This window comes from Mytilus californianus, unplaced genomic scaffold, assembly GCF_021869535.1.
Source record: "Mytilus californianus isolate M0D057914Y unplaced genomic scaffold, xbMytCali1.0.p SCAF_14, whole genome shotgun sequence".
In the NCBI taxonomy this organism is placed as follows: Eukaryota; Metazoa; Mollusca; class Bivalvia; order Mytilida; family Mytilidae; genus Mytilus; species Mytilus californianus.
The window spans coordinates 24,167,519-24,239,607 of record NW_026262626.1 but is presented as its reverse complement, the minus strand read 5'-3'; the positions used below and the strand labels follow the sequence as shown (position 1 = coordinate 24,239,607).

Here is a 72,089-nt window from a genome sequence, read left to right as displayed (position 1 = left end):
TATTTTTTACATGTTTATGTCTTGTAAGATATTTTATTTCTGTCCCGTTTTTCAACATTTGCGTCTGGTAAGTTGAAATGTTTTAACTGAATGGTTAATTTAAATTAATTATGAAAATGGTTAAAATTAAATCAATAAAGGAAATTATTGCCCAGTTACAAACACTACCAGGGGATAATCCATAATGATTTTTTTTTCAGTTATATGTTTCAGCACATGCATAATTAACCCCAACTTTAGCCTGGTAAACTTGTTGTCTCCTTGTAAAATATAAAACATATTTAAAATGATTTCCTGCTAAAGTCTTATATTGATATAAAGTTAAAACCGTCTTGCTTCTCACTAGTCAACACTCCTGTCCTGTCAGGTTTAATTCTTATATATATATGGATGAAAAATAAAAGTCCACAAAACATTAACATGGCAGCAATTGCTTTTACAGCCTTTAAGACTTTGATTTTTTTTTACAAAAGAGTGTCCACCATGCACTTGCATTACACTATAATAATAGTAGAATAGTATGATATACAAATAGATGAAAATTATATATACATGCAACCGTAATATTAATATAATATATAACAACAAACCAGTGTATTCTCTGGAACTATTATTATATTAGTATAATAGTCTAAGGTATACTGATTTGTATCACTACAATATAATAGTTATTACGGTGAGGTTGAATTTCCTGTCATTTATTCATCATCCAAGCACGAACTTGTATAAGAAAAAAAAATCTCTGTAAATTAACCTCAGTTTCAGGTATAGAGATGTGATCTGTTTCTGTGACATGTGCTTTTGACCATCCACAAGAACCTGCGGTCATCCGATGTTCAGTACTTCAGTACTTTGATTTCAAATCTACCAATATCTTTTTTAAATGTTTGTTTTCAGTTTAGGCTAGGTAAAAGCTTCAAAATTAGCCAATAAAAAAATGGGGTCACCAACATCATTTTCAATTTAAAACGCCATCTTTTTCATGAAATATGGAAATTAGGACTTTTTTTAGCAGTGTAATATTTTATCCAAAGTCTGTATCGCATAAAATTTGTTTGTTTTGTCCACATCGTTGTTAGTAGAAATTATATTATTAATATTAACATCATCTGAGGCACAAATTATAACGATGAGTTGCTATAATAATTTTCCTGCCCTTTTTATGTAGAAATATCTATAAATAAACTGCTTCTCCCAGCGCAGCTGGATATGACCCCAGAGGTCCAACCCTGAACAGTTGGGGCCAAAATAGACACAATATTCAAGCTTGATACAGGTCTGAATTTGTATTATAATTAAATATTTGACACATTATAGGTTTCTGACACAGAATAAATGTAGTCACAGAACTTGAAATTGGTTATATAATTTGAATTTATATTCAATTGAAGTTTTCTTGCTGTTGTGCAATACACTGTGCTGTTGCGCAATACATTGTGCTGTTGTGCAATACTTAGTAAATCTGTTTTCAGACTATATACAGAGAATAAGCAAAATAAACTGTAAAAATGTTTTTTACCCCCCCCCCCCCCCCTCTGCACCTCCAAAACAAATAATAATTGCAGAAATTTTCTTTTTGTAAAATGTGGTATGACTTAAGAGACATCCATACACTTAAACACAAGTTATTGTCTGAAAACTAGAAAAATGCTTATTTTTAGACCCTTTTTGGCCCCTAATTCCTGAACAGTTTGGGCAATTACCCCCAAAATGAATCCCAACCTTCTACTTGTGGTATTGAACCTTGTGATACAATTTCAGAGCAATCAAAATACTTATACACAAGTTATTGTCCTGAAACTAGAAAAATGCTTGTTTTGGGCCCCTTTTTGGGTCCCTAATTCCTAAACAGTTGGGACCATCACCCCCAAAAACAATCCCAACCTTCCTTTTGTGGTATTGAACTTTTTGGTTACATTTCATAGAAATCCATACACTTAAACTAAAGTTATTGTCCGGAAGCCAAATGTCTTCAGGCGCTGACGATGCCGACATGATAGCAATATACGACCGCAAAAATTTGTTGTGGTCGTATAAAAATGTTTAAAAAAATATTGACCAATGTTTCCTCAATGAAAATTCAATAGATATTTTTGAATAGAGGTTAAACATTTGAATTGGCAGGAATACACGTTAGGCTGAGTTGGAGATGTTCTCACAGGTTATTGACAATGACAATTCAATTCAGAATCTCCAAAGTTAAGACTTTGCGGAGTTGTTGAATTGTAAAATGGGCTATAGTTAATATTATATATTGTATCGAAAAACAAATTTTTTTTACTTTCAATTCCTCTGCAGAACAATTTTGCAAGCTTTTTCTTTAAAATGTGCCAGGCAAATTACAAATATACTATTGGAATATAATTCTTCCAAATATGTTATGAGTGTGTTCAATATTGCAAAGGAGTAGTCTCAGCCAGGAATCCCAATAAATGGCCCTGTAAAGGTGTTTTTTTAAAACTTTAATTATCAAAGTCATTCTAATGTATACAGATATAGGAAGATGTGGTATGAGTGCCAATGAGACAACTCTCCATCCAAGTAACAATTTATTAAAGTAAACCAATATAGGTCAAGGTACGGCCTTCAACACGGAGCATTGGCTCACACCGAACAGCAAGCTATAAAGGGCCCCAAAAATTACTAGTGTAAAACCATTCAAACAGGAAAACCAATGGTCTAATCTATATAACAAGAGGCTCTCAAGAGCCTGAATCGCTCACCTGTATTTCAGAGAAGATTTTTAAATGTTAGCAAACTTGATGAACAAATTGTGCAAAATTGTCTTTAAAGGGCAATAACTCCTTAAGGGGTCAATTGACAATTTTGGTCATATTAACTTTTTTGTAGATCTTACTTTGCTGAACATTATTGCTGCTTACAGTTTATATATATCTATAATAATATTCAAAATAATAACAAAAAACTGCAAAATTTTGTTAAAACTACCAATTCGGTGGCAGCAACCCAACAATAGGTTGTTCGATTCGTCTGATAATTTCAGGGCCGATAGATCTTGACCAATTAAACAATTTTACCCCTGTCACATTTGCTCTAAATGATTTAGTTTTTGAGATATAAGCCAAAAACTGCATTTGACCCTTATGTTCTATTTTTAGCCATGGCGGCCATGTTTGTCGATGGATACAAACTTCAGATACAATTTATAAACAAGATACCCTAAGGAACATTTAGTTAAAGTTTGAAGGTAATTGGCCCAGTGGTTTCAGAGGAGAAGATTTTTAAATGTTAGCAAACTTGATGAACAAATTGTGTAAAATTGTCTTTAAAGGGCAATAACTCCTTAAGGGGTCAATTGACAATTATGGTCATATTAACTTTTTTGTAGATCTTACTTTGCTGAACATTATTGCTGCTTACAGTTTATATATATCTATAATAATATTCAAAATAATAACAAAAAACTGCAAAATTTTGTTAAAACTACCAATTCGGTGGCAGGAACCCAACAATGGGTTGTTCGATTCGTCTGAAAATTTCAGAGCTGATAGATCTTGACCAATTGAACAATTTTACACCATGTCAGATTTGCTCTAAAAGCTTTAGTTTTTGAGATATAAGCCAAAAACTGCATTTGACCCCTATGTTCTATTTTTAGGCATGGCGGACATGTTTGTCGATGGATCAAAACTTCGTATGAACTACATAAACAGACGACAACTATTATATGTATTGCTAAATGTATGATATTTGAAAGTACAATCAGAAAAAGAAGAATATCTGCTTCATAGTTATACAGATATTAGCCTAAAATCAAAAGATTTCATTTTCATCCATTTTCTTAGAAATTTTAAACTTTTTTCACTTATTTCATGATCTTTTATGTGGCGCCAGCCCTCGCCCATTGAAATTTTTGTTAAAAAGTAAAGAATATGGTATATAAAGAATATTTCAGCAAAAATATTTGTGGGCAAAGGGTGGCGCTCTGTTAATTTTTCAGAAAACTGTCATAATTTTTGCAAAATTCTGCAAAAAATCAAGATTTTATGAAATTCATCTACATTATGACGTCACAAATACGTCACTAATGACACATTTGTTGAAAAAAAAATTTTGCTGCGAAACTATTGGACATTTTAGCATATGTTTTCATCAAATTTTCACCACATTTTCATGGTGGAAAAATCTTAGATTTTTAGGGCCAAAATTATGAGTTAGTGACATGTTTTCCTAGAATTTTGCATCAAAGAAAATAAAGTTAAGTTAGTATATCTGAAAGACAAGACACAGCTTTGAATTAATTTCAATTTTTGATTTAGAATGTCCTACCTTTTCATTTTGACGATAATTACTTAAAACTAACCAAATTCTTACATAATTTTCGTTTAAGGTCATCTGTAGGCATTTATAATTTTATTACATGTGTAGAAATACGAAGCAATGTTGCTAGATTCTCAGTCTTATTAGTACACATACATTCAGCTGTTATATGGTGATTGTTTTTAAATGACTCTAGCTTGAAATAAATTTCATGGAACCTGATCTGACATCTTTTCTTCAATATTTGCTCTTGGGAAATGATTTTTTTTATTGAAATGCATTACTCCATAGTTCTTTTTTTTTAACTACTGAACAAAGACATGTTTATGTTTTATATGCACATATTGTGCACCTGGTACCTGAAAATTCTGATGTGCAATTTCATTAGGCTTAGCATTTAAACTCAGCAAATCGGAACAAAATGGTTAATAAAAGAACACACACACACAGTTTTATATGACAATATGGTTATTATATTGATGTACTTCATGTTAGATGTATGCGTAGTTAGGTAACTATATTGTTAGCGTTAATCCGCACTCTATAGTCTATAGACCTTATCGCTATTTGGAAATCTGCGCCTCTTGAACTATTGACGTCATACAACAATCACTTTTCCATTGTTGCGTCAGATATTTTCTATTATGACGTCAAAATAATACGGGAACTTTTGTGATGTCCAGTAATTGCAGACAAATAGCGATAAGGTGTATTATAATTATGTGTGTGTAGAGACCCCATACACATCAAAATACTTCAGTGCAATTTTCAATATCCATACATACCGACTGTTATCGATACCTTGAACTTAGATCACAGGATTGAAGATTTATTTTTTCTTAACTATTTGTGGAGAAAAGTTAATTAAAGGCATGCTATAACAATTTACACTTCAGATTAGAATAAATTGCATACAAGTATAAAGTAAAGGAAATAATTATTAAATCATAATTTGAGTGACCGACCCATCTTGCTGACGAATTTTCAGTTTAGGTTTTGTTTCTTGACAGTCTTTTTTTTGTAGGATTGCTGTATAATTGACATATACCACTAATCTCCTTTTATTTATATACAAAGGAAGCCCTAGTCCATCAACATAGACCATAACCACCTCCCATATGTAGTGTTCTCCCCAGGGCCTTTTAGCATCATGGTAATGTGATGGTATATTTCTTGAATGTGATGCTATCTGAAGTGGTTTTATATAGATTATGTTATGGATGTGATGTTATAATTTTTAGAAACAAGATGGTAATATATTTACTTTCCCTGTTTACCAGGATGCTAAATGAAATATCTGGGGAGAACACTGCATATGGTATTTGTTTGTTTGCTTTTATGTAAATTACTTGCTTTTGTTTCAATTTTTTCGTTGTTTACTTCTTTTTTATATGCATATTTTCATGTTTCCTAAATAGTTTAGCCTTTGTTATGTTGTTCCTTGAAATTGAAAACAAACAAACAAAACTTTTTTTCAATAAAGGAACTGGTCAATAATCTGAGGACAATTTCATTTTCTTCTCAGCAAATCGACCTTTGCTAAAAATTCATTAGCCTTCATCGGATCAAAGAGGAATTACTCTCATAAATGTTTCCAGTTCGTGGAAACCACAACGCCATAAAACTGCTGTGCTTGTATGTGCACATATATACAAAAGAGGGATTTGTCTTTAAGGAACTAGGACCACAAATAACCATATGCTTGTTTAAAAAGACCAAAATGTTCTCTGCAATGCAAACATCATGATTATGAAAAACATCAGAAAACTTTGGAAAATATTTTTATAAAATTTCTTTAGGAGATTAAACAGATTTCATGTCTCAATTTTTGTATTAACTGATGAATGTTAACTCTGTCAAAAATAGAACTAATTATTTAGGGTTAGATTTTTTTAAATTATTAATATTTGAGCAGCCATGACACCTTAATTTTGACTTCAGTTTCTTATTTCAATTTTGAATGTCATACGAGTGAGAGGTTTAGCTAGCTATAAAACCAGGTTTAATCCACCTTTTTCTACATGCGGAAATGCCTGTAACAAGTCAGGAATTTGACAGTTGTTTTCCATTTGTTTGATGTATGTTAGCTTTTGATTTGGCCATTAAATGAGGGACTTTCTGATTTGAATTTTCCCTGGAGTTCGGTATTTTTGTTATTTTACTTCTTAAATGATTGCAGACTTTGAAAATTAGAAAAAATGCACATGTATTGACTGATTACCAAATAATGATGATTTTTTTTATAAAATGTAGTTTGGTTCAGGAAATAGCTTATTATAACATGCTTAATGACAGAAATACATGTATTTAGAAAATCTCTTAAATCCCCAATTTTCAGTCCAATAAAATCTTATGCAAATAAAAAATCTGGTCAAACTCAAATCACATACATAGAGTAAATGCAGGCATTCAGATATATCATTTTGTTTATGTAAGTTTGTCAGTTTCAGTTCGTGCATGGTAATTCTGTTAAAAATCCCTTTCCATGGTGAACTGGTGAATTATCATGGTGAATCTTAGAGATTAACTCTCCAATATCTTCCTGTATTTTCACCTGTTTTACAGTGATTCACACGTCACCAGCAAAAGGGGCGTTAACTGAATCACCTTGAGTGTAAGTTACATGTATCGAAAGCACATACCTCAAATGGTTGCAATTTTTCAGGAAGTTCTTTAATGAATGGCTCTTTTCCTTCGTCCTACAATATACATTTATATATATCACGCAAAAATAATATACTGCACTCTAGAACCACACAGCTACAATGAATCAATAATTGTTTGGTTGGAAAGATTTTCATTCAGAGGAATTATTGGGAGTTCCTCTGAACAAATGTCCGACTGTTCTTTGATCAATTTTGTCTGTTTTCATATCACTATTTTGCATTCAACTCCATCACTTCATGTCAAATCAAATTTTTTTTAATCTAGGAAATTGGTTTGGTTTATATCGATCCAGTTTTTTACTTTTATCCCATTATTTTACAAAAGTGTTGTATTTCTCATGTACTTTCCCCATTTTAGGCAGTGAAGATGTGTACACCCCCTCTCATTTTATTGATAAGGCTACATCTACCACCTTTACATACCCTATAAATTTGGGTCTGAATAGAGAATAATGGGCCGACTACAGGAAAACATGCCAAAAAAATAAAGAAAGAGAAGAATAGGCCAGAAAATAAAAAATAGAGAAAAATGGTAAAAAAAAAAAAAATAATAGAGAAAAATGGTAAAAAAAAAAAATAGAGAAAAATAGACCAAAAAATTAAAAAAAGCCATAAAAATGAATAGAGAAAAATAGACCAAAAAATTAAAAATAGCCATAAAAATGAATAGAGAAAAATAAGCCAAATAGAGAAAAATGGAGTGCTAATATATAAAAGATATCAAATGATGGGGTAAATAAATTTTTATACAGATAAATGGCCCAAAACATTATAGAATAAAAAAAAATGTAGACCCCTTCCTCCATCCAGACTCTCATAAATGTATGATCATGTATGTCATGGCCATGGTGTACCATTAAACAATCAATCAATCTTCCTTATAAAATGGGACAGATTTAAATGTATATCAGGAACTATACTCATTTCCGATAGTAAAATGGATTACTTTGTATTGTCAAATTGATAAAGACAAGTCACAGGGCAAACTTGAAAACACAGACATTAACAAAAATATTAACTGTAAAATTAAACTGTGATGAAACTAAATTTGAAAAAATTCTTGACCAATGTGTGACAACCTTCTTCAAAAAGAAAAACAGAAGACTTGTCAATGTTGTTTAATATTTATTTGCATTTGAACTCTTCTTTGAAAAAATCTGGACTGTAGTTCTGAAAGAGAAATGAATATAGTAATGACTATTAGTGCTCTCAGTTTTATTTTAACTTATATGTTCTAAATAAATGATTTTTAAACTTGTATATAATAGTAAAGAGTATTTAACTTAGCTACATGCTTGCTAAAAATATGTCATTATGTGGTAATATTAAGTATTTGATTTTTTCAGTGAGAACGTGCTAAAGTGCCCTTTTTTAAAAACGCGCCCCTCTATTTTCAAATCCTAGCTGGAACACTGTATAGCGTATGCTGCTTGTATATCATTTGACAATAAAATAGTGTATTCTTACATAGTTCTGATAAATCATTCTAACGTAAGCTCCTCTGATATCTTCTACGGCAGAATTCATCATGTCTAATATTGATGCTTGCTTAATGTCTGACCCATAAAGATCTAAAAAATAAGAATATCATAACTACATTTCATATTTGAATTCAGAAAAAAAGTACACACAGGGATATTCAGTTTTTTCACAGAGTCATAATTCAGAATGTGTATACTTTAAAATCACCTTAGTATTCACCCTTTTTCACTCTGATTAACTTTATATCAGCAAGAGTAATTTTTAATAGAATTTTCTTTACAAATATGATATTTCAAATTATAATTTACACGTGTATTTAGTTTCAAGTTGATTAACCACAAATTCATGGTAAACATAGAAGAGGATAGGAATGCCCTTTACCGTCAGGCGTCAAATGGTCATTTTTAGCTACCATTAGTGTCAAATTGGTTAAAATTTTATCGTGATTCATCAAAATATCCCTATCGTGATTCGTCACAGGTCTCAAATAATTAAGACAACCGTTACCGTTATTTTTGGAAAGAAATTTAACATGATTCCTCTAATTCAGTCGATTGTTTTATCGTCATAAAGAATATGTACATTTTATCGTCATGCACCAAAAACTACCGTAAACGTCATTTGGCAAGACTTTTACCGTTATTCATCATAAAGGTACCCCCATTACGACCCTCATAGTAAACCACCTTAAACAAAATCTTTACCCTGATACAGAAAAGACAAACAGACAGATTGACACACAGACAGAAAATAAAATGCTCCTCTACTATCATTAAGGTGGGGCATAAAAATAATAAGTTTACCATATTTTCTGCCAAGATATGCTAGTATTGCATTGGACTGCACAAGCTGGAAACCATCATCATCTGTGTAACATGGACACTGGCCAAATTGCTGAAATTAAATTATAGCATAAATTAAGATCTATATAACTTCTTTTTTTCCAACTCTGAACAACACATCTTCAAAGTTTAACAGTTAGTGTGTCAAGGGAAATAATCCTTAAATATCAATTGGTTGTCTCCCCTATTAACTTTTCTCTTTCATGTGCATACACTAATTATTCATTGTTCTATCATGTTGTACTTTATTATTTCATTGTCATAAAAAAATCATTGTAATCATTGTATGAAATTTAAAACCCACAAGGGTCCATAATTGGTCAAAAAAGAATTTCTCTATTTCTATTTCTATAGGATTCTCAAAGTGTAACCGTTTCTTGAGAGGTTTTTACAAACTAAACTTTACAATCCTTGTCAGTCATTGTCTTGTATTCTGTAAAAGCAGTGATACCACTCCTAATGGACTGTTGTTATTTGCATATTGTATAATCTTAAGGTGTCAACTAAAATTTACTTTTTTAAACTTGAATTCTCTCTATCAAGACCAATAATCAGACAGGAAACCAAATCTCCAACTTTGAAGTAAAAATCTCCTTATTTATCCCTCTTTAACAAAATATCATGTGATATAGTGCTCAAGCTTCCTTCATTGCAATTTGTTTTAGCCAATTAAAACAATAGTTGAGCAGGAATTGTTTGTCCTTCCAAAGCCCCAGAATGAGTTAATACTTTAAATTCATATCATTTCCATTACCAGAAAAACTTTTTTACTACTATCTGATTCTTGGCATCAATTAAAAATTAAAAGGTAAATTGGGTCCATGCATCCCTGAATTGACAAGGTTATTGTGTCTCTTTGACATTTTCCAAGTATCTGTCTAGATCAGTATTCTTATACATAATATATTCAAACCTACTTACAGAAAGAAATCAAATTCATTGTTATCAATTTTATTTAAGCTCCAAGATTGAAATTGTCCCGAGTAAGATATTCATTCACCCCTTTGATCAACTTTATCCCCAACAAATGCATTAATAAAGTATTATAACGTTACCTTAAATCAAATACTTGACTGAAAGCTAAAGATTTGAATCATTCATATTCTTCACCACTTGTTTTTGGTGGGGTTTAGGTTTCTCAGTGTTCAGTTTTATGTGTAGTGTAAGAGTTCTGAACAAGGTTGGTTTTAAAACAAATGCTTATATTTTTTATACAGAAAAGATTTTTAAAATGTTAAATGTAAACTTTTGTTTTTGTATGCTTACCATCTTAGATTTCCAGTTGTTTACCCAATTTTCTATGGGTCCTGCATTTACTTCTTCATATGTTACGTTTTGATCTGTCAATAATGTGCGCATAGCTTCAGCTCGGCCTATAAACAAAATATCAAAGCTTGATATAGGAGACTAAATTATCTAAATTAATTGTGAATAACGTATTGGACAGAGAAATACCATCTTTATCATCAATTTTGAATGTACATGTTGAATTAGAGAAATACCATATTTTGAGTAAAAAGGAAAGAAAACAAAAATTTATATATGAAAGCTGTTGATGTTGTATTTAAAAATTAAAAGAATTGAAAGTATTGCTAAATAAGACAGTATTGAAAAAGAGAGGCGAAAGATACCGAAGGGACATTCTAACTCACAAGTCGAATATAAACTGACAGCACCATGGCTAAAACAGAAAAAGACCAACGATAAAAACATTAGTACGCAAAACACCACATAGAAAACTAAAGACTGAGCAATACGAACCCCACCAAAAACTGGGGGTGATCTCAGGTGCTCGGAAAGGGTAAGCAGATCCCTCTCCACATGTGTCACCTGTCGTGTACTACACAAACAAGCCTAGAAAGAGGCATGGTAGAGGACACTGTACACCCGTTAACATTCAAGCTCTTATAATACATGCTAGATGTACCAAAATCATTCAGAAGATACATGGCAAAGAAGAATATAATAAAACAAAAAGTTTAAAATTTGAGTGGAATTCAGGTTTAAAAAAAAAAAAAAATCAACTAAGAAATAAAACCAAAGAATTAAGAACAAAATCAATGGAACAAGGATTTGCATAGTAGGGTATTCTATCTTACTATAAAAATCCTTGACCAGAACAAAGGAAAATAAATTTTATTTTGATAATTTGAATAAGATAAAAGGAAAACATACATGACATAATTAATTGATTTATTGTTTGTTGCTTAACATCCAGTGGCAAATATTTCAGGCATGTTCAGGACGAGTGGAGGGAAAACAGAACAAAATGTACCTACCTCTAACTGGAAAGTAAACTAATTTTGGCATCTTTGATAGTTATAGTGTATCTGAAATATAAATATAAAAAAGATATAGATCAAGAAATTTTTACAGTAAGTTTAACATGTTAAGCTATGACTTATTTGGGATTTTAGCATGAATATTTCATATTTTAGGGAAAACATTATCATGTTTTATATCCTAGTGATGGATACAACTCACGCAAGAAATAAATTTTCCAAAATTGATATGTCCTACCTACATGTATGGTAAATTTGCATAAAATAACACATTAGGATGTTGCAAATTAAAGGAAAGTAAACCAAAATATCCCTGTAAAACTGTGCTGTGTCTGAGAAAACCTGAGAGATCGATTATGCATGTTATGGAAAGGGTCAGAATTATTCTGGCTAATACATTGGTGACTCCAAAACACATACAAAAACATGTACCTTATATTACATAACTTACATGTAACTTGATACCAATGAATTTATCCATTCACAGTTATTGGTTATTGTGTTTTTATTAACATGTAGACTTTTATATTTCAGTGGCTTAGGAGTAGACTGAAAAGTAGGAGGGGTGTGCAAACTTAAAATATTCTTTATAAATTTTGCCAATTATTCTTTATATTTATCATGTTTATAGTACCCCATTATTCTATATTGTTTTTATTTTTTTTGCCTATTTTTCATTATTTTTTATTTTTCTAGTCCATTTTTCTGTAGTTTAGGTCCATTAATCTCTTTTCTGTAAACTCCACCCAGAACCATATACATGTAGGAGGGTATGGATGGGGGGTCTTTTCATTCATTTGTCATTTCTGGATTCTTTAAATTTTTAGGCCATTTTTCTCTGTTCTTTATATTTTAGCACCTCATTATTCTCTTTTCTTTATTTTTTTAGGCCATTTTTCTCTGTTCTTTATATTTTTTGCCCATTATTCTCCATTCTGTAAACCCCCATCCACACCCTCATCAAAAAAGGCATTTTCAAGACAATAAGAAGGTATTCTCAGTAAATTAATATTTAAGGTTCATCATAACCTTTTGGCTAAAATGGCTGTATTTACACCACAAATTTTATTCTGAGTGCAGACAAACCTGTGCAAAATTTTAAGGCATGGCAGGAACTATAGATAATTAAATTAAGCATTTTATACTTCAGAAAATAATAAACTTTTCTGGATGTTGCTATTCATTTTTTATTTATTCCTGCAGAAGGTGCCAAAATAAACTAAGCTTGGAAAGAGGTTTGAGAAGCTCCCGTCATATAATAAATGTTGTGAGTGTAAGATTTAAGTATGATTTAAATGGACAATGCATTAACAATAGGGGATTTAAACTGTGTAACTGAGTGGACCATATAAAAAACTTGTGTTCGATTATTTTGCCATCTTCTGCAGACTGGAAAAAAATTGCACATCAAAATCCAGGTAAGTTTTTAATTTTCTGAAACATAGACTACATATATATATATATAATTTTCATATATAAAGGTCCTGCCATGCCTTAAAACTTTCATACATGCACCAGTTTGTCTGTACTCATACATGATAGTAGATTTTGTGGTGTAAACACGGCCATAGTTTTCATTTCAGGCATACTGAATTAGAGTAAACCAATCTAATGTTAACAAACAGACGATACACCACTCCATTGTATGCATCCCCCTTTTTTTACTGAAGAAAAAAACTCCGCGAGTTAATTATTTCTTGTGAACAGCATCTTGAAAGATTTGCAACTTTACAACACTTCTCGACATCAGAATAGGAGAAAGTGGCAATATCTAAATAATGTCTCGTGCTTTTGCAAAACTATAAAAAAAAAAAAAAAAAAAAAAAACGACCACGAGTCATGACCTGGTTCATAATTTAGGACAAAGGAGAAGTAGGACTGAAAACTACCAGATAAATCATATAATAATATGATTAAAAAGTGTTTTGTGTCAGAAAGCCACAACTTACTCTGTCTACAAACCTGACAACTGCGTTACTGTGTCCTGAAATGTCTGAAGCTTACCTGTGTTCCCTGGTTTACCGGCTAGATAACCTAGTTTTGTCGACGATCGATGTTCGCGTGCATTCGGTCTTTTCCGTCTTTTCCGTTAGATAAAGCCTCAAGCTCGATCCTGATTTATAGCGAAAATAAAATCATCGTCATGTTTCATACAATAAATAAACTGATAATGGTTGCATTGTGTTGACCATTCCATTTAGCAAGGCTGGAACTTTCAAGTTATTTATGTCATAGGTTCTTAAGGACATGACCCTATGCTGAGCCCCCATAGACTCTCCCCCTTTATTATCATAAATCCCCAATTTTCTGATATACATCATTTATTTGTACCATATGTACAGAGGCGGATTTAGGGGGGGGGGCGGGGCAGGGGGCCCGGTCCCCCCTTTTTTGGGAAAAATTTGGTTGATTATATAGGGAATCACTGAAGCATGACTGGAGCGGGCCCCCTGTTAAGCAGTCAGTGGTTTCAGATAAGAAAAAGAATAAATGGGGTCACCGAACTTGCTTTCTTGCTACATATCAAAATAGGTAAATTCACAACACTTTCTATTATAAAAATTACTTTATCTGAGTTATCTCCCCTTATTTGGCAAAGTTGAAAAAAATCTAATCAAACACAAAGAAGGTGTCTTTGAGAAATTATAGTCGTAATTATGATAAAACACACAATTTTCCATATTTACATCGAAAGTCTTTTACATAAATTACATACTACTTTCAGGATTTGCACATTTCATGAAATATCTAGACCAACGTTATCTGCTACATCGAAATCCAAGATGGAGGAAGGCACCAGAGCCAAATTAATTATAAACAGTCATAATAAAAAGTCAGTGGCGGATTTACCGGGGGGCACAGGGGTGCACACAGTCCAGGTTACCAAAAAAATTTCTAACATAACTTTTTTGCTACTGAATCTGCTTATCTAGAGCGGAAATTAATCACAGCTTGATTTGACTTCTTAAACTGGCCGTTAATTAACCCCATCTTTAACATGCGTGATTTGACAAGTTATCGGTGGGTGTGCAAATATTGACACCTGTGTGTAATGTCTCTTTGAAAAAGCTTTTATGTAAACTACTTGTACATGTTGATTGGAATAGTACGACTATTTTTATTGGCTTTTAATACAATATTACAGATTAAGATTGATTAACAGGTTTAATCTTCTGATCAGGAAAGAAATTAACAACTAAAATCTGTGTTTTTAAGGAATATAGGTACAAATAGATGTTAAGTGTCATGAATGTTGGTATCGTTTTTAAGTTTAGTGTGACGTCCATTTTCACTGAACTAGTACACAATTTAATTAGGGACCAGCTGAGGACCACCTCCGGGTGCGGGATTTTCTCGCTGGGTTGAAGACCCTTTGGTGGCCTTCGGCTGTTGTCTGCTCTTTGGTCGGGTTGATGTCTCTTGACATATTCCCCATTTCCATTCTCAATTTTATCGATATATGGGATATATAGATATAAGAAGATGTGGTATGAGTGCCAATGAGACAACTCTCCATCCAAGTCAAAATTTATAAAAGTAAACCATTATAGGTCACAGTACGGTCTTCAACACGGAGCCTTGGCTCACACCGAACAGTAAGCTATAAAGGGCCCCAAACAATTACTAGTGTAAAACCATTCAAACGGGAAAACCAACGGTCTAATCTATATAAAAAACGAGAAACGAGAAACACTTATGAACCACATCAACAAACGACAACTACTGAACATCAGATTCCTGACTTAGGACAGGTGCAAACAAATGCAGCGGGTTTAAACCTTTTAATGGTACCAAACCTTCACCCTTTTTCTGAAACAATAGTGTAACATCACAACATAGAAAGACACACTATAAAATATCAACTGATATGTCTTCATAACAAAATACCCACATTACCATTTTTTTCTTGAAACTGTCTTTTATGTGACTTTCTTAAACAACAAAATATTTTTTTTTCAATATCATACAAGAAACCCCCCCCCCCCCCCCCCCCCATACATCGAGGTTCTGGATCCGCCCCTGAAAGTCATTGCATTTTCTATTTTGACTGTAACGGCGTAGTGTACATTATACTTTGTAAATTGCTTTTAAAAAAAAAACAGTCATTCATACAATTGTTCAGAAATCGATGCTACATGCAGAAGCTATTTTCCTTTAAAACCAGTACCCATTACAATGACTAAAAAAATGTGGTAGTTTGTTTTAGATGCAAATACTTCTTGGTAAGTCAGACAAAATAAACGAAAAATATATACGCTGCTGTAAATAAGATAGATCATCGATGTTTTTTACTGCAACTGGAGAAAATATTGAACTTATGATATTTATATACTAAATTATAAAAAATTCAAGCTCTCATAATAATTGGACATCTGTAAATTTTAAACTAGCCATCACGCGTCTCACAGACCATCGCACATCAGCGAAAGGACCATCGCACTTCGGCGCAGACCATTGCACTTCAGCGTGACCATCGCACTTCAGCGTCCCCATCGCATCTCCGAGTCCTACATATATATGAGCGAAATATAGTCGAGTGGCATATTGAGTTGCGACATATATATATATAGCCGTTGTATTCCGTTCTTGCTGGCAGAGTCACAGCAAACCGAACACTTTAAAATTAAAATTTGGTAGTTGATGCTTCGCCGCAAAGCACGAGGCATTTAGAACCAAGTGCTAAATTTGCGCCAAATTTTATTTTCCAAAGATAACAATTTCGCCAGATTGTATATGTTGTATTAGTAGTCAAATGTTGAAATATACTGCTAATAATTTGTGAGTACCTTTATCATATATATTCGATTGTTCAATGAGAAATTCAAACTTTCCAAGCTGATGGAATGTTGCAAATGCCTTTGCTTTTATCAAAAAATGTGATAAATCGATGGGTTCAAACTACCGTCCTATTAATGATCTGCGTAAACTTAAATATCGAATGTTTCGAAATAATTTAGAAAAACTTTACTTACTTTTTATTAGACCCATTTTTGAATATTCCACGGAAGAGTGGGATACTTTAGGGATATGTTATTCAAATAAAGGAGTAAGCTCGGTAAGATCCCTTTTTGGCCAAAAAAATATAGCATTTCAAAAATTTGTTAAAAATGTAAACTTTTAGCTATTTATTGGAAAGTAGAATACTTTTGTTACATAATTATAGGCTGCTTTTGTTATTACACTGCACATGCATCAGGTACTAGCATAATTAATTCGTGCAAAATTACTGAAATCTTCACAATTTTCAGCATTTGTACTTATTTTTAGACGATTTTTGTTAGGCTAAAATGGAAGTGACCGCACTAGTGTTCAGTCGATATATTTAAATGTATGTTGTATTTGATGATCGGATACATAACATATATAAAGGTTGAGACTGAACACGAATGCGACCACTTCCATGCATTTTTAGACAAAAACCGTCTGATAAGTGACGTTTTGTGGCATATTTGATAGGTTTTTCATATTTAAGCTTTACATAAACTAATTGAATCGACTGAAGGAGACACTAAAGTGTTTAAAAAATGTCAAAAATCTTTCATCATATGTTCTTCAAATTTTAGGCCAAAATCAGCCTTTACAGGACCTTCTCCTTAGAAAACTTGCAATTGGAAGCCGCAAGAGTTGTAACAGGTCTACCAATTTTCACTAAAACTGATACTCTGTACTCTGAGGTAGGGGCTGGGAATCTTTATATGAAAGAAGAAAAGGAAGAAGAAAATTACAGATGTTCTATGATATGAATAAAAACATGCACCTGAGTACCTGTGTAATCTTATCACCCCCCCCCCCCCCCCCCCCATGTATACAAAGTACAACTAACTATCCGTTGCGAAACGGTCACAATGTAAAAGAAACAGAATATATTGTGTCTAATTTCCGTAAGGATTCCGACAGCCTATTAATTTAAAATGTAATGGACAATTTATTTAAAAAGTTGATGTCCACAAACATTTGGGTGTTACTATTTCTAACAAATGCAAGTGGACAGTCCATATAGATAATATTTGCTGTAGTGCCACAAAACAGATTTTTGTTCTCCGGAAATTGAAATATATTCTTAACAGAAACAATATTGGTAAGATATATATATCGAATGCATACTTCCACGTTTAGAATATGATGCGCGCGAGCAGGCTATGGGATGGATGCTGTGTAAAAGGTTCTGAAAAAAATTGCAATTTGAGGCAGCCAGAATTATTACTGGACTTCCGCAATTTGCAAGCAAAGACTCCCTATTTTTTAAACAGGATGGGAAACTTTGAGTTCTAGAAGAAATAGACGGTGAATTGTGTTATATCATAAAATTCACAATAGTATAGTTCCCGAATATCTTATGTATTGTATATCAGATTATGTAGATAGTAGTTATTATAATACTACGTAGAAACCGTTCTCACTATATATAGGGGGGCCTCGGTGGCCGAGTGGTCTAAGTAGTTACTACTGTAATCACTAGCCAGTCAACACTGAGGTTGTGAGTTCGAACCCCGCTCGTGCGGGTGCACTCGACTCCAATCTTAATTGACTAGGATTGTCAGTTTTCCTATCGAAGGTCGGTGGTTTTCTCCGGGCACTCTGGCTTCCTCCACCAATAAAAACTGGCCGCCACGAAATAGCCCAAAAGCGGTGCTTAAAAGTGGCGTTAAAAAACAAAAAATCAAATCAAATCACTATATATAGGTGTAATACCACCAAATCATAGTACGTCACATCCGAAAATAGGTCGAAAAAAAATATTCCCTTGAATTTGACAGTTGCAGGTAATTGATCCTACATTTCATTGCAGTAAAACATTTCTGGGTCATAAACATATATCTTGGGTATTTCAAAGCACCATTATTTTTTTATTTGGGGTTTCTATAGAATATTTTGGAAACTTGAGGTCACATGGTTACTAGGTTAAAAAAGGGGGAAAATTTGATGTGTTAACTTCCAGTGATGGTTACTTTCTTATATGGAATGAAATGTTATGTGAAATTTTTTCTATAGTACTGGACAGGATAAATCTTTACTCATGCCAAGTATTTCTTTATATGAAACAAAGATAAATTCTGCACATTTTTTTGAAAAGTGCAAATTTAACAAAGACTAATAGGGGAAAATTAATGGTGGTATTACACCTATATAGTACCAAGATGTCGATTGGACATATTTTCTAATTTTTTTTCCCTTCTTCAATTCGTGCATGGAACTTATTGCCGTTAGATATTAGATCCGTTCAATCATCTCCAAATTTCAAAAATGCTATCCGTAGAAATGACATTTCATTTTTGGTACCTAAATATTACATTACTGGAAATAGGAGAGAAAACATATTGCATACAAAATTACGACACAGATGTCACCGACTCGCCCGACTCGTACATTTGAACAACCGGACAAGTAAATTTTTTGATCTGGGTTGCCCGTGGACAAGTAAAAAAATTACACTGGACAAAATTCAATGTAATCAACTTATTAAGATTATTACTTTATCATGTTTATGTAAAAGAATGCAATCCTTTTCAGAAATATACATATAGTTATATATACTCCATACAAAACGATTCTTTGATCAATATGGCTGTATCTCAGATGTACTCGTATCCAACTGTTATTGTTTAAACATAATATATTTAGTGTGTATAATTTTCCTAATATTGTACTTAATTATATAATTGCTGTCATCTTAAATGTTTTTATATTGTAATTATTTGGAGAGGATTGTGTTATGTTGTTATAACTTGTATCCAATCCTATTGTTTATAACAATTAAATATGTTTAAACTAAACACAAAAGAGATCGTGTCTCCCACACCATTCTCAAAATGTAACAGGCTGAAAATTAAAGATAACGTCTTTTTGGCCAATTGAAAAAGAAATATTTTAGGTACATAATAGAATAAATTTATCCAATAAGGTAATGTTTGCTTTGAATTTGGAGTAGGACCAATTTCCATGTATTTGTTACACTCACATGATTAAAATCTAAAACTTGTCAAATCCTACTGCAATTAAAAGAGTTCATCATGTTTATATCATATGATTTAAACATTGTTTAACAATTTTATATTTTCCAATAATCAGCGTAACATGCTGCTAAATGTTGAAGGCATTTTGATAAAAAAAAGTGTTTTTTTTTCGGGAGTCTATATACTATGTTCAAGCAAGATACGGACGGAGTTCACAATCGTGTACACATAATTACATTTCTGCATATACACGACGACATATATGTACTTGTCTCTGAAAAAAAATATTACCTAGGTATAACAACACCCATAAAAGTTGATATTACTTGTACTATAAGTACACGAATACAACAAAATAATATAACGTAAACAAACGAGAAATCAATAATTGCCGCACTCTTTAAATATAGAAGTTCATTGACATAATAACATAATTATAGGTAAACCATTGATATGTTCCGAAATAATATAGTTCACAACGGAAGAACATTCCAGAAGTATTCCGAATTGATAAAATTCCACTATTGTGAAATATCTACTGATGGTGCAATTTCCATTTATTGCGAAATACACACGGTATAAAAGGCTACCGTTTGGCGGGCTAATGTCATAATAGAAATGTGAGCGTTTAGCTTATCGTTGAAGAGAGAAAAATAAAATTTAGCCCATACAGGGCCTAGTTGCCGAGTTCAGAGGAGAAAAGAAAAAAGAAAAATGGTAGGACAATTGAATAAATATATCTGTCAATAATATGATGATTTTAAGATGCAATTCAATAATTGAATTATTTTGATATTAATCTAATTATTTTAAAGATTAATGCATGTCGATTTTATACGAGGTTGGAGACTTTTATTTGTTCAACATTGTAATTCTTATATACGACGGATGCAATAAAGTAAATATTAACAATTTATAAATTCGTAATGTATACACTTAGTATATGAAAAAAAATCAGCGGATAGAAAAAGATAGGAATATCGGCCTGACTGAAGATGAAACAGTATCTTTTTTTTATATATAAATATTCCAATTTTATTCGTTAAAATTAATTTCTCCAAAGATTCAATGTTAATTTCAATATATGAAATAGGAAATATTTATAAATATATTTTGAAATTTTAAATTTAACATATTACAGCATATTTTGAAATTATTTTTGAACAATTTAATCAAAAAATTAACACTCCATCCTTTTCACAGGTAAACTTCACCATAGAACAATTACGAGGGGCCATGGACCGCCCAAAAAATGTCCGCAACATGGCAGTCATTGCCCATGTTGACCATGGCAAGACCACTCTCACTGATTCCCTCCTTGCCCGAGCGGGCTTTATTGCAGCCCACCAGGCAGGGGACAAGTGTGCCATGGATACAAGGAAAGATGAACAGGAGAAGGGAATAACAATCAAATCGACGTAAGTTGTTATTTCATATATCTATCTTTCGTTGAAAATTGAAAATGAAAAAGTAGGCTTGCACATATATAATTTTAAAGCAGTATTTTCTAGAATGAGAAAAAAGATTACGAAAATAACATGAATAACACAACAGCTTAGTCAGTATGCTGATTAAACAGGAATACGAAATGCTATGCCTTTTAAAAATCTAGGTTGAGTCTTATTTGTAACAATTTTAACGCTATTGAAATACAGTAATTTAATGAAAAAGGGGGGATTATCTGAATCCCACGGAGACCGTATCTGATCACAGATGAATAATTATGTATTATTAAGATATTAATATTGTGAGAAAGGATCAGTAAAAAAATTAGAGAGGCCAAAATGTGTTGAAATTGGATTGATGCCTGGGGAAAGGCGAAAAAGTTTTTATTTTGAAACAATCATAAATCTATTACTAATTTGAGAGGTTTGGTGTGGAATTCCCGCTGCCACCCTCCCCAAACGTTCGTACTATTTTATGCTTATAAATAACTGCAAACTTTTGTATAATTTTTCAGTGCTGTATCTTTACTGTACGAAGTCGACCCAAAGATCCTCCCCGCCAGTCACCAGAAGGAGGAGTCTCACGAATACATCGTCAATTTGATTGATTCTCCTGGTCACGTGGATTTCTCCTCTGAAGTGACGGCGGCGTTGAGAGTAGCTGACGGAGCACTGGTCGTAGTGGACAGTGTTAGTGGTGAGTTCACAGTGTGTTTTGAAAATTGATTAGACTGTTTTTTACAAAAATATGTAAAATTAAATGATTAATAAAAAAGCAACACAGATGTCTCGCTTTTTGCGACTTCGTTGCAGGCGAGACAATTAATGTAGCTCTAATATTTGCCACTGATCATTTTTATACGACCGCAAAAAAATTTTGTGGTCGTATATTGGTATGACGTTGGCGTCGTCGTCGTCGTCGTCGTCGTCGTCGTCCGAAGACACATTGATTTTCGCACTCTAACTTTAGTTTAAGTGAATGGATCTCTATGAAATTTTACTATAAGGTTCAATACCACAAAAGAAAGGTGGGGATTGATTTTGGGGGTTATGGTATCAACAGTTAAGGAATTAGGGGCCAAAAAGGGGCCAAAAATAAGCATTTTTGTAACTTCCAGACATAACTTGTGTGTTAGTGTATGGATCTCTCTGACATTGTACCACAAGGTTCCATATCACAAAGGGAATGCTGGGATTGATTTTGGGGGTAATTGCCTCCAAATTTAAGGAATTAGGGGCCAAAAAGGGGAAAAAACCAAGCATTTTTCTAGTTTCATGACAATAACTTGTGTGTAAGTGTATGGATCTCTCTGGCATTGTACCATAAGGTTCCATATCACAAAGGGAATGCTGGGATTGATTTTGGGGGTAATTGCCTCCAAATTTTAGGAATTAGGGGCCAAAAAGGGGCAAAAAACAAGCATTTTTTCTAGTTTCCTGACAATAACTTGTGTGTAAGTGTATGGATCTTTATGAAATTGTACTACAAGGTTCCATATCACAAAGGGAAAGCTGGAATTGATTTTGGGGGTAATTGCCCACAACGTTAAGGAATAAGGGGCCAAAAATAAGCATTTTTCTAGTTTCCAGACAATAACTTGTGTTCAAGTGTATGAATCTCTCTGAAATTGTACTTCAAGGTACCAAACCACAAAGGGAAGGCTGGGATTGATTTTGGGGGTAATTCCCTATAAATTTGAGGAATTAGGGGCCATAAAGGGGCAAAAAAACAAGCATTTTTTCTAGTTTCAGGACAATAACTTGTGTGTAAGTGTATGGATCTTTATGAAATTGTACTGCAAGGTTCCATATCACAAAGGGAAAGCTGGGTTTGAGTTTGGGGGTAATTGCCCTAAATGTTTAGGAATTTGGGGCCAAAAAACAAGTATTTTCTTGTTTCCAGACAATAACTTGTGTTCAAGTGTATGGATCTCTCTGAAATTGTACAGTTCATACATGTGAACCTCCCGACGGGAGTACAATAATCCCGTTTTCAGGGGTCTCCTCCCGACCTCCCGTTGAAGACAAAAAAATCCTGTGTATGAAATATTTCATGAATGAAAAATTTCAGCCCAACATATCTGGTGTAACTGACATTACTGAAGTTATATTTTACCTGTAAATCAATTAACATGCATAATTATATGGCCTCACTTGTCACCTTGGGTGTCAAACATACTGGTAATAAACGATTTTTACCACAGGCTAACTGCTGTTGTGTAATAAAACTTTGTTTATTTAAAATGAATGTTGGGTTACTTCCCTTGATTTATCCTGTTTTAAGTTACTTTCCTTTAAATAATGTAAATTTTTAAAAGAATATAAATAAAATATAAATTGAACAAATAATCATAAAAGGATGGTAATTAAATGATTTTAAATGTTTTAGGACAAATAAAAAAATAATAATTTGAAAATTATTTGAGGGTTCTATACTTCCTTTCAAGGCTTAAATTGAAATTTATATAATAACTATGACCCATCCATAGAGTTTGAATGTGTTACTTATCATGCATTAAAAATCTACATGTATAAAGATAAAAATAAAAGATCTACTTGCAGATAGATAAGCAAATGTTCAGATTGCAATGAAAAATGGTAAAAAAGATATGACCTAAAAAAAATTAAAGAACATACTGAAAAAGAAGAATGTTAGATTGAACAAGTTGAAAGTTTAAAAAGATAGAGAAAATTTATAAGTACAAAGGTACTATAGACATAATACATTCGGATGGAAAGTTGAAGAAAACACACTTTAACAGACAATTTCTACAGCACACGGTTACATTTACGACAGAATTTATGTCGATTAAAAACATCCTGATCTGAGTCCTAATCTCCAAAACTCCTGATCTTAGTTTCACAGTCCATCACATGTATGTGTACTGCAAGGTACCATACCACAAAGGGAAGGCTGGGATTGAGTTTGGGGGTGATGAATCATAAAGGGGTTCAAAAAATTTTGGGGGGGAGGGGATTTTTTTTTCCTTTTTTTCTTTAAAATTTTCCATTTTAAATTGGTTATTTCTGATTTATATATAAAAGCAAAAAATAATGATATGGTTTGAATAGATAAATTAAAAATTTTTAAGTTCTTAGACCACATTTATTCTGTGTCAGAAACCTATGCTGTGTCAAATATTTAATTGCAATCCAAATTCAGTGCTGTATCAAGCTTAAATGTTGTGTCCATACTTGCCCCAACTGTTCAGGGTTCGACCTCTGCGGTCGTATCAAGCTGCGCCCCAGCGGAGCATTTTATTACAATAGCTCTAATATTTGTCACTGATTGTTTTTACTGTAGCTCTCATATTTACCGCTGGATATTTAGCAAAAAACAATGAATGCATTCTAGACATATGTCTATTAGAAAATCAGTTTGTCAATATTAATAGAAAATTTATAAGATTTGAGAATTTTATGCGAGGTCCTCATCAAATCCCCACATTTCCCATTACCGGCATTACATGTTTAGTAAGCAATATTCAATCATTTAACATGATATATTTTACTTTAAGGTGTCTGTGTGCAGACGGAGACAGTGTTGAGACAAGCTTTGGGCGAGCGAATTAAACCAGTGTTAATGATAAACAAGATAGACAGATGTGTTTTTGAAACACAGTTGCAGCCAGAGGAACTTTATCAAAGTTTAAGGAGTGTTGTAGAAAGATTTAACGTTTTGGTAGCCACGTACTCAGATGACACTATGGGAGACATCATGGTAAATAATAATAATAATCATCATAATCATAATCATAATCATAATCATAATCATAATAATTATAATCATAATAACGGTAAACGGAACAACGAAAAATGCGTTTGTTTTTTTGACATCGTGCAGATTGGAAAAAAAAACTTTGCTTCTTTTCAACTAACTTCAGTTCTTTGAATAAACAAATAATGACTCTTGGTCAGTTAGGCAATCAGTCACGTCATTCAATCAGATAATCAGTCACTTTGGTCAATTAATTGATTATCATAATGGCGGATTCAAGGGGGCACAGAGGGCGTATCCACCACTCTTTCATTGGTAAATATATTATTTTTTAATCTAACTCGAATAATTCAATCGGTCTGTCATAAAATATAGGTTCCTTCATAATAAAATTTTAAATGATAACACGATGTTCATATGGGTTTTATTCTTGCTATAGGTTGATCCTACACTTTGTAATGTGGCATTTGGATCCGGTTTGCACCGTTGGGGTTTCACTCTCCGACGGTTTGCAAAAATGTACGCTAATAAATTTGGTGTTAGCGAAGACAAGATGTTGACGAAGTTATGGGGAAACAACTTTTATAACCCAGAGACGAAGAAATGGTGCAAAACACAAGAGGAAAATTGCGTCAGAGGTTTTAACAAGTTTGTTGTAGAACCTTTATACAAGGTAAGCATAATTTTATTCATCATTTTTTCTTTGCAGAAAAAAATATATGAATTGACATTTGGAATTAATGTGTTTTATAACTCCATACTTTTAACCCAAGAAAATGCTTTCGATCCGAAGCCAATTGAACGTCAGCACACGACCAAGTAAAGTTATTAAGTTATACTTGAATGAAAGAAATGTGATGATGGAGAATTCAGGCCAATTTTCTCTGAATTTATCTCACACGAGGGCTATTTTCAAAAAATATATAGTTCGATCTTTTAAATTACTTAAATTCACAATTATGACAGCTCTCTCTAAAGGTTTTAATAACATTATAGGATATATCTTAATATGAAACCATCCTTTTTTCAATCTTTAAAAGTGACAATGACAAGTAAGGAATAATATGTACAAAAAATGTATGTATGATCATGTATTTTTAATTACCGATTTTGACATATATTTCCTTTTTTTTTAAGTAATTAATTTTTTCAAATCTTAATAAATGTGTAAATTTACAGGTTCTTCATTCGACAAAAGCTCAAGATAAAGACGAGTTGTTAACACTAGTAGACAAAATAGGCGTTAACTTGTCAGCAGACGAGAAAGAAACGGAGGGCAAAACACTTATGCGAACGGTCATGAAGAAATGGCTGCCCGTTGATGATGCTTTGTTGGAAATGTTCGTAGTTCATTTGCCTTCTCCAGTAACAGCCCAAAAGTACCGAACAGAATTGTTATATGAAGGCCCACAAGACGACGAAGCAGCAGTAGGTAGGTATTCTGTTGCAAGGGTAACCATATATTTGGAGGTCTATTTCAAACTGACTCAATTTTAAAACAGTTATTGTATTCAAAATTGCACGACTTTGTGCAAATAAATGAATGAATCTATTGTGTTTTCAACTTGAAGCCTTGCAACCTTAACTCTTTGTTTAAGTCTTAGAACCTTTGAATTATCTTCGCTAACGCCAATGTCATTCTCTTTCAGCAATGAAATCATGTGATTCCCAAGGACCTTTGATGTTGTATATTTCGAAGATGGTACCAGCATTGAACAAAGGACGCTTTTATGCTTTTGGTAGAGTTTTCTCTGGCACAGTTAGTACAGGTCAGATGGTACGAATTATGGGCCCGGACTATAGACCAGGCACGACACGGGATCTGTACGTCAAGAAAATACCAAGGTAAATTACTGATCGAATTATAATTTTACTGACCAAAGGTAAATCTTGCTACTTTTAAGCATTGTTTGGATCGTTTTACTTCAACAATCATCGCTAAGCTTTTTAGTTGAGCAACATGACAGTTGTCATTAGTGTAACAGGAACTGCGTAATACAAAGGAGCTTATGATTTCACCACTTTTTTTGTTATGTTCGTGTTGCTCAGACTTGGGGCTTATTAATTGTGATTTGTGAATAATTGTTTGTCTTTTAATCTTTTTCTTTTAGGTATTCTGTTCTGCTCTTCTTCAACTTATGACATTGTTTTACCTCCTGTAGGTCTTTTCCTACTTTTAAATGATCAAACAGATGTAGTTCATTATATTTACTTAAACCTTGACTTAAATCAGAACGAACTAAGGAACTTTCCAGTTGATTTGTTGTATGACACATTTTAAAAACAAGAAGATGTGGTAACCGTCTGATTGACATTGAAATTACAGTTACTATCTATCAAAGTCCAAAATAACGTGGATGTAAGCATCTATAGATCACCATACGTCCGTCTGCAATGAGTTAAACCCATACCGTATAGTGAACTATAAAATGACCCTGACATGACGAATTTTGGGGCAACTGTGTAATTTCCCTGATTACATTTTCATATATATATATCTAATTTTCAGTACTGTGATTATGATGGGATCTGGTGTATCAGGTGGTATCCATGACGTACCTTGTGGTAATGTTGTCGGTCTGTCTGGCATTGATAAATTCCTTTTACGATCAGGAACCATCTCTACCTATGAGCATGCCCACAACATGAAGGTATGATATGAAAATAATCATAAAAGATATATAAGTAATTCAAGTTCTTACAATTTCTCAGATTTTAATTCAAGTTAGAAAATACTCGTTAATATGATAACCAAAATGACAATGCTATGTTATACGAATTTCACATTTTACAAAGTTTGATACCAACTGCCCTTTTGACAAGTAGACCGTATTGTAGCCCCTAATGTTTTTTTTATGAAAATGGCCAGAAAGCGTCACAAAATATGTATGGATATCTTATAACAAAGCGTCAATAAAGGTACTTTTTGATTACTAGGAATACATGTTCTGCAATACATCACAACAAAACTGTTATCACTATATATACCCATAAGAACGCTAACAGCTAATACTATAAAGAATGGTAACAGTTAATACTCTCAAAGAACGGTAACAGATGTAACAAACTTTTTATACGATCAATTGTTTTAACAGGTAATGAAGTTTTCAGTAAGTCCAGTCGTAAGAGTAGCAGTAGAGGTTAAAAATGCAGCAGATTTGCCCAAACTTGTAGAAGGCATGAAGCGACTTGCCAAGTCTGACCCATTGGTCCAGTGTGGTCTGGAGGGTGGGCAGCACATTGTATCTGGTGCTGGAGAATTACACCTGGAAATATGTCTTAAAGATCTTGAAACTGAACATGCCTGTGTTCCACTGAAGGTACTTATTCTATTTAGTTTTTGTTATGTAATTATTTGTGATGCTCCCCTATCAGTCCAGCCAAGACCAAATTAATATATTTTCAGTTTTGCTATTTTCTGCTGTCACCGAGTCTCAATGAGAACAGGGCTGGACTGAATATATAAGACCGAGTAAGTAAATCCGAGTACGAATCAAAATTTGTATTTTCAAGAGAACTACAGGTATTCAAATGTAAAATACGATTCTGAAATTTCTGGCCAGAATATTTACCATAGTATACATAATTTTCAATTTAAGATCGTAAATTAAACTTGTGCAATTAGTTAAATATTAACTGCGAATTTTTTTCTGAATGTAGGTATCTCAACCCGTAGTCACTTACAGAGAGACAGTAAGCACAACATCTGAACAGATATGTCTGGCAAAGACAGCAAACAAACTCAACAGAATATACATGACAGCGTCACCTCTACCTGACGGTCTCGTTGTTGATATTGAAAGTGTAAGTGTTTATTTGATAACTTAGCGTGCTATAGTTAAATTCAATTGATGTTATCTACTGTGTTCTTAAATTCACAGATGTAGCACTATCAACATGTAGAAAGGTTAAGATGGGGTTTACAGAATAGAGAATAATGGGCAAAATGTGAAGAATAAAGGCCAAATCATAAAAAGAAAAGAGAAAATGGGGAAAAAATAAAGAATAGAGAATAATGGGGAAAAATATAAAGAATAGAGAATAACGGGTTGCTAAAATATAAAGAATAGAGAAAAGAAATATAAAAAATTAAAGAATACAGAAATGAAGGACCACCCAGCAAAAATCCTAGAAATCGTGTATTTAGTGCTAAACTGAAAGTGATTTAAGTCATTCTTCTCTGTTTTAACCCTTTTCCGGTTGCTTCAATTCAGTGACTAAATATATAAAACATAAAAAAAGATACTTGCTGAATAACATTCATTCCATCTTAGATTTAAATAGCTGAAAATTAAAAATGAGATGTTGGGCATATGAGACATCACACAAACAATACCAGAAAATATATGTAACACTCCCAAACGTGTCCATCCCCCCAAACGTGTCCGATACCCCCAAACGTGTCTATTCCGCCCAAACGTGTCCTTCAAATCATAAATCGCCCAAACGTGTCCGATTTCACATCCCCAAACGTGTCCGATAATTGTTATTCGCCAAAACGTGTCCAGATAAAAACGCCACGTCTCAAAACTCTTAGCGCCAATATCTCCGTGAAGTCAAAAACGTTTATGGCAATTCAATGGCGTGGGATACGATAAAAGACGTCGGGTTCGGTTGAATTCTTAAAAAATCAAAGTAGCTACCAAAGAAATCTGGAGGAAAGTTTAGTAACCCGTATAGACAAATGTTCAAGACATGCTACACCATGTACACTGTGCACAGTGACTTCTGCTTTAAAAAAAAAGACACCAGGTTAAAAAAGAATCCCACAATAAAAAGTTATTTTTACTTGCAGCGGTTTTAATAATGTTTATATGAAGTTCAGATAGAGGTATTTCACAATTAAAAATTTAATATATCTTATCTTGTAAATTTTCACGGTGCTTCACTGTTAATAAAGTGGTAATTTATTAGCATTAATTTGTTCAAAGCCGGTTGTTTTTTATTAAGTATAATTGCAAGCTAAATTTGCAACACATAATTAACTATTGAATGTTGATTGCTGAATGTCCAGTGGCAAATATGTCATGCGTATTTAAAAAAAAAACATAAACATTGCAATTTATTAGTTTTGTACAGTTTAAATAATTGTTTACTAAGTGGATTCTATTGTACTAATATTCTTCGATGATACCTAAATGTCTATATAATGTATGAGGGTATTGTACGACCTGCTTCATGCAGAAGTGGTTTCTGTGCTTTTAAAATGGAGACTTTACGGTTTCATATAAACCGGACACGTTTGGCCTTTTTTGAATTAAATGGACACAATTGGGCGCTTATAAACAGAACAGGTTTTGGCGCCCTTTAGCAAACTAGACATGTTTTGCAGTTCAACGACGTCATATGGACACGTTTGGGGGGATGGACACGTTTCTGAGTGTTACATATATCTTACATATTTTTGTAGGACTTAACTTTATTATGTTTAATATTATCCTTGCAGGGAAAAGTGACAGCCACACAAGATGCTAAAGAAAGGACAAGGTATCTGGTCGACAAGTATGACTTTGATCCCATGCATGCCAAGAAAATCTGGTGTTTTGGACCATCCAATTCTGGTCCAAATTTGCTGGTAGACTGTACCAAAGGAGTCCAGAATCTTCATGACATCAAGGACGTTATAGTAGCAGGCTTCCAGTGGGCATCTGAGGAGGTAAGTTACCATGCAAGTTAAGGCAACACTCAAGTGATATACAAGAATGGTCTTCTTGTGAACTTCCCACTTATAAAAATGTTAGTCCTTTTTGTAGTGTCATGTAAAAATGTTAAATTACAAAACCACTTCATAAATACTTGTGACAAATTGGAAATTCATTAGCAATTCATTGATTAATTGCTGATTCACTTTATTTATCTTAAAAAAAAATCCATCCGAAGCATATGAAGATCTTCCTGTTAGTCTACTCGTCTTCAAATGTTTGACTGTAGATAAAAAAATAGACATCTCAGCTGTAGAATTGACGCTCGTTGCTTGAATTAAAAAAGAAAGGACACAAGCTTCTTCTTGATTAACGTTTCATCTCCTTCAAAAGCGTTTCCAAACTAATCCCGATGTGACTGGTGACAGTTAAGTTATAAATTATAACTAAGAAATTCATACGGACTTCAAATAAGTATGCCAACACAGATATGCTATATCTTTCTAAAAAATATATGTCTGTATGACTAAAGTGAATTAATTGCACCCTCTATGACAGAATACGAAAGCAAAGAATTGTATCAACAAGCCATAGTCTTGAAGGCAATCGCTTCTGTTTGGAAATTGGGCAATGATATTTACTATAACTAGCATCAAAACTCATAAGAAAACTGTTTGTTGACCTAAGATAATATTTTCAGGGTATTTTGTGTGAAGAGAGTCTACGTGGTGTCCGTTTCGATATACATGACATGAAGATCCATGGCGACCCGAGTCATAGAGGTGGTGGTCAGTTTATGCCAGCCGTAAGAAGAGCTATGATTGCATCAATGCTAACAGCTAAACCAAGAATTATGGAACCTGTGTACCTCGTTGAAATTCAGGTTAGTTGAATTTCCCCTCACAGTTCTGATCTGCCTTCATATATCTTTTTGTCTTAATATCAGAAATGTTGCAAAATTGGATTTGAGTATGCACTTTTTTAAAAATTCGTACTTACAAATAATGTAGTTGTGCTAATAAAGTTTCAGACAAAAGTGGCGATTTTAATTGTCCTATTTAGGACCTTATTTGCTTTAGATGCTTTTTGATGATATATGTACTTGAAATGCTAATGAAGTAATTACAGACATATCGAAATCAATTGTATACATTCATATTATCTACTATGCAATTTTAGTTATAATTGATCTTTTCTTCTTTATATAGGTTCCCTCAACAGAAATGGGAGGAGTTTATAATGTACTTTCGAAGAGACGAGGACATGTTATTGATGCTGTTCAACAGGAAGGCATTCCCTTACATCAAATCAAAGCTTATCTACCAGTTAACGAATCATTTGGTAAGAATAATAATATATTTACTCAAATTCCATCATATGCTGCATATCCAAACATTTCAGTCTTTCTTATGCATAAATTATTTCAATATTCCCCCCAGGTTTTGTATGATATTTCTTAGATAAAATTGAGAATGGAAATGGGGAATATGTCAAAGAGACAACAACCCAACCAAAGAGCAGACAACAGCCGAAGGCCACCAATGGGTCTTCAACGCAGCGAGAAAATCATGCACCCAGAGGTGGTCCTCAGCTGGCCCCTAAATAAAATTGTGTACTAGTTCAGTGAAAATGGACATCACACTAAACTCCAAAACATATAAATGAACTAAAATTAAAAAACATACAAGACTAACAAAGGCCAGAGGGTCCCGACTTGGGACAGGCGCAAAAATGCGGCGGGGATAAACATGTTTTGTGAAATCTCAACCCTCCTACTATACCTCTAGCCAATGTAGAATAAAGAAACACATAGCAATACGCACAGTAGATGCATTTTTCCCAAATGATACGAAATAGCAAACTGGAATCCAATACACTATTTTGTGAAATACAACACAGTAGTTTTCTTAAAAGACCTTAACTTCCAACTTTTAGATGCAATCCGAATCTATTACAATTTTAAATCCATTTCAATCAAGGAGAAAAACATTTTCAAAACAAACTAAATTCCCTTAATAATGATAGCTTAATGAAACATTTATTGAATCCAAAATATTTTAGGTTTTACAGAAGAACTTCGAGGCCAGACAGGCGGACAAGCTTTCCCACAGTGCGTGTTTGATCATTGGCAATATTTACCTGGTGACCCGCTGGATCCCCCAACAGAATCAAGGGTAGCAACTGTAGTGAATGAAGTCAGGAAGAGGAAAGACATGAATCCAGTTATACCAGCTTTAACAAACTTTTTGGATAAAATTTAACACACAGTTAATTAATTGCATAAGCCATCATTGACAAAAACAATTCAGACAATTTTTAGAAGATGAAACAAATACGAAAGTAAAAGTAAAATAAAACATTTTATGATCATATGTTGTTCTTTGCTAATCACATAAAAATGTGTATGAATGTGCATCTGCCAAATGTCCAATACAACATAATCTGAGTTGTATAGTTGAATAAACCCTCTAGGTTTGTTTTTACTTCAACAATTACATGTATACCTTACTTTCCGACAAACAGATGAACAGTTCCAATTTCAAATGATATTTTTTTCTTTTCCACATTTTATTGTTGGACTTGAAAAGAAAAAAAAAATCAATATCGGGTAAAGGTATTTGAAATTCTTTGTATGTAGCATTGAAGTCCCTGAAATCGATGCATAACCTTAATTTAAAAACTTTACAAAAAAAAGAATAAAGCAATTGACTTGTTACGTCATCAAAATCCGTACAATATACCTAACAAATAGAATGCCAGAGTATTTAGGAGTTCTTAAGGTAAATCTTAAGTAAAACTTATTACTAAGACCTTTTTACCACCAAAGCCCTATTTACTACCTGTACTTAATATAGGGTTTGAATGTCCACTTATTATGGTACATGACCCAGGAAATTATTCGATCATTTTTGGTGCATTGCCCGAGAGGTCAATCATAGTTACTGCAGTTAAGGTAAGGGGTAAGTTATACACTTGTTGTATACAGTCTGCGAGGTTGGTACATATTCAGACTTCTAGTTCATATCTTGAAAGTTGAACCACAATGATAGGTTAATGATAATCATACACTTATTGCGCATAGTCTTAAGAGGTTATTCATATACTTTTAGGTACACGACCTGACGTGACAATCCTACAAAATTTGAATTATTCGATACAATTATGACTTTCTACACCAAGGCATAGATGGCCTTATCTTTATTGTGCACCTTTTGGACTATTTGGTTGTCAATTCTCTTCAACTTCGTACTTGATTTGGATGTCAAATTATATTGCTTCAAGCACCACTGATGAGTATTATGTAATCTGCATAAAAAATATAAGCCTGTTATCTTTGATACGTTTGTCGACTCATGACAGAGGTGAATGGTATTCATACACTTTTGAAACATGACCTGTGCTGTTAATGAGTATCACACACACACTAATGGCATATGATCTGAGGGGGGTTCTTCATACTTTTGGCACATGACCTGATGCAAGTCATTAACATCAGATATGGATGCAGAAAACTGTAGGTCGCAATGACCAAAACACATACCGTATAGTAAGTCAATCTAATTAAAATAACAATCTCTGATTTCGTTGTCCTCGTATGAGACAAGCACCCGATTTGCAATAGATCTTTTTTTATTATTCAGATTGATAGTAAGCTATTTAAGCCCCCAGTTTTACAAAATGTCAAATGATTCAAACGAGATAAAACAACATTCTTATTTATACTACATTGTAAATAATTAAACAAAAAATCAAATAGGGCAGATAACAACCAAAGACCTAGGCCAAAAAAAAAAATACATGTGTTTCCACTAACATGCTGAAAAAAAATAGGGTAGGTAGGTAGGCAATATCATTTTATTTTACAAACATTTTTTAGCTGGTTACTACTCGGGAATCAGTCTGACTTTAACAGTGCTTGTTCCAAAATGGCATAAAAAGTGTTAGGGTAGGCACTAAAAATTAGGGCAGGTAGGGTTAGCGGAAACACATTTATTATTTTTTTTTGCCCTATTCAAAGATTATTACTAGGTTTATTGCACTTCAAGGCAAATGGTCAGAGACTATTATCTAGATCTTATTGCCTGTAAGGTTATCCCAATACTTAAAATATCATTTCTACACTAATAGAACAATGCTGGAGAGGTGATAGCAATACTTATGGGATTTCAGTTGAGCGGTTATCTCAATAATGAATGACCATGGCCTGAAAGAGAATATTAACTACAGCCACTTTTAAATATTTTATATGTAGCACTAGCAAAATGAAATATAAGTTGCATAAATACAACATGTATTTACTTTTAATTAAAGATAAAAACACATAGTTCAGCCAGCACTGAATTTTTTCAAATAATAAATAAAAATGAAAAAAGGAAACAGTCACAGACTAGCACTGAACAAGAGTGAAGAAAGAATTAAGCACAAAATGTCATAAATATGCTGTTTGGAAGTGTTTCCAAGTTCAAATGGCTTAATAAAATAAAAGACACAGAACACATAGTTTATCTTACACTTACAAAATTTGTCAATAAATAAAAATGAAAAAAGTGAACTGTCAAAGACTAGCACTAAACAATAGTAAAGGAAAAATAATGCAAGAAATGTGTGCAATATGTTATTTATTTTGCAAGTCATTCTAAGTTCAAATAGTTCAATTAAGTAAAAGACAATGCTAGTTTAAGATGAATATGAATGGCGCCAATTCCTTTCCCCAGAAATTGGTTCACCATCACCAGTTTCATAGAGGCAGGATCTTTACTCAAATTCAGAACAACATTGTGTCATATTTATGAACTTGTGTATCCATTTATACATGTTTAAAATTGGCTTTTAACAAAAAAAAATTAATAAAATTGTAGTATGCTGTGAATACTTATCCAACAATATATGAATAACATCTTTCAAATACGACAATTTAAAACATTGAACACAATATACTATGGGCAGTTGTTGTGAGATAGAATTTCGTTATCAAAATCAGTTGTAGGTTTTTAGTTTATATATATAATAGATATTTACCAATACAAAAAGTAGAAAAAGTACTGGTATATTTTTGTAAAATTTTACTGTAGTATTTTTCAAAATATATTGTTACTTTGAATTTCTGAAATAAGAACTGCAATTATTATGCATAATAGTATATTATATATTTTGGAAATTCAGAAGTCATTGCAAGGTTTTTATTTTTACGAATAATCCAACTGGGTGAGTATTGCAATAATGAGATCTCACATTCTGATATCTGATACATATATCTGTTGTGTAAATTTTCCTGAAATCGCATTAATTGATCTCAGATATTTATCTATTTTTCAATAATCGCAATAAAAAATATACACTGTAATTTCTGAATTTACAGTATGTAACAAACACAAAGTATGCTCATTAAGATATGTTTCCTTTTAAAATACACTTAAATTATATTAACAAAGGCGCAATATATACACTGATAATTTTATAATTTAATATGAAATTGCGAATTAATAATCAACAATCATAATTTCTCAAATTTACTAATTTCCATTATTCAAAGACGGGTAGAATTCTTAACAAATATTTGCAAAGTTTGTGTTGAGCACCATGACTTTAAAATAATCATTTAAAAATTTGTAATATCTCAATATTCTATTTGTAACAAAAGGACGGCTTCATCAGATCTTTATGAGTGACATGTACTTCTCACTAATTTTTACTATATAAAATATAATTAGCAACCATAGATTAATAAAATCAATGGAGCAATATTGCTTTACATTAACTTCCAGTCAGACCTATAGTTGTTTACATCATTATCGTTTGGGCACTGATGGATAGTTGCCTTATTAGCAATCATACCACATCTATTTATTACATAAGCTTTGGATTTAATACATATTTTAAATAATAAAAAAATCATAAATATTGTAATGCTATTCTTGGATAATCTATAAATCAAACTATTTCGATGTAAAAAAAATCAAATATGTAGAAAAAGGTAAAATGAGATTCTTAACTAAAAGGTGGAAGCACCTAGCTTAAATGTGGAAGCACCTAGCTTTAATTGATTTTCATGTGCAGTAAAGTATGATAAAGAAAAAGTCTCAATTGACTTTAATTTGCAGTAAAGAAGTATAAAGAAAAACGTATCCAAATACCATAAATTCATTATTTTACAAAAAAAAAACAAAAAAAACAATAGGGCTGGTCAATTCATAATATGGAGTGCGGAAATGAAAACCAGAAATTGTCTAGTGTGTTCAACTTTAAACTGCTTGTCTATAACAAATGAATGGTGAACAAGAGTTACGTTAAACTGAAATATTCCCATAAAGTGTGAAATTCCTTGTTTTATCTGAAAATTTTCATATAAAGCTTGTAGATAATTTAGAGACTAGCGAGTTTCCAATTGTTTTTAAAAAAGAATGATTGATTGGTTATGTGATTTACATTCCAACATGTTTTGGAAATAATATCTTTATCAGATCTATAAACATTTGTTCAACCAGTATGCACAGTATATTTAAACTATACTGACAATTTAAACTGGTCTATCTTGAGTGGCTTTGGGATTCCTGGTTGTGAATTTAATTTGATAATCAAAAATTTAGCTTACCAATTTAAAAGACCAAAAATTTGTCATTCTACATCAACATCTGTTGCAGAAACAAGCATTAGCAGCAAACAAAAAGCAAAAAGTTAGATTAATAATAAGAAGAAACAAAGTATAAACAAAAAGTCTCCCAATTTAGTTTCAGAGACTTAATTATTTGTAGATTCAGAAATTTTTTGTGATGTTATCGTGGCAAAAAGTGCAAAGTGATTTGTTTCACATTTACTTCAAAACATAACAACGTTTGTTAGCTGCACCAGCATACAACTTTTCTTGAAATAGCAATAAATATTCTTACATATTTTTCTGCTGATAAATAATCTCAATAGTGAAATTCACACATAATTTCTGAATTTACAGTATACATGGTGGATACAATATCTAAAGAACAGACTGGATTATTTTAAAGTTATTTCAGATCTTGCAAATTCAGCCGAAGAAAAAGGTTTATATGAATTAGTCAATTTCACGAGAAAAAAAATGCACAATGCACCAAGTTTCAGTACTGTATATGTACTTTTTTCGCTGTGTATAAATTTTTGTGTTTTTTGTGTTAGGTATATTTTGGTGAAAATGGATAGATATATGCATATAAAATCAATTTTACAACTGTATATGAATGTTCACCTGCCGTTACTTTAATTAAGTGTGCCCATTTAAATCAACACCAGTGGTCATTTAAAAAACCAATTAAGGACCTAGCCAATAATGACCTTAGCAAAGAAAATGTGAAACCTATACATGTATTGTGTAATAAACAACATATTAAGACAATACCTCTATCTTAAAGTCAACTGTTTTGATGTTTGAATTGTTATTATTATTTTGTTAACAGTCACAATGATAGTTTTTTATATTGTAAATCAATTTTAAAAGTCTTTATGAAATTTAATCTCAAACTCATTTACATTTTATTCAAGAAGTCAGAGATATTTGAACTACCACGAAAATTAAAACATATTTATCTGCAAAACCTAATTTCGATTTTATACAAGAAGTCATTGATATTTTTGAACTACCACGAAAATTAAAACAGATTCATCAGCAAAAACTTATTTGTGAAAAAAATACTTGCAGAAAAAGTACTGATACAGTAATTATGAGACACAATATTCTGGTCATGATGTACATAAACATTCTGGTATAAAAACAAATAAATAAATAATCAAATAAATAAAAACATCACCAAAAAAACTAAAATTAAGTCACTTTGCCATTTAAAATACACTAATAAATCTAAATGACTAACACTTGTACAAAAATGATGTTTTAATCTCTTGTGAAGTAATCCTTCTATATCAAGTATACTTAATAACAAAATACTTTTATATTTTTAAGTTTGTTATTTCAAATAAGATCACAGAATTTTGCATTTAAAACACTTGAAAATATTACAAAAATCATCACTATCTGATCTTGCCTCTAACCATACTCTTACCATTATTGTGCATCTCAGTAACTCCTGTGAATATTAAGCAAAAGCATTATTAAGTCATGCAGTATAAAGCATCAGACATTTTTTTGGTTGTGTTTCCAAAACATTTTCAGAGCTTTGGTAGCCAAAATGGAATAACTATATAGAGACTGAAAAGAATTGGCAAAACAATTAAAGGAAACTTTGAGTGATAAAAGCATGACCATAGGTCTTGCAAAAGCTGTAGTAATCTATGAAATAATGGCCAATACATTGATCATGTGCAGGACAGAAGGTGTCCAAAGCAAGTGGTATCAAACCAGAAGTAGTACAAAAAGGCAAAGCATTCATTTTTTTTGTTTATAAAACATTAGTTTTTGCTTCATATTTTATTGCAGAAGGCATGGTAAATTCACTCCAATGCAGTCAGTTACGACTGAAGGTATCATAGGTTTGTTTTGACATACTTTATTTGCTGAAATATTTTGTTTTAACATACTTTTTTGCTGAAATATTTTGTTTCGACATACTTTATTGGCTGAAATATTTTGTTTCAACCTACTTTTTTGCTGAGATATTTTGTTTCAAAATACTTTTGCTGAAATATTTTGTTTCAACATACTTTTTTGCTGAAATATTTTGTTTCAACATACTTTTTTGCTGAAATATTTTGTTTCAACATACTTCATTTGCTAAAATATTTTGTTTTAAGTCTATTATCATTAGTATTCAATCTCAAAGTCTTCCTTCATATTTTCCCTTTTTGTAACATAAACTCAGCTATGGTGGTTAATTTAACGACACTTCTTAAAATTTCATCTTAAAAAATATTACAGTAATCAGTATTATACCAAGATTTTTATTTACATCATATTTTAAATATCATTAAGCAATTCACATGAATATAAACTATAAAAGCATACATTTGTTTGTTTGATGTTGAAAAAATAAATTCATCTACTCTCTCCACATCTAATACATAAATATATGAGGAAAGTTCAGTTCCAATATTAAATATGCATTGTTTTCATGAACATTTTAACTTTTGTTAGTCAGTTGTGGTCCTTGTGTATTGTTTTTTTAAACAATTTACCTATAGATGGTTAAAATCTAACTGTGAAAGTTACATGCATCAAGGCATTAACTGTTAATGTGATATGAATATTAACTTGTTTGTTAATACTAGACTGACACAAGATGTATGTTTTTAACATGTTGGCACACAAGAACTGTTTGATAGATGTAACCCTACCTTAAAACATTATTTTGATTATTTGCCAATTTGTCTTATCTTTTATTTTTAAATGTCGAAATCCCTGCAGAAGTTAAAAACAGCAAATACCTATTTGAAAAACATTTGGTTTGCCTTGGGATCCAACACAAATCTGAAGACAAAAACCTATTTGAAGTAAGCATATTTCAATGTGATCATCAACATTTTATTATGGTCCCTTTTGGTCATATAGCTCTTCAACTGTTTCAGTTCTTACACATCCTCTGAATATTCAGCTTTGAGCGTTCCTGATGAATGCAAATCCAGAAAAGCACTTCCGACATATGAAATTCATAATCATAACAAAATTGAATTCAATGACTATTCAATATGGGGATTTTGAAATTTTGATAATGTATAGGAATTAAAAAATAACAGAAGTACATGTACTAAACACTAAGATATATACTATAATTTGAATGTTTAACAAGCACAGGGCAAAAGCTGGAACACTTTAGGAAGATCTAAAAATTTCTAGAAAAATAAGGAGGTTGTAATTAAAAAAGGGAAACTTGAAACTACTGTTGTACTTGTCCTACTTGTAAGGGGATTAATGTTATGTCACAGCAATCAGCGAAAATCTTAATAATTAGGACATCTATTTAAACAACTTTTAAAAACTATCGGCTTTTCCCGAAATAATTGTATTTAGAGGTAGGAAGACATCTTAATTTTTTTTAACAACTCACTTCAAATATGAATTTTGGAAATTTATGCAGTTAGCAAAAGTGTCTTCCAATTTCAACCCCCGTTTATACATATATTTCTGGAACAACACTAGGGACCACTCGTTAAAAAAATCAAACAAACCTCACCTGAATCATTACTGACGTCTTAATAAAGAAATAAAAGCAGACGGTCATTATGTAAGCAAGAAATGATAAGAATAAACACTTTATATATATACTGTGGATTATTTATTTTTAGTGGGTACAAATTTTCATGGTTTGAGGAAAAACTGCATTTTCCTGGATTTCAGAGTTTTGCAAAAGTCTTGCAAATAGAAATTTGTTTGCTTCTTTGAGAAGCTAAATTCTGGTTTACTTTTACCCCTGAAATCCCCTAAAATTTGTATCCCATGAATGATAATGAATCCACAGTAATCTGGTTCCCTTCTTGTCATCTTGTGAATTTTTGTTACATTTAATGATAGATTCAGTAGCTAGGTACCAGTATGTATTAAAATTTTGAGACTAACATTTACATACACACTCTATTCATAGATTACTCCATAAATTCTATTCTAAGCTAATGTCATTAATGTAACTGCTACAGAAACAACACTTTGTTACATCACAATTTTCCATTAAATATTGCATGGTCAACATCTTGTTGATACCTGATTTTTACATCTTTAAGGGAACCAGTCTATCAACCAATTGACAAACTTTGATAGTAAGGCAAACCAGTTTACACTCTTGTAGTCAGTTTATCTGAATTAAGAACAATGATGTTGGACATTGTGTTGCATCATGATGTTACTATCAATGTAAGCAGGTTATCTTGAAAAGTGTTCTGCAAGTTTCTAGTAGACCTATTTAAATTTAAAGTTATCTTATTTCAAATACTGTGGCAAGATAATTCATCAAATACCTACAGCTTTTCTTCTTTTGTAAAACAGTGTACATTTTGGAAAACAACCAAATACTAATTTTGACTTTGAAAGTATCTTCCTATCCTTTCACGTCCCTTATTATACAAAAAAAACCTTATTAAAACATAGTAAAAACGTATATTTTACCATGTTTACCAGAAAAATAAGTACTGTTCTGATAATATAGACTTTTGGTATAAAAATATATTATTGTTAATATTTGAATAAAATTGCTAACTGACAAAGAAAAGGTAAACAAAAGGTTGATCTCTGCAGTAAAATTTTTACAAGTTTTATACTTTACCAAAATATAATTTATCTGTACAAACTCAAAAGATGCATTTATTTCACAATTCTGTACTTTTGAATTGTGAAATTATCAATAGTAACCTCCCCTTTATATTAAGTCTCTTTTCAAAACTCACAAACCTTACCAATAAAAACTGGCAGTCTTATACCAGTAGGCTCCTAAACGGTAAATGAATTTGCTTCACTGATTTTGTTCTTATATGATTATTTTGCCTGGTACATAATTGATTTCAACAGAATTCTTTAAAACATTTAATCTCTGTAATTACTCATAAATAAGAAATCCCATTTACATTTATAAGATCTTAAGATTTAAAATGCTGTTTCTCTGATAAAATCACCCTGAGAATTCTGACCTGACAGAAACTATAAATGAGACAGTTGGTATTTAAAGAGGAAATAAATATATCAAAATAAAAATATGGTCATGGCACTTCCCAAATAAAACACTTTTTGGGATTTTTTGGTATGTTTGTTGTCAAATAATACTGGCATTCATTATTGTTATAATATTTGAATTGAAAGAAAAGAAATTATTTACAGGAAATACATATGATGATGCATTCCACTTACAGTTCCATATTTCTAAAAAAATATATGACTATGGTACAAAAACTGTAATTAAATATGCAACTATTGCTAAACATTAAGATAAAACAAAACAGCACATTTTTGTTACATTTTATGCAACAAGACTACACAAAAACTGAACAACTTTAATCAAACTAGAGTGCACACGCTGAAATGTCTCGCCTGCTTTACTGACCATTGATTTTATGTTCAAAGTCTTGAAGATAAAGCTTTTACTAAAAGTATCACATAAACTTAACATTTTTAAAGATCTACGAGAATGAGATAAATCCTGTCAGACAGTCATACACACCTTAAAATTTTTTTACACACCAAATATAGTTGACCTTTTGCTTATGGTAATTGAAAAACAGACTAAAACACAAAAACTTAACATTGACCAATGAACCATGAAAATGGGGTCAAGATCAGATTATTCCTGCCAGACAGAAATGTACACCTGACAGTTATTCCATACACCAACTATAGTTGACCTATTGCTTATAGTACTTGAAAAACAGATCAAAACACAAAACCTTAACATTGACCAATGAACCATGAAAATGAGGTCAAGGTCAGATGAAACCTGCCAGACTAAAATGTACTCATACCAATCATTCCATACACCACATATAGTTGACCTATACTGCTTATAGTATTTGAGAAATGGACCTAATCACGTAACTTTAACCTTGATCACTGATCCATGAAATGAGGTTGAGGTCAGGTGAACCCTGTCTGGCGGACATGTAGACATTGCAAGGAACCCATATACCAAATATAATTATCCTATTACTCATAATAAGTGAGAAATTCAAATGACAAAAAAACTATAACCATGAAAATGAGTCAAGGACAATGGACATATGACAGACAGAAACATAAGGTATTTGCATACAAGATATATGAAGCACCTTCTAAAATATAAAGCTTTATACAAATAGTTTACGCCGCCGCCGGATAGTAATACCTAAATCTCACATACTGTGACTTTCGTCGCTAGCAAGAAAAAAGGATCAAAAGAAATTCTGAGATTGAGAGAGGAATGGTAGCTTAACAGGCACTTTAAAAGTACATCTGTTATACTTCAAAAAATTACATTAGAATACCTACATCAACTACCTATACTGCTTCTATTTATGTAAGTATCAAGTAAACATTGTCACCATACATAATTCAAATAAAAGATGCATGTAGATGCCAAAATATCATTTAAATACACTATTGTCATTGTTCAAGTCTGTCATATATTTCCTTTACATTGCACAAGTTATGTGGTATAAAAATAAATGTTCTCAAAATCATTATATTTTCACATCTTTCTCTTATCCCAAATCTTATTTATAGTACTACATAAATTGAGTTTATAACAGTTTACAAATCCAAGACTATGTTTTATAAGACAAATCAAATTGATTTGAATTTTCCTTTTTCTTTTTAATTTTCCAAACAAATTATGTGAATTGATTATTGATTGATTTGCATCCTAAACTTTGTGGAAATGATATTTTTTATAAGATATATTAAAAAAAAAATACCTTCACTCCATCAACAATTTACTAATTTTGAAAAAAAAAGAGATGGTTTTCTTTTAAAAATATTCATGATATTAGTCATATATTTCATTTCCATTGCTTTTCTTCTGAAACTATAATTCAAAGAACTAAGTTCAAATCAATGTCATCTATCAACACCTGCGTTTGTCTTCCAAAAATTTCAAAAACTTTAAATCACGTTAGTGTGGCTGAAATCAAAACATATGTTCAGTTAAAAAAAAAAGGAAATAAATATTGCATAATCAAGATATAGTATTTTGAACCTCTACAATATCCCATCCTAAAACAAAATGCAACATAAAATTTTATTTCCAATTCTGCTTTAAAAATCTAATGCTGAAAAAAAGACAATTTTCTGTCTGAGTGCTAAACTTACTGAGGACAATGTTCAGGCCAGGACCAAGTTTCAGGAATAAACGATTCATATTCAGTGTGATAAAGATAGTTTCTAATGAACGCTTCTTTTTTTTCTGGCTCAGGGTAGGCCGATGCTGCACCTGTACTGTAAGCATATTCCGCCAAAGCCGTAGCTATCCTAACGGACACTTCTCGTATATCACTTAGCGGTGGGTATACTCTTCCTTCTTCTAAATTTTGTTGAGTAACTAATCCAGATAAAGTCTGAAAAAAATAATAAACAACAACTAAATACATTACTTGAAACACTTTTAAAAAAATTTACAATTCAACTAGGCTTGTTGTTCTTGGCAAAGTACTAAGAAAATACAAAAGAAGTAAACGGTGAGCAGAGCTGAGGTCTAAAGCAATATAGAGTTTATTTGAAATTTATCTAATGACTTCTAAAAATATGAGATTAAATGAGTGAAATATTTAGCTTCGTCTATTTCCATATGTAAGGTACAGAGGGAACATTGACGTAGATTGAGGATGATCAATTATTTGATTTTTTTTTCACACGTTACTGTGGCTTGACTGAAAGTGTTGCTCTCCACCTATTGCAGTTTATTCAAAATTCTAACCAAAATGCAATTTGTTTTATCAAACCAAACTGTTCAACTGGTCAGAAATTTTAACAAACTGCTGTAGAAAAACAGTCAAGTCATGTAGGTGCAAGATAATAAAATATAGCATACTTACAATTCTATATACCGGGTAAGAATGATTTTTCACAATATCAATAAAGTGGAATTAGTCTAATCATGCTAATAGGATTGTAAGTATGCTTTATTTTATCAGCTTTATAGCACTATAATTTAAATAATAGCCTGCTAGTCCCAGTTTCAAAACAGCACACAAAGTACTAAAGTTCTGAATTGTAAATCAAATCTTTGAAATGATGTAAAAATAGCATGCAATTTTCAAAATAGAACGCAAGTAATATTTAAATAGCAGCATTTAAAAAAAAAAAACTAGCATTCTATAAAGATATACATTGCTCCCATTTAATTTCATATACATGTACGTGCTAGAATACACCACCAATGACAAATATGACCTTTCCTCCAATAGTTTTCATGATGTGTTCGCAGTTTTTAGTGGCAAGGACACAGAGTTAAAATGCATTTTCTAGATATTAACAGAAGGTCTAATTTAATGTTTAGAATAATTTGTTGCAGAACCATATAAAATTTTAAAATAAGAATTTAATAGCAAGAAGACTTAGAAATATAATCTATCAGAAACTGAAGTGCAAAAGAAAATACTCAATTTTCAAGTTATACTTTAGAAAACATACAGTGACAACTGGAGATGTTGTTTTGAAAAATGAAAAGAGAAAAGATAACACAAAAACTGAAACACATGACGTTAATTTTTCACAAAAGAAAATATAGAAATATTCTTATACAATTTTTTTCTACATACCTGTGAGGCTTTCAAAAACATTGGCTCATCTATATGTTTAATTTTACAGCTGATCACAGCCAGTGCTACACCAGGAAAGATGTAAGCATTGTTTCCTTGTCCAGGGATCAATGTTTTACCATTTATTGTTACTGGATCAAAAGGACTACCACTTGCAAATACACACCTTCCCTGAAATATGAAATAAAATTTTAAATTCATATCAACATTCATACTTCTTTAAGCTGTAACTTCTACATTTCTACTGATAAATCATTACTGAAGATGTGGTTATATAATTCATATGTTATTATTTCATCAATTGTTTAGGGGTATATAATTCATATGTTATTTTTTCATCAAATGTTTAGGACTGAAGAGTGCTAAATGTAATTTGATCCAAACAAATTTAGTGACGGCTTAAGGTCTATATAAAAAACTATTTAATACTTTGCCAAAAGGAGTTCATGTCATGCTTTTTTCAAAAATAAAATAAACAGTATTAGTAACTGGGCTTTTATTTCAAGCTACAGTTTGTTCAAAACTATCAGATTTGTAAAGATCATACATGGAATAAAGAGCTGGGCCATGAGTGCATGATACACCAATCGCTTTTTCAGAGAATAAAGTTCCATAACTCTTCAATGTCATATCAGAAATTTATAAAAATAACTAAAGGGAGGTTATTTTAACAGACATAAACCAGTCACCAAAGTTTCATGAAAACTGATTAAAGCATTTTTGAGTTATTGTCTAAAAACTGGAAAATCACCCCTTTTTTTATGAATAAAGTCCCAATACTCCAAAAGCGATATCAGAAATTTAAACAAATCAAAAGGAAACTTATGTCAATATATATAAACAATTCACCAAAGTTTCATGAAAATTGTTCAAAGCATTTTTGAGTTATGGTCAGAAAACTGGAAAATCCCCCACTTTTTATGAATAAAATCCCACAACTTGGAAACATAAAATCTAAAATTTATAAAAATCGAAAGGGAGCTTACGTCAATAGATACTAACAATTCAGTATAGTTTCATGAAAATTGGTTAAAGCGTTTTTGAGTTATTGTCCGACATGTTGATGACGGACGGACAACAATATACCATAATACGTCGCACAGGCACATAAAAAGAAGCTTTGTGCGAATAGAAAGAAAACTAAAGATAGAATTTTGAAAGAAAATATGAAAAGATAGCTTTCATAATGTGTGATTTCATAAAAAAATTATTGGGTTCATCATACTCATTTTCTTGCTACAAAACATAAACATAGAGATATGTCTCGCCTTTTTGTTATTTTATAGTAAAATGAAAATGATGAAATCAAAATAGCAATATGTTAACATGTAGGTTATGCAAAATATTCAACAGTGTTCAAAGTCAATGAACCAATCAATCTCCATGGAAATGAGATGTGCCAATGCTACTACATATGCATACCAAATATCATTGACCTACCACTAGTGGTTCCCCATAAACTGACCTAATCACAAACTAATACATATAAACAATGCTAGTTTTAAAGTCAAAAGACCATGACTGAGGGGTCAGGGCCAAATAATCCCCATGGAAATGAGATGTGCCAATGCTTATACAACTGCATACCAAATATCATTGACCTACCACTAGTGGTTCCCCACAAAACTGACCTAATTACAAACTAATACATTGTTGATGCAGCTGCCGCCACCGGAAACAGCATGCCTATGTCTCACTTTTTGACTCCTTCAAGGCCACAAAAATAGGTTAATTTTATGTCCATTCCTTTATTAAATTAAATTATCTGACTTATTTCCCCTTAAATAGCTAAGTTTAAAAAAATTGTATAAAACAGATATTATTCAAAATAGAATTAATATTCACTTCATTTAAATGAAAAGTCTTACAAATGAATTGCATTCCTGTCTCAGACTTTGCACATTTCATTAAGTTCTAGAGTGATTGTTTTCTACTATTTTACTATCCAAGATGGTGCACTTGAAATTAACTGGTATGACAACTATAAAAATGCCATCTTTGGTCACACCTTTTTTTCCTGTACTGCTTTATCCTACTGAACATTAAATTATTAGCACTTCAAACTTTTTTACAGTACTGCTTTATCATACTGAATATCAAATTATTAGCACTTTAAACTATTCACTACAATGTTGATTGATGAAAAATTTCAAGATTGTGCTATTTAAAAAAAAACATAAAACAGCAAGAACCTCAGAAATAAAAGGAAAATTAGGAATCAGTGAAAACAAATAAATTAACACCATACAAAACATCAGAAGTCTTACATCTGTCCATTGATAAGCCTCTTCAGCTGTACATTCCGCCATACTTGTTGGATTACTGAGAGCAAAGATGATTGGTCGGTCATTGAATTTGGCCATATCTCGTACAATTTCTTCAGTAAATGCATGTGGAACTGCTGCAGCACCTATATTAAAAACATAAATAAATATAAAGTAAACAGTTGGTTAGGCTGTTCCCATTAACACATACATGTTACCAAGAGAAGGCACTTTGAAAATGGAGTAACCGTCTAGACAATAAATTTAAGAATATTCCTTATACTTTCACTGTACAAAAATACCAACACATAGATAAAAATGTTGAAATTTCTTCCCTTGGTCCCATGTCTGTTTTAATGGTACCAAGAGAAGGCACTTTGAAAATTGGGTCACAATCTATACAATCAATTTTACAATTTCTCTTACATTTTCACTGTACAAAAACAACTACACATAGATGAATTTTGCAAATGCCTTCAGCATCCAATGTCCAATACATGATTAATTGATTGATTGATTGACTGGTGTTTAATGCCACTTTCAGCATTATAGTGCTATTTCATGGGGTCAGTTTTTAATGGTAGAGGAAATAGGACTGCCCGAAAAGAACCATTGATCTTCGGTAAGAAAACTGACAATTTTAGTCAACTAAGATTGGAGTCAAGGGCACCTGCCACAGGTGGGATTCAACAGTAGTTCAATTTACTTAGACAACTCAGCCATCAAGGCCCCTCAATGCCCAATACAAATTAACTACAAAAAAATAATTTTGCAGGATCTGAAATAGATGTTGACCATGAGAAAAGGCAAAACATTTTCAAAAGTCAAGGTCAATAGATATTGTGGATTCACTATTATTGGTGGGATACCAATTTTCGTTGATTTCATGGGTAAAGGTCAACTGTCAATTTAAAAGTTCAACAAAGTTCATGTTATCTACAGGCATTTATGCAGACTCTGCAAAACAACGAAATAAAACATCCATGAAAATACAATTTTTTCTCACACCACGAAAGTTGATATCCTCGAAAATAAACTTAACATGATACAAGAAAATGAGGTCAAGGTCAGATAAAACATCCATGAAAATACAATTTTTTCTCACTCCACGAAAATTGATATCCTCGAAAATAAACTTAACATGATCCTCGAAAATGAGGTCAAGGTCAGATAAAACATCCATGAAAATACAATTTTTCTCACCCCACGAAAATTGATATTCTCGAAAAATAAATGAATCAACAGTATTTTGTTTTGTGACCAATTTTTCTATTTGTAATAATTTTTTTAATAATACATACCAATAATAGCTGATGGTTTAATCTCCTTTACAGCCTCGCCTAATGTATCAATGGGTTTGTGTGCTTTACAGAAAAGTTCCTTATGTCCTGTGATTCCTCCGGCTGGTCGATCCTGTATACAATATAAAATATAGGCAAATGAATGGATTAGAGTTTAACGTCCAATGGCAACTATTACATGCATATCAAGATTAGAACATGTTTATTTGGTAAGAAAATGAACCAGGCTTTTTAACCTGCTAGTTCGTAAGGCAACAAACAGTCTGAAGGAAAACATGCTATCCTACCAAGACACATAAGTTCGACTCAGAGCTGACCTGTCTTTGTTGTTACCCCTAAATGTGGGTGCTTAGCTGAGAAGCAGAAAATACAATATTCTTGTCTTTGGTTAGACTAGGGCAGATGATCAAACCCATGACATCCCAAAATCAGTGAGAGCACCATACCATTAGATCACAGAGTTCGTATATAACAAAATAGACCTTGTAAAACATGACATGAAATAAGAATAATATGTATAGGGTTACATTTTTTGGCCTTCACAAATTGTAAGATATGAACAAAAAATTCAAACTTGATCTGTGTTTTGTGGTAATAAGCATTGTGTATAAGTTTCATGACATTTGGTTGAGGCAAACTAAAATTAGAGAAAAGAAACCAATTTCGTGACGTACGGACAGACAAGGGTAAAACTTAATGCCCCCTCCGCTACGGCGGGGGCATAAAAAAAAGTTTTCCAAATTAATATATATCATTGAAAGCGAATCGGTTTCCAAAGAGAAGGTTCAGGAAAGATCAAACTTGGCCCTGAAATTTCATGAAATTTAAGTACGAACAGTAAAATCATTTTTGATGGAAACATATTATCTGGCAGATATAATTTCAACAGCTCTGATAAATCTGTCAATACTGGAGTCTTGACATACTAATTGTGAACTCTGATGATGAAAATCATAATTGTGTGATTCATTTCCTCATTTAAAAAAAAAAGAGGAAATATGGCTAAAAAACTAGAACAATATGATAGTTCTGACCTATAAACCATGTCCAAAACAAACAGTGAACAGAAAAAAAAATTTATTCAAAAAAATATCCATAGTTTGGATTTTAAATTTATATGTGACATGACAAAGTCCAATATTAAGGGCCAATTTATGGACTCACAGGTCCTATTCCTTTAGGATCTGTTCCAGAATTGATTGTATGGGGGGTCAGAAGGCATTTTTGATGGGCGATAATTTTTTTAAGAAAGACAGCATAAAGAATAATAGGAAATAATCAATAAAAATTTTATGCATGGCAGGATAAAATGAAATGTGCTTTTTAACCTCTACATATGCATTCCTAGAACAGCCCTTTTAAACAGTACCTGCATAATTAATTGATATTTTTTCATGTAAAATCACTTTCTTTGGTAACTGAAACATAAATTACCTTAACAAGTAGTCCTCTTGAATCTACCATCCATATTCTGCTGATGGCCTCTTCATGGGAGACACCCTCATCTTCCATTGCTAAAGAAATAAGATGAGCTATGCCTATATTGGCCTGAAAAATAAAAATAATTTTTCACTTTTGTTCTCGTACTAGGAACAACTAAATTATTTATTTTGTAAAAATTATTTCCGTACTCCATGTATACCTTACAACAAAATTATTTTTATTAACCTGTGTACGTTATTTTATTTGGCTGCATTTTGTTCAAGGTTATAGTTGTCTTTTTGATATTGTTTTACATCCAACCCCCTTGTTTTATTAATTTTGTATTTACATTGTGTCATAGATCAAATTTATTCGTTCAGTGTATGTTCACTTGTTTTTGTTAATCAGGGCTCACACTACTTCAAAATCATAGGGAGAAGTGACTTCTCTTTTTGAAACTGGTAGGGAGAAGTGGTGAGATTTGAAAGAGAAGTGCTCGTTAGCTCGCGGCGCTACAATGTTTGGTTTTTACTATAATATAAAGGGCCATATGTATCCTTTTTTTATATATATATAGGTGTTCAATTCATACCTGAGTCAATTAAAGTAACAGTTGTTTCAGTTTATGTCTTAAATAGTCATTTATAGTTGCATAATTATATTAATCCTCTTGACAGAATCTACCAACTAAATATCTAGCACTTAAAAGAACTTTAATATCAAAAAAGGAAAAGAAAGTATCATATATCAATAAAAATGCAATTAAAAAACTATTCTGTTTATCATCTTAATGAAATTCACTGTTTCTCATTAAAAAGATATATAAATTTAACAAAGTTAAACAACTTTAATCAATAAATTGAAACAATGCATTTACATGGAAATATATGCATTTAGCAAGGAGATCTAACCAAAAGTCTATTAATGCTATTAATGCGTGTGGAATGCGTAATTTTCACTTTTTGGGTCATTATTCTATTGTCAGTAGTTATTATTGTAAGAATACAGATTTCGGTCAAAGCTGGTCCACTTCCGATGAATCCCGCCTCCGATCCGTGGTTCGTACAAATATTTCAATGGCGGACTAAGAAAATTTAAGAAAATAAACAAAGTTTGACAAGCGAATCGGAAAGGAATATGACGCTTTTAATGCAATCAATGGATCAAACATTAACTAAAGGCAAGTTTGATCACTTTCTAATGAAGTAACAAACTTATTTTGTCGATAATCAGAATGTTTTGATATACAATTTCGAGTAACAAGTACCGGAAGTGAAAGAAAATACTTCATAAAAGTTGTTTCTTTGAAATAACATACGACCAATCTGTAAAGTCAATACTTTCACATCTTTTCTAAAGAAATAAATCGTTTATGTTTTTGAATTTCTTCCCTTTAAAATGAAAAATTTGCTGTTTCATTGACTTGATAAGAAGGGGAAATTACGGATGACGAAAGCGACTGCAAGCGACTATTGTGAACACCAGGGCGACTAGATATCGCTTTTGACGGTCGGGCAAAGCGAAGTGACGGACGGGAAAGCAACTTTTTTGCCCCAGTCGCCTGCTAGCGTGAGCCCTGTTAATATGTCTTTTGATTGAGTTAAGCCATTTCAATTGATATTTTATAGTGTGTCTTTCTATGCTGTGATGTTACACTATTGTTTCAGGTAGGGTGAATGTTGGCGCCTATTAAAACGTTTAAACCCGCTGCATTTGTTTGCACCTGTCCTAAGTCAGGAACCTGATGTTCAGTGGTTGTTGTTTGTTGATGTGGTTCATAAGTGTTTCTCGTTTCACGTTTTTTATATAGATTAGACCGTTGGTTTTCCTGTGTGAATGGTTTTACACTAGTCATTTTTGGGGGCCCTTTATAGCTTGCTATTCGGTGTGAGCCAAGGCTCCGTGTTGAAGGCCGTACTTTGACCTATAATGGTTTACTTTTACAAATTGTGACTTGGATGGAGAGTTGTCTCATTGGCACTCATACCACATCTTCTTATATCTATTTATCAAAAAAAATATTTGTATGATAGTATTAAATAAGAATTACATTTCTTAAAATTCTCAATTATCGAAGTCACTCCAAAATCTGTTCTTGTGACTGTATAATATTTTGGACTATTTTCCTGACTATATAAAATATGACTAACGATATGATGTTTAGTCCTGACTGTATGATATAAACTTTGTATCACAATGTTATGCTTTGATAATTCTACCTGAATGGAATGATTTAAACTCATCAGTGGTGCAAAATGTGAGATTTAGTATAATATATCTCAATGGTTTGAAAATTTTGTGAATAGCTGAAGTGTGAAAATATGTACCGTATTTTTCGGTGGATAAGACGATATTTTTTTCAGAAATTTATTGGCCTTGTCTTATGCGGCGAATCGACCTATCTAAGGTAAAAATAAAAACTAAAAAAAATTTAAAATTTAAAAATTTCAACAATATTTTCAATGACAGATCAAGTATAGCTTTTGTAATTTCAGGTTTTGGAGAAAAGAGAAAAGCAGAAAGATTTATTTCATGATGAACTTATTGTTATTTTTGTATAATTATGTTCAATAAAATATATTAAAAAATTATCGACAGCGTGTTGTTTTTTTTATTAACTTTCTGAGGAAGAAATTTACCTCGCCAGCTCCTTGGAACAAGTAAGTGTTTTCAGATAACCTTTTGCCTGTAATCCTCATTGAGGCAATAATACCAGCAGCGGCTACTGATGCTGTTCCTGTAAATAAATAAACATTTCAAGCTAATAAATGTTGGCAAAGTTCTCATATTATCACACTCTCAGTATTCAAAATATCAGTTTTCAGTGCCCACATGATACTGGGTGATTCCAAACTGTGGTTTCTTAATATCATTGAAGAGGTGAGGAATGCATAAAACTCAGTAAACATTGCAATTTTGTCATAACAAATGCCTGAAAAAGCAACAGATTTTATATTGTGCATGTAGAACTTTTAACTCCATTCATAAAACAGTAATTTTAGCTTTTCATGGATTTTTTGTGTATAGTTAAACCACAAATTTAGATGTTAAACAAAAAGCATTTTCTCTAGGCTTGTTTACAGACTTTTGAAAATCCATGAAATCAAATATCCACAAAAATACCAAGTTTTCCTCAATCAACGAAAATTGATATCCACGGAAACAAATGAATCCACAGTATTAATAAAAGATGTGAGACAGCTAATTAACAATACAAATAAATAGCTGCACCAGGAAAGCATTATAAGCCCATCATGTGCATATTGAAATTGTTGTGAGAATAAAATGGAATATTTGAAATCCATCTTACCATACTCCAATTAGTCCCAGTAATATGAAAAATTGCTTTCAATCTGACATTCAAAAGTTTTGTAACTCTGCAACAACAAACCAAAATATTATCAAAATCAAAAAGCTTTCTTCCACAGATTCAAATATTCAAAATATTTAAACAAAACATTTTCTTGCTTTTGTAAGACATTTGGGTGGACATACAGACAGAGGTATACCCATGTACCTCTTGTCTATGACAAACAAATGAAAACCAAAAGACACCTAAATTACGGACAGACAGAGGGATACTCTTATAGCTCCTGTCTACGACAGGCATTTAAAAACCAAAAGACACCAAAGTTATAAGTGGGCTATTTTCAATAAAGAAAGTTCTAGACTTACCTTGAATATCATCATTAAACATACAATAGGTGTCTCTATATTTCTCCAAAAATCTAAATGCATTGTTGTTGGCAAAATCCTCAAACTGAATCAATGTGTCAATCCCATATCTGAGAAGAGAAAATGATAAAGTAATGGCACATTTAAATGTTTATTTACAATATTTGCTAATAGCTTACCTCTTTTTCTTCATTAAACAGTTTTACTGATAATACAACAAAATCGGCAATTATTTTCTTGTAAAGTTTACTTGTGATCATCAAATTTTAAAATGAATATCAGAACTCTTACAGTAGCCTATTAGCCGGGAATGTACAACTGTTTCAGTATAATCCTTATTAAGTCCCAAGACTTTAAGATAGGTATTTTGCTGCTTTAATGCTTTTACGTCGTATGTGAATAGAACCGTGGACCTCATAAATTCATGGCGACTAAGTTTTTTTTGGTGAACAAAGACGGAGTACCCAACGAGAACATCTGACATCATAAATTGAAAGATAATAACATTAGTGGTAATTCTGATTTTATTAAACTACCTTTTAATAAGGGCTTCCATAAATTCATCAATAAAGTCATCATACTGTTTCCCTGTTACCCTAGGGTTTCTGTTACCTATATATAATGGATCCTCTTGAAGTTTCTGAAAAATTTCAAAATATTCTCACATTAGAAAAAACTTCAGCCTGAGTAGTTCACTTGGTTTAATGCCTAAGGTCATCAATGACCACTCTTATGACTCTAGAATGACAAATCGGAAAATCGGAAAATTTGAAAGAGAGTTTAAATTCTGCTTTAAATTCCAACATTGTCTATAAATATATGAAAATCGGTGAAACAAACATGAGTAACTTTACAACACAGACCTTGTTGACAAACAGATGGACAGTGTTCAGTATTGTGCCTCTGCTGAAGCCTTTTACACTAATTAAAAAACAACATGAGCAAACAAATTAATATATCAAAAATATTAAAAATGGCAATTTCAAAAAAGAAAAAAAACCTCTGAAGATCCTGGAACAAACAGCAATTTTTGTACAGTTTGAAGTAAATTTTCAAGGTTTCCTCACCATTACAGGCAATGCGAGTAATGTAATGAACAGAACCACATCAGAGTATAAATGTGACATCACCTCTTTTCCACAAATTTTGGAAACAGTATCTAAAAAGGTGTTTGACCTATATTGTGTCTACATATAATGATAATTTACCACATTACTTTGATATGCAACATACAACTGACAGAACCAAAATTGATTAGTATTCCCAAACCAGGTGAGCCTTTAAAAGACCTTGTGTACATTTTTCTTTTATAATGAATGTTTCATATTTCAGTAGTGTATTATACCTTATTATTTGTTCCTACATCCAACATGACTGGAAGTGTGTGTTCTGGTGGTATTCCTCCTAATGCTGTGTACAGAGCTAGCTTTCCTACAGGTATTCCCATCCCATAGGCTCCCAAATCTCCTAGTCCTAAAATTCTTTCTCCATCTGTTGCAACTACAGCCTACAATGGAAAATACCAGGATGTACTCAATAGGAAAGATTAAATGTATGAAAACCTCTTTAAGTAAATGTTTTAGTACCCCAGGAATAAAAATGAATCTGTAGAATATAATAATCAATATTTATATACATGTATATATTGGTCAGTCAGAGAGTTGTTTTACCTTTTAAATACATGATTTGTTAAAGCTTAAACATGTAATATTGACAAACTTTGCATCAATTTTCATTGTGATGCAACTATTTTTTATGGCAATTTTTGTCGATGTAACAAATTATCACACCACTTTTTTGTTTAAATTCGTATACATACTGAACTTAACATGATTTAAGAGAAAATCTTATTAAGCAAAAAATAATGCCACAATTTAAATGAATTTTGGCTATCAAAGTGCATTTTTTTCGGAATTGCAACTTTGTGACAACTTTTGACCATAATAAAAAGTGTTACAAAACTTTATCCAATATCCTTCACAAATCAAAATGCAAATGTGACTGCAAATGGCTACAAATAAATTCATAATGCCACAAGTCAAATATGTAAATGTATATAAGCAACATTTAAGCATAATATATATAAAGTTAAGTCAATGAAAGTGATATATTTTATGGATGAATATTTCTCCTTAAAATAGAGAATGAAATAAGACTGAACTAGATGTGTCAGACTGGCATGAATGGCCCAACTCGCTAAAAAAGCTTGAAGCCATTTTTAGGAGTCTGTATAACTGTTCATTGTGGAATGACAAAGGATGGATAAAGCCAGCTAGGGTAACACTTAATGGCCCCTACCACTTTGTGGCGGGGCCATAAAAATTTTAAAATGTTGGAGTCTTCCAAGGAAGACATTTGTAACCTGCCATCTACAAATAATATGATATACAGAAATGGCAAACTTGAGTTGTTTGTATCCCTGCACTTTGGTCATTGGTGGATAGTATTCATTGGAAATAACACCACATCTCCATTTTTTATATTGATAGAAGCAGAAATGCCTTATGCTTATTTTGATATTGATATAAGCAGAAATGCTTTATGCTTATTTTTATATTGATATTAGCAGAAATGCCTTATGCTTATTTTTATATTACAAGCAGAAATGCCATATGCTTATTTTGATATTGATATAAGCAGAAAAATGCTTTAATGCTTATTTTGATATTGATACAAGCAGAAATTTATGCTTATTTTGATATTGATACAAGCAGAAATGCTTTATGCTTATTTTGATACTGATATAAGCAGAAATGCTTTATGCTTATTTTGAAATTGATGCAAGCAGAAATGCTTTATGCTTATTTTGATATTGATACAAGCAGCAATGCTTTATGCTTATTTTGAAATTGATACAAGCAGAAATGCTTTATGCTTATTTTGATATTGATACAAGCAGAAATGCCTTATGCTTATTTTGATATAAGCAGAAATGCCTTATACTTATTTTGATATTGATATAAGCAGAAATGCCATATATATGCTTATTTTTATATTGATACAAGAAGAAACGCCTTTTACTTATTTTGATATTGATATAAGCAGAAATGCCCAAGTCCATGTTTTGGTATGTAAAATCTTGAAAAATCACTCAGATAAAAAAATCAAAATAGCATGTGCACAACTTCGTGAAGAAGAATCTCATTTTCTGTGTCAGTTTGGATGAAATCTGGCAAACCTTTCAAATTGTTGCAGAATAAAAATGTGTAATACTCGTGACTATGACCCATGTCAACAGAAGTGATCCCTATGTGTGTGTACAGCTTTGTTGGCATGCAACACAAAAATCATCACTATTTTCTAAACAAAACTCACAAAATTTTTACTAAAGAGATCTTTTTACTTATGATGAAGTATATCTAAATGTGTTTAATTGTTTAAAAAGCATGCCCATTTCTCTTATTAAAGATTTTTACCTTTGGTAAAGCCATATGCTGAAAGAATATGTCATACATAATCATTTTTTGTAAAGCCAGTATCATTAAAAGATGGCATGAAATAACTGCGAAGATGAGAAACATGCTAATACATAACTTACTCAATGTAGATTTTAAAATGTTGAAATTGCAAATAGTAGACCATCAAAATTTCATTCTCTTGTTTTTTAATTTTCCCCTAAAAATAGATGAGGATCAAAGGCATTTTTTTTTCATCTTTAATCACCCGCAGAAAAAAACAGAGGACAGAGGAATTTTTTTCAACTCAAACAAGTCGGGTAAATAAAAACGTTTTGATTATCATTCTATAATTGTCACAGTAATATATATATATAGTTGTTGTTCCATGCAGGGCTTTAAAAAAAATTTGTGCCAGCTGGACATTTTTTGTCTTATTCCATGTAATGACCTAAACTGTTAATTGACATTGCATCATTCGAAGCGTGCAACATTAGTGTACTTATATCTGCCTTAGAATCTTTATTTGTGCAAAATTACGTTGTCAAAATCTTTACTATCACTTTTTGGAAGGCATATTTTTTATGTTGACTTGACAATGGTAAAACATGGACCAGAGACGGATACGTAAAATATGTGTATGTTTAGGCAAAGTGCGATTAAGTTTAAGTAGCTCTTTCCATGAACGATAGATAAAGGTATCAATGATAATTTTAGCATTATTGAAGAATTCGGATGCATAATTTAATGTCACAACTGCGCATATGCACACGCATGTATTAGTTCAAACAACATGGTTCTGACGATTTTTCCCTTAAAACTACCTTTTTAAATTTGGAACTTCCATGTTAATTTCAATCTTTTGTCATGTGTTTTATCAGTTAAATCATAGACATATATACAATAAACTGACAAATCTTTTTAATGGGCACATAAATCATTGAAATTAAATACGGCTCACTTATTATTTTTCTTATACTGACATATTCCTTTTTTTTTTTTGATTTTCATAATTTTCAGGGTATGGTTTAAAAAAATAGAAACAAGTATGTGTCCATAGTACACATATGCCCCCCCTTGCTTTATCATTTTCTATGTTCAGTGGACTATGAAATTGGGGTAAAAACTCTAATTTGGCATTAAAATTAGAAAGATCATATCATATGGAACATGTGTACTATGTTTCAAGTTGATTGGACTTCAACTTCATCAAAAAGTACCTTGACCAAAAACTTAAACCTGAAGCGGGACAGACGGACGGATGCACAGACCGAAAAACATAATTCCCCTAGGGATGGGGCATAAAAAGCATCTTTTAAAAATAAATTTTGGGAACAAAGTTCATGATGATAGTCAAAATTGACACTTATTTATAAATATATAGCAAGTTTTGAATTTCCGTCAAGTTTTTAAATAAATCACATCGATAAGACTATACAATTTACTCCACTAACAGAGAATTTGAATCAATCAAGTTCAACTCATCTGAGGTTGAAATGCATAGATCAAACAGAAATTTTTATTATTGTCAAAAAGCGGTTTGCACAAATAGAGTGTCCACTTGATGATACATGACAAGTTGTTTTAGTTAATTAATTCATCATAACTTGATTTATTTGAATGTTGATTATAAAACAATTCTATGTGTTAAGACCATTCTGCAAAATGTAAGATAAGATATTCTAAAAACAACATGAAATAGGTTCTACAGCCAATCTCCCACCATACCATGCATACCATCTTCTCCAAATGAATATCTTTCACTTCACAGTTTTCAATAGTTCTCACTTACGAATTGAATACTTTTGAATTGTGTTTTTTTTTTATGTACATAATCTTACCTCTACATTCTCCTCCGGCCAGTTACAGATCATATCATACAGATGTCCAGCATCATGTATAGACAAGAAAAGTCCCCTAAAATACATAAGTATATAAAGTGAAACCTGATGCTATTTTATAATTACTTGGAATTTAAGATTACATGATGAATGTTTCAAGCAATCTAACTATTTTTTAGTTGGTCATTTTTGTATGTTTTTTTCAATAACATTCTAGTGTTAGAGGTTGGTGTGGTCTTTTAATTGTCCAATGTTTCAGGGAATTCCTGTAATCCTTTTATGCACTAGTATCTGTGGATGTTTGTGAAAATATTTGAATGTTTTTAGCATATCAAGGAATTTCGGTGTAGACTGCAGACTTTTGGCAAATTTGAAACTTGATATAGTTTAGACACTAGCCAATTGTTAACCTCTAGTGTTTTTTTTATGAAAATGTTGGGTTGATGTCCAATTAACATCACTTGTAATATGTATCTTACATTAGTCATTAACAAACCTAGGTTTTCTATATAGTACACCATACTGCTGACAAGCTTTGCCGACAGTTGGTGTGTAAACAATAGGCATCATTTTCTCTGTGTATTGGGTCAGACATCTATAGAACAATTTCTCGTTTCTGTCGGACAGTGACATCAAATAGGTGTACTTGTCAACATCCGTGGGTCTCTCTTCAAAATTTTTCAGCACTCTGTTCATTTGTTGATCTTGTGTTACCACTGCAGCAGGTAGTAGTCCATGTATTCCCATCAACTGCCTCTCTTTCAAGGTAAAAGCATGACCCTGTACAATACAAATTCATAGCTTTTGATGAAAAGAAACCATTTATCACTTGACAGTGAATGAAAGCTTCAAGCATACTTTATGAAGCAAGAGAAATCATCCAATATTTTTTGGTTATACTGGCATTTTTGTTTATCCTGTATTACTGATCATTCTTACTGGCTACAGTCTACCTGTGTATCATATTTTTCAAGATACATGTACATGTAATTGGCCAAAACAGAAAAAAATTGGTACAAAATCTTCATTTCAGGGCAATGACTCCTTTAGGAGTCATCCAACAGTTTCAGTCATATAGCATTTTTTGTAGATCTTGTATTGCTGATAATTTTAGGTGTTGAGATCTTTCTACCTAAGTATTATTTAAGATAATAGCATGATTAGTCAAAAATTGTAAGATAAAATCTCTTATACATTATAGGAGTCATCCAATGGTTTCAGTTGTTTTGAAATTTTGTAGATCTTGTATCACAAAAACTAGTCACAATAGTCATTTAACATGTTTAATGGCAGCAACTCATTCATTTGTCATTAGAGAGTCATCCAATGGTTTTGGTCATATTGACAACTTTGTTCATCTTGTATTGGACTTAGGACAAATGATAGTTTTTGCAGTTTTATAATTTCTACCTGTGTATTATAGTTTTCTAGATAAAGAGTGAAAAATTAGTTAAAAACCCATCTTAAGGACTCAACAAATGGTTTCTGTCATTTTGGCAATTTTGTTAATCATGAATTGCTGATAATTTTTTACCCTTTTAATTTCTACCTATTTTACTTAAAAGTTTTGAGACAATAATTTAGTCAAAAATTGTCATTAAATGGCAATAACTCCTACATGTCTCATTGATGGGCGTCATCTGATAATTTTGGTGAAAGTAGGAAGTAGTTGGTAGAGCTTCACATTCTGAGCATTTATACCCCATGAGATTTGCTCTATCTATTATGGTTTTCAAGATATAAGACAATACATGCATTTATCTAATGGTTGTGGCCTGTTATCTCATTTCTTGCATGAAGAGATATTTCTCGTATCACACTGCACAAAGTGTGATATGAAAAAGTGATATGAAAACTGTACAAATTTGATTGGCTTATCCAACATCATGAGACAATAATACAACATTTTCATTGGCTATTCGTTAGGTCAAGGATAATTTTCAAAAGTTAAGACAATGTAAATTTCATCCATGGCAATGGGCATATAGGATTTCTTCAATAATGTACAAAACAATCACACTTTTCACGTAGAAATCTTCTTTTTGACAAATTTGATTACATTCTGAAGCGTACAATAAGTGCTGGAGGTCCTGGGTTTCGGTCCTTTGGCCTGATCAAACCAAAGACTTGAAAATTGTTATTTGCTGTTTTTCCCTGCTAAGCACGCAGCATTTAGGAATAAGAGCAGACTTTTCACTTCCAAGTCATAATAATGTTTACAGGTAGGTTGACAGACTATTAACTTGTAAAGCAGCATGTTAAAAAGATCTGACTTTCAAACACTTATAATTAATGAGGCAGCTATGGCTTAATTACCAAAAAGAAGCCTACTAATAAGGATATGTTTTAGGTAATTTATCCAACTGTTGCTTTGAGATAAACTACCAGGTAATTATTCAGCTATATATATGTTGTGTACAAGTTGTAATTACATGGTTTTTGTACAAGTTATCAGTATTTTGACACACACCTTCTTTCACCAGGTGATACAAGTTCATCTTCAATAATTATCCAGTTCGATGTTTTACTCACAAATTTATATACTTCAACCTAACATTAAGCCATACTTGCCAACCTCTGACAATGAGAAATCATGTCATGACATGACATGACATGACATGTCAAAAAGCGTGTGAAAACGTGTGACGTAGATGCGGACTTTTTAAAATGAACAATGTTCATAATTTCACATTATATGCAAATTTTTTAATATAAAAAAACAATATTCTACTGTAAACTTTTATTTTATTCAACAGTGGTCTGTTTTGCTGCTTTTAAAGCAACACCACTAGGCACATAGTCAAAACAACTGCTGGTTTGGTTACATTTACTTAATAACAAGGCACACAATATATATCATTGTCGAGTTCTGATCAGAATTCAGTGTAAATTTCTTTATAATTGAAAATGATCTCTCAGAGTCAGAATTGATATTTGGCTGAACTAAAATAGCTTCATCAAGCTTTGAAAGAGTGTCATAATGTTTTTTTGCCAACTAAAATGTCATCTCATGATCTATGATCTCTGCCATTGCTCCCAACAAACTATATAATATATGTTGCTATTGCCTGGTCAAAACTTGGTAGTTCATCAGAAGACAGCTAATACTATGAGAACTGATCCAACAGTTCCGTGATATTTCCATCCCCTATGGCCTATGGCTATGGAAATCTGTTGGCTACATTTGAAACTGAAAAAGAAAAATATTTTACAATTGTTAAATGTTTAATCAAATAGCTATGTATTTTAGTTCTCCTCTAAAATGTATTGTTATGATTGCAACATAGGGTGCACAATGCGTTACTCATCCCTCGATCATTTAAACTCGAACTCCCAAATATAATTTATAAATCTTGAATCTTTCTTGGTACGTACACATCGTTTTCGCTTAGAAATCGTCTCTTTAGACGACAGTACAGGTCCTGAAATCTACCTCTTTCTTTGACATTTCCCCTAAGTGAATTTGAAAGAAAGAAAGTCCCAAAATCGTAAAAACTAATCACACAAACTACTTACCTTAAGGGCTTTTGCTGTTCGTCCATATAGAAAAATAAACAATGGCCACCAAACAATTACTTCGAAATTTTCGGTATTTATCGTCTAATAATGAAAAAACCTGAGAATCGCGATATCACTAACGACCAAAAGATCAAAACAACGAAAAAGCGTGTAATCGCGTGTAAAGTGGTGAAAAGCGTGTACACGCCATGTGATAAAATCCTCGCGTGTAAACCGTTGAAAAAGCGTGTATTACATGCGAATATCATGTCAGTTGGCAACTATGCATTAAGCACTGTCCTCTATGTAATAAAACTACAAATAAGGACACCTGACTGGTTTAGATTAAAAATTTTATTTTTGACTAATACCAAATTCTATGTCCACAAAATATATTTTATTGTTTTTGTATTTCTCATTTAAGGAAGGAGTTAGTCTACAACTGTTCAAATAAAAACATTACTAATAGTACAAATATTAATTCTCAGTTTATGTGGTTGTTAAGTAATGAAGACACTGATGTATGCAAAAGTATAGCTAAGTACATGTACCTAAACATGTGTTTTTTACTTAGAATAAAATAAAAAATTTTGTTTGCTATTTATAATGTACTTATCTTTTTACACTAGAGTTACTCCCCCTGGAACACATAACACATAATATTTTGATACTTGTGTAGTATTAATTTTAGTTAGATAGTTTAAATGTTATTCTTTGTTGTATCTATGCTATTAATGATTATGTTCATAATTGAGCTTTCTTTAATAAAATATTTCTTATTTCTTATTTCGTATAATTTTTTTTTCAGTACTATGTGGAAGACTGTAGCATGTAGTTGTGGAAATAAAACAGTGATAAGATTAACCAAAGACACTGTGCTTATTTTATCTAATTTTGTAAAGAGATTCACAAAATACTGATAACTTGTACAAAAATACTGTACAAATTATAATTTGTACAACATTACAATTTGTATACAACATATAATATATACCTTGTTAAGTTTTGGGTTCCTTAATATTTCAATCCCTCTAACTCTTGAATGGTTGATCAGTTCTCTCTTTTCTTTTGGAATCTTATATTTCCCAAATACATTATGGCTGGTTGAAAAGGCTGCGACTGCAGGTACTGCACACCTATAAAAATAAAATCATCACAAGTCAAAATTATTCAAAAGAGAAATTCTATTATTGATACTGTACAGAGTGAACCTGCTATGTACCCCTGTAGGAATGAAAATTTTATTCATTCTGCAATTGACAGGTGTTGTGATTAGACAGTTTGAATACAAATGGGGCAACTGACAATTATATGATATAGTCTTGTTTTCAAACAATTTCAATCTATTCAATTTCAGGGTTTGGTTTGTCATGATTTTACATTTATGCTCGACTTGTTTAGTATCTGCATGTATTTCATTTCAATCTGGTACATTGCATTTTGTTCTTAACAGCTCCAATCTATTGGCTATTAGTCAAACTTTATTTTGTATATGTACTTTTTAGCCTGGGATCCTGGCTCACTGCTCGACAGTTGAGCCAGGCAGAATACAACGACATGGTTTCGTCAATTGGATGATGTATTTGTGGGATAGCATCATTTCTTGACACATGGCGGGAAATATTTATATTGTCACGAATTTATTGAAAATTATTTTTCATTTCATATGAAATGCAAATTTCAAAAAATTTAGCATATATAATTCAAACATTATTGATTAACATCATGAATCAACTGTTAATTAACAATCAGATCGATATACATGTATTCCTATTTTATAGAACATGCACATGCCCAGTAATTCAGTCCTGTTCAGCGCTGATAGTTGGTCACGTGGATTGTATTACGCTTGGCCCTATCGACAAAGTATTAGATTGGGTCAGGGTGCCAGGCTAATGTACTTTTTTCAAGCCTTATTGACAAGCTTAATCTATGGTAACCATGGCAACCATTACAGTCATATTTTCCAGTGTTTGACATTTATTCAGGCCACCATGGCCACAGTAGTCAACTTTGTGTTTTCTATACCAGACTTTGCAAAAGGCATTCCTTATTGTTAAATTTGTCAACCAGCCTCTGAATGAAACCGATTGTCTCCCTTGGGATAGTTCAAAATCTTTTTTAGATTTTTTTCATGATCACTATTGTCCAATCAAGACAAGGGGCCAAAATAGTGTAGTTCATGTCTAAATCCTGAAAGTTGGCAGGTTTGCAATGAACCCTTCTTCATAATCATGATAATATGACAACAACAGGATGTATTTGATCATGTTGATGTTTAAATCTGGCCTAATAACTTAAAATATTTAAGGTTCATCTATAAGAATTGACAAATGTGGTCATCTTTACACCACAAAATACAATGTATATATATACTCCAGTACAGACAAACTGGTGTATGATTATCTAAGAAAGTTTAAAGACATGACTGGATCTAGATATAAGTTAAACATGTATGCATTTAAAATTTCAACAAATTAAAAACTTAGCTGGATTTTGAGGTGCATTTGTTTTAAGTTTGAAGAAGATGGTAAAATAAAGGACAAGGTTTACTTTAGGCCTAATGTGCAGTTACTTGACATATCATGCATATATGTGTGCAAAAGATTTCTTTAGATAAAAAGTTGAATTCTACAAAAGTAAATTAGCAAACCAGACAAATTCTGTTTAGGCATGTTTTGACCTCACAAAACTTAAGAATTTAAAGGGTTGTAAAAAATAATTACTTGTATAAGTAAATTTTTGGAGAAGATTAAGGGGAGATAATTCAAACCTTGAAATAAAATTAAAATCTTGCAAATTCACTTAAACAAGTTAAAATACTACTAACAGCTTCAAGTAGATAAAAATGACTTGTATAAATGTTACCCTTGACTGTAAATAGATCTTTTTTTAAAAGCCAGACTACTAGGTTAAATGAGTACATTCTAGGCTTCAAAGTCAGCACATTTTGGATATATTGTTAAAAATGAAGATTTTGTGTATATTTTCAGACCTAAAAGCTGGAGGAAACCCTTGGACGCAACCTAGGATCCAATGTATTTTGTAGCCAAAAGTCGGCAATGATAATATTTAATCCCTAGACACAAAAACTTCTTGAATCAATGGTGGTGGCCAAAGTAAATTATGTTAAAAACTGTTTATAATTATTGAAAATTTTTAACAAAACCGACATTACAAACACAAATAGTGTATACTTGAGGGGTAATTTCATCGTCATTTTTAGTGTTATGTGCCAAAAAGAAGTTATTTTTTATCAGTCAGGGGTGCTACTTAAACAAGTGATTTCATCATCACTTATTTCAGTGTTTTGATAAATTCAGTTATCACCTATTTAAGTGATTTTAGTGTTTTCTTTGATCTTCAAATGCTAATTTCATTGATTTTCCATATTTTCACAATCTTTTCTATAATTTTCCTACATAAATCAATTATACCTTTTTCTTTGTATATTAATTTCACCAGTGCGCTTGGGCAGTAAGTTTGTGCGCTAAAGCTTTTAAAAGTACCCTTGGGAATTTTTTTGTAATCAAAAATTCATTAACTACTCTTACTATCAGACAAAGATCAACAATATTAGGTAACCTGATTGGTTTTCTTTAGAGTTAAAATGATCTACTTCAAGGTTATGACCTGATCTACAAACTATTCCAGTTTTTGCATATTTTAAAAAAAATGTAAAAGTGTCAGGCTTATCAAGCAAAAGACAATTTCTGCATGTACATATTTGTTTTTTCAATGGAATTGTTGTCTTTTTACCAATAAAAAAATCAAGCTTGTGGGAAAAATATCAAGAAAATGTTATAAACACTTATTAAAGTGATTACATTTTAACTTCTAAAATTACTTGTTTCAGTGATTTTAAAAAGTCTGTTTGAAAATTTTTAATATTTCGCAGCCAAAATCACTCGAGGAAGTGATTCTGAAATCACTTGTTTAAGTAGTACCCCTGACTGTTTATTCATAGTTATATCATAAAAGTAAGAAGATGTGGTATGATTGCCAATGAGACATCTCTCCACAAGAAACCAAATGAAACAGAAATTAACAACTATAGGTCACCATATGGCCTGCAACAATGAGCAAAGCCCATACCTCATAGTCAGCTTTAAAAGGCCCCATAACTTAATTTCTGTGTGAAATTTGTAGTATTTTGTCATAATTTAAAAAAATGCCAAAATCTTAGGGCCAGTTTTAACACTTTGTGAACGTTCTCTTTTGATTGGCCTACAACAGAACAACTATTCAAAGACAATTTTATTGGAACTTTTGGTGGTGAATAATGTGATATTTCAGGGCGGCTACTAAAACCCCACAAGAAAAATAAAATTACAAAATATAAAAATAAATTTCAACTGTCAAACTACCTACACACACATGACACATACTTTTCCCTAGGAGGAAAGTAACCCTTAACATGCTTAGCCTATAAACAGTGACACACATATAATACTTCATAAATTGTGTTTCGCCTAACAGTACATGTTAGAAAAATGTATGATTTCTATATCAAACATGTGTTTGATTTATTATGATATCAAACATGTTAAAAATTGTCTATCATCATGATCATGTAAAATTAAATGTGATAACATGTACATGATGTAAGAGCCAATTTAAATAATCTAGAATACTTCAAAGAATGCTACTTTAATTTTAAATTATATGGAAATAAGTGTATACATGGGTGCAAGCAGGGTCACTGTATTTGGTTAGGGTTAGGTTTGACAGGTTTTAACAGAAATAAATGATTCATATAGAAATGCATTATTTAAGTTATAAATTAGTTTTTGAATAAGGAAATCGTATTCTGGATTTACACATGTTAAACTGACAATGTGAAGGAGGAATGTTGTAACCAGTCAGTGAAAGCCTTATAAAGCTAACCTGCTAACTGTCATGGTCACATTTTGGTGTCAACCAGTCTCCTTCAAATATTTAGACACACCTCCACTGATCAGCTGGTGTGAACGTGCAGATTAAAGCATGGAAAAACAATTAACGTGTGCATAAATTATCAGAAATAGTATTCTTGAGCAGTATAATATATGGTAATTGTCATCTCTTTTAGCTGCTACAGTCTCTCATTTGTGTAGGGGGCATAGCGGTCAAATGCAAATGAGTCGATTTTCCACAAATATTAAAAAGCAAATACCAAATGTGTTTACCTGTTCAATACCAAACCGTTAATGCTGTTTAATCTGCAAAGCATGGATCCTGCCATTGTTAAAGCTGATATAAAATTATGATTAAATACGTTTCCATAGAACACAGACTTCCAGCTTCATAATTTCTAGATGACTGACTAATGATGACTCAAGAACAGTTCCGAAAATCTGTACTATTCCGGTATAAGCCGGTTAGCGCGGGAAATACAAAATTGTTACACCAACGACTCGCTTTGTTCATATTATGTATATGTTCATATGGATCTCGATATGGATTAGATAGTGATGTCATTTTCTCTTCCAGCTTAGACAGATTTTAATTGTTCCTTGATATCTGTCGTAAAACTAGTAAAACGATATGTATATATATATATATATGATTTATCGTAGATGTATGTCTCAGACTCTGGTCAATCTGGGAACAGTATAAATATATATGTTCCTGGGTCAATTATATATTTAAGGGGCATTAGCTGTCAAACACCGTGGCATAACAACGAAATAATAGGTCTCATGGAAAACGTATCAATCGAAATCAATGAATGAAACATCGCCGTGTAAATTATACACTTGGTAATCTATCTATATTCAAAAATAATGGTAGGCATCAATTATAATGTAAACTGGGTCATATACCAATTAGTAAATTACAAGATATTTCCAAGGAGTGTGACACCATCTCTTTCTTCAGCCCACTCTATGAATGTTCGCGTATAATTACAGCTTTTGTCACCATAGGCTGTTACCGTGTATCGACAAACCTGAAGATCATATACGGCACTTTCTGAAAATTAAATATATTAACAGAGGTATTGAATTTATCAACTTATCGGCGAGTATATTTAATGACTCTACCGTTCAAAACTTTATACCTCCTTATTTTGATAACACAGATCCATCTATTATTTCGTACACATACAAAAAAACCCAGCAGACGTTTAATTTTTAATTATACATCGGTAACATCAGACGTCAATGTAGAAAATAATACTCCTTTAACTTGAAATTGTGAATCGACGAAGTTTAGATATGATCCCTATGGCCATGTTATTACCTCAATATCGTCCAGGGCAGAGAGGTTAAAAACATTTTTGAAAAAAGGACCAAAATATCGTCCTCCATCTCAAATAGATTGGAAACAGTGTCGTCAGTTCACCAAAGACGCTCTTTCCTCGTTTTGTAAAAATTGGTGTAAACGGGGGAAATCTGATAAAAAATCTCTTGATTGTTATTTAAATAGATGTATGAATGTTGTAGATAATAGAATATTACATTTTGAAAATAATACAGAAATAAATAAAAGAGTACATAATACGCCTATTTCCAGAATAAGAAATAAACTTTAAGAATTTTCAAAGCTGTTTGTGTTTGTACCGACCAATAAAGCAGCCAACAATGCGATGGTGGTATGCCAAAAATCACTCATTCTCAAGTTACGGTGGCTAAGGCATATGCTTAAATCAATTATAATAAAGGTTACAAAATTACATTAAAACCTTTCATACATTATACCTAAATAAACCTGTTAATCAAAACTGCTATTCTTTTCTACTCACAAACATGGATAAAAAATTTACCAGCTCTTAGTTTTGGCGCCTTTAATGTCCAATTTTTGACAAAATATTTACGTGATCTGCAACTGACTGTTTTAAACATATTAAATAAAGCCAATGCTCATCAATATACTTCAAAATATTGAGTTGTCTAAATAGAACAACAGTTTTGACTTTCAAATTGACTTCTGATTACCATGGTCCGAAATTCATATGACCGAATCAGCCAAATCAAAACTGGGTCCGTTTTTAAACTGGTGCTGTTCCTTTAACTCTATAAAATCACTTTCTTTGATTTATTTTTTTTTCTCTGTTCAATGCATTGCAAGCAAACAATTTATGGCTGATACCTTTTTTTGAATAATTGCAATGAAATATGAAAAAGGTTTTCCCAAAGAAATGTTGGCATGGTAGATATTTTAAACTTTTCATAGACCTGTGTAAAGGTAACATAAATATCAATAATCTAACTTATAAAATTTTAATCCGAAATTCTGACTTTAAACATTGAAAGTTTTTTTAATGAATGTACAACGAATTTATCAACTCAGACATTTGTCTACCATCAAATAAGAGACAAAAATTTCAAATTTTTAATTGGTAACGTAAATATCAAAATGCAAAGATTATGCATCAAACATGTTAAACAATTCAACAAATATGTTTTATTTATTTGTGTTCATTTCATGAGCTTCAAAGTTGTTCTCAATTCTAGTTCTGTCCTCTGGGCTTATTTTCCAAAAGCGTTTGCTCTTTCCGGAAGGCTCTAGATGATCAAGTTTATAGAAGACGTCTGATTTTTTGCACCATATCGTGTCAGGTGAAGTTGGCCACCTAAACATAGCTTTCGCTCTTTCGAGAAAGGTAACCTGTACATCTTCGTCGTCCATATCTAAAATTTTCCCGATGTACCACTGACCTTCATAAACACATGCAATAAAGTCATCCACTGACACTTCTACTATTATTATTTCATGATAATCTTCATTTTGGATCTCATTACTTTCTTGCAATTCGTTTTGTGTGACTGTTTCTTCTGTGTGACTGTTATGATTTGTGTTACCTTCATATGTCTGTCTATTCCAGGATTCACAGAATTTCCCTTTCAAGCATGTGTCACAGTAGCATGATGTTTCTCTGGTGCAAAGTTCGGCCGTCTGTAAGTCATAGGCTACAGCATGAAACTTCATTGTTCCTTTAATTGGCTTCAGCTTTAGTTTATTTAGTTGGTCGAGCTTCTTCTTGCAATCTTCTTTTTTTACAAACAAAAACTTCACTTCTTTCATGTTTGAAGTTATAGACCAATCAAAAAATTCTTTTGGATCTTGAATAACAACTGCTCCTCTCTTCACTGCTTCGTCAGCCATTCTTTTGATTGTTCCACCAAGACCGTCGCAAGGTCCCTTGCCATGCCCAGCCTCAAAATAATTCCAACGGGCCTGAATTCCATAAACTGATGAATGATTTGCAACGAGGTCAAAAATGGTTTTATTGCGGTATTGGCTTGATGGACTATCCGTCCAGTAGTGGACAAACTCGACATTTGGACAGATTTCCTTCAAGACTGGAACTAAAGAATCAAGAAATGTGCACACTGTACTGGTACAATGAGAAAGTTCATCAGAAATTATTGCGATGCTTTTGTGTTCTAATTTTGATTGGCCACGGAAATATACAACTACTGGGTGTATGGTGACTGGGGTCTGGTTCCAATAGGCACTCTGTACCTCTGCAAGAGACTTACACGAATAGTTCTCTGCAAAGTCCATTTGGACTAAAATTTCTTTCTCTTTAAGGCTATCTTTAAGTGTTTTGATTTCTCTATATTGACACCGTACTCTGTCAACGTGACTTGCAAACTGATTCATTTCAACTTTCATCATCTCTTTAAATTCATTCTTCTCTACTGTATTTTCTAAAATCTTCATTTTCTTTTTATCTTCAACAGCGACTTGTTTCCATACTGGATAAGCCACTCGATTTTCTAGCAGCTGGTCCATAGAACGCTCTATTTCAAGACTTTGACCTATTAAGTGTTCAGGATTTTCTCTTACGAAAATGTTGTATTTCTTAAGTGTCCGACACTTGAGGGCCATATTCTGATGTTTTATACATAGGCAGGATGTTCGGGATATGAACTTTGCTGTTAAGATATGGCGTGGACGTAAACGACAAAAGGTTGCCAACGAAATTTTCACTTGAGGGTTTTCTGCAGAAAATTTCTTATGTAGATCAGCAAGATAATTTGTTAGAATAATTGTTTGCTTCTTTTCTCCCTTCGAAATCTTAATTGCATCCCCTTTTCCTGGTTGCATGCGACTATTATCTTCTCTGCTCATGAAATCTTCAACATCTAAAGCAAGCTGTTTGACTGCACAAATACGTCTGTCTGGTCTTACCCGCTTTGTGGACACTTTTGTCAAAGTCTTTCTACATATACCAGTTCCTTTACTTATAGCAAGATTGAGTCTGTATTTCTTTGACAACTTTCCAGACACTAGTCTAGCTATGGACTGTCTCTCATACATGG

The 72,089-nt window shown here is 32.0% G+C and overlaps 3 protein-coding genes across 11 annotated transcripts in view; 1 reads left to right on the top strand and 2 right to left on the bottom strand.

Annotated features, from left to right (window-relative positions):
- The window catches only part of LOC127724605 (glutathione S-transferase P-like), a 17,603-nt gene extending 3,738 nt beyond the window's left edge, over window positions 1–13,865 (bottom strand). For 2 of the 6 annotated variants that reach the window (XR_007992592.1, XR_007992591.1), the window contains exons 1-7: window positions 13,558–13,865; window positions 11,551–11,601; window positions 10,538–10,644; window positions 9,233–9,323; window positions 8,415–8,518; window positions 6,924–6,980; window positions 5,067–5,124 (exon numbers count right to left, since the gene is read on the bottom strand). Coding sequence is in view for 4 of the 6 variants with exons in the window: in XM_052231628.1 (XP_052087588.1) it covers window positions 5,067–5,088; window positions 6,924–6,980; window positions 8,415–8,518; window positions 9,233–9,323; window positions 10,538–10,644; window positions 11,551–11,581 (412 nt within the window). In the remaining 2 variants the exon portion in view is untranslated. Of the gene's footprint in view, window positions 1–5,066; window positions 5,125–6,923; window positions 6,981–8,414; window positions 8,519–9,232; window positions 9,324–10,537; window positions 10,645–11,550; window positions 11,602–13,502 lie in introns of all 6 variants that reach the window. The other 4 variants (XM_052231628.1, XM_052231625.1, XM_052231626.1 and 1 more) reach the window with 4 other exon arrangements.
- Window positions 13,866–20,037: 6,172 nt separating this feature from the next.
- On the top strand, window positions 20,038–32,683 carry LOC127724581 (elongation factor 2-like). The gene is made up of 14 exons (XM_052231592.1): window positions 20,038–20,225; window positions 20,712–20,926; window positions 21,469–21,650; window positions 24,472–24,674; window positions 25,111–25,344; window positions 25,851–26,103; window positions 26,321–26,516; window positions 27,181–27,322; window positions 27,767–27,991; window positions 28,332–28,475; window positions 30,118–30,327; window positions 31,014–31,196; window positions 31,522–31,654; window positions 32,375–32,683. Exons 1-14 carry the CDS (start codon window positions 20,223–20,225, stop codon window positions 32,572–32,574), a joined length of 2,523 nt encoding a protein of 840 aa, XP_052087552.1. The 5' UTR covers window positions 20,038–20,222; the 3' UTR covers window positions 32,575–32,683.
- A 1,913-nt stretch (window positions 32,684–34,596) lies between these two features.
- Window positions 34,597–68,136, bottom strand: LOC127724452 (NADP-dependent malic enzyme-like). 4 transcript variants are annotated; one of them, XR_007992516.1, is made up of 15 exons: window positions 68,007–68,136; window positions 63,833–63,974; window positions 59,837–60,120; window positions 59,341–59,416; window positions 55,450–55,611; window positions 54,641–54,744; window positions 54,105–54,214; window positions 53,069–53,166; window positions 50,442–50,555; window positions 49,008–49,119; window positions 47,710–47,852; window positions 45,443–45,613; window positions 43,995–44,239; window positions 38,966–40,422; window positions 34,597–38,874 (listed from the first exon to the last, which is right to left on the bottom strand). XR_007992516.1 is itself a non-coding variant. In XM_052231415.1 (15 exons), the coding sequence occupies exons 1-14, from the start codon at window positions 68,060–68,062 to the stop codon at window positions 40,413–40,415; spliced, it is 1,827 nt and encodes a 608-aa protein (XP_052087375.1). In that variant the 5' UTR covers window positions 68,063–68,136; the 3' UTR covers window positions 34,597–38,364; window positions 40,405–40,412. The 4 variants fall into 4 exon arrangements, 3 of the variants coding, with proteins under 3 accessions (XP_052087375.1, XP_052087374.1, XP_052087376.1); XM_052231415.1 differs by having other exon boundaries at window positions 34,597–38,364; window positions 40,405–40,422; XM_052231414.1 differs by having other exon boundaries at window positions 34,597–40,422.
- Between the last annotated feature and the right edge of the window lie 3,953 nt (window positions 68,137–72,089).

Bases quoted from the DNA above. Each gene is read 5' to 3' on its own strand.
- LOC127724581 (XM_052231592.1), top strand. The intron at 28,476-30,117 runs GTAAGTGTTTAT...TTATCCTTGCAG, and splicing joins TCGTTGTTGATATTGAAAGT to GGAAAAGTGACAGCCACACA. The intron at 31,197-31,521 runs GTTAGTTGAATT...TTCTTTATATAG, and splicing joins TGTACCTCGTTGAAATTCAG to GTTCCCTCAACAGAAATGGG.
- LOC127724452 (XM_052231414.1), bottom strand. From the start codon at position 68,062: ATGGCAGGATCCATGCTTTGCAGATTAAACAGCATTAACGGTTTGGTA. The intron at 63,975-68,006 runs GTAAACACATTT...TTATTTTTATAG, and splicing joins AACGGTTTGGTATTGAACAG to GTGTGCAGTACCTGCAGTCG. The intron at 54,215-54,640 runs GTAGTTTAATAA...TTCTCTTCTCAG, and splicing joins ATGGAAGCCCTTATTAAAAG to ATATGGGATTGACACATTGA.